The 72,089-nt window shown below is 40.8% G+C and overlaps 2 protein-coding genes and 1 long non-coding RNA gene across 6 annotated transcripts in view; all 3 read right to left on the reverse strand.

Annotated features, from left to right (window-relative positions):
- Positions 1 to 7,701: 7,701 nt before the first annotated feature.
- Positions 7,702 to 37,141, reverse strand: RBL15 (RHOMBOID-like protein 15). Of its 4 annotated transcripts, none has more exons than XM_087390251.1 (13): positions 37,039 to 37,141; positions 35,928 to 36,093; positions 35,525 to 35,828; positions 35,347 to 35,379; positions 34,702 to 34,793; positions 34,388 to 34,461; positions 34,048 to 34,130; positions 33,894 to 33,966; positions 33,635 to 33,810; positions 8,443 to 8,491; positions 8,264 to 8,320; positions 8,092 to 8,163; positions 7,702 to 8,000 (listed from the first exon to the last, which is right to left on the reverse strand). In XM_087390251.1, exons 1-13 carry the CDS (start codon positions 37,081 to 37,083, stop codon positions 7,992 to 7,994), a joined length of 1,233 nt encoding a protein of 410 aa, XP_087246377.1. In that variant the 5' UTR covers positions 37,084 to 37,141; the 3' UTR covers positions 7,702 to 7,991. The 4 variants fall into 4 exon arrangements, with proteins under 4 accessions (XP_087246377.1, XP_087246373.1, XP_087246381.1 ...); XM_087390247.1 differs by having other exon boundaries at positions 37,033 to 37,122; XM_087390255.1 differs by lacking the exon at positions 37,039 to 37,141 and adding an exon at positions 36,785 to 36,952.
- Positions 10,385 to 10,940, reverse strand: LOC147905117 (uncharacterized). Its single transcript, XR_015542710.1, has 3 exons — positions 10,853 to 10,940; positions 10,579 to 10,733; positions 10,385 to 10,462 (listed from the first exon to the last, which is right to left on the reverse strand). It is a non-coding gene; the product is annotated as an uncharacterized LOC147905117 (long non-coding RNA).
- Positions 37,142 to 53,395: 16,254 nt separating the features above from the next.
- The window catches only part of LOC147905118 (uncharacterized), a 22,514-nt gene continuing 3,820 nt past the window's right edge, over positions 53,396 to 72,089 (reverse strand). The window contains exon 2 of the mRNA XM_087393341.1: positions 53,396 to 54,099. Coding sequence (XP_087249467.1) covers positions 53,396 to 54,099 — 704 coding nt within the window. The remainder of the gene's footprint in view (positions 54,100 to 72,089) is intronic.

Here is a 72,089-nt window from a genome sequence, read left to right on the forward strand (position 1 = left end):
TCAAGTTTATTACTGCTACACATTGTTGTGGGGGCGATGTGTTTATGAACATTTTGTCATTCACTCCTCCTATACTACCCATTTGCCACCTTGGCCATGGCCCATGGGTGGTTGTTGAGGGTAAACACCACAAACCTAGCTTAGACCGAGTCCTTTGGTCCGTGACTCTGAAGGGAACTTAGGTGTGGGGCCGGCTGGGAAATGCTTCAAAGGGGGGTGACAAAGAGGTCCGAAATCAGAATGGTTTATTTGGTGCTATTACTATGCTTTGGAGTGGGGGGGATTTTGGGGCATGGTGTAATTGAATGCACGTGAATGTTGCATCCCTTGCTATGCTTCAACATGCAGGGGCCATGTGAATGTGTAGGTAGGGAGGGGTTACTGAGCTACTTGAGGCCAAGTTCAACTCAGGGTCAATGGTGTCGCATCCTTGGACGTGACCTCTGGTGGCCAAGGTTATATCGTGCTGATGCCCAATAGCACTTTGGGATAGAGTTGCCATTCCCCTTAAAGTTGCTCAATCACATGGACCACATTAGGGTAGATGATGCCTTTGTGCACAAACTTGAAAGGCAGGATTGTCTGGTTGGCTGACAAATAGTAAGCTATTGGTTGTTTGCAAGGTGGTTGTATCTAAACAATGAATAAGGTTAACTTGCATTCTACTATTGTTCCCAGGGCTTGGTGCAATTGAGAAGAGGCAAAAAAGTAGGTGAACAATCCATATTTGGGACTATTTGAAGTGACTACGTCACTTGACAATATTACCTATGATGATTTTGAGAAACCAAAAATCCAAGTATTGCAAAGATCAAAATAATGATCAAAGGACTAGATACATGATTTAATTCTAAGCCTTGAATATTTTTGTGCTGTTTTCCTTGTTTATTTCAAGGAAACAAGAGTAATACACACTTGGTGTGATTGTTTATCAAATTTGTATTTCCATGGATTTTGGAAGAATTCCTTGATGGGACAAAACACAAGCATTGGACACAACAAGGATATTCAAGTGTTATGCCAAAGATATATGTAGCTATGGGATTAATTGCTATGATCAAGCGATATCAATTGTCTTTTATAAACTGCAAGGGCATTTGCAGAGAAAGTTTCTCTTAAGTATATGCCAAGGAAGAGAAGTGTGTTGTTTTCTTGATTGTTTCTAGAGTAGGGAATATATGTATACATAAATAAGATTCAAGCATGGCTTGAAAAGTTTTATACAAGGGGAACAAGTACCTTTGAGATTGAAAGTCAAACCCCACTTGAGGGTAGTATGTAATAAGTTACCCAATCGATAGTCATGAATATGGTTTAATTCCATTATGAGAAAGTTGTATGTTTCTAGTTATCTCATTTTAGAGGACTTCAGTTATGATGTTCCTCTATGTTGTTTCCTTATGGAGTATTATATACTTAGATATAGACTTTATGAATCTTATGGTAGGTGCATATTGACCGCATCACTCTTTACAGGCTTGCTCTTATGGCATTAGAGAGATTACTTGTTCACCATAGCCAAACGATTGGGTTTTGCGGAGAGATCACGGATTGTTACCGTATCATAGCCAGTAAGTTTGGAACAGTACATTTGGAGTCTTTTACCGAAGTCTCTCTAATTAGCTAAAATATCATTCATCAATGGAATTCGATTTTAATTGCATGAGATATGGGGAAGTTGTTCAAGAGTTGAGTATTTGTATGGCTTTTGCGCCCATACTAGAAGCTTATATCCTTGAGCGTTTTGTTGAAAAACTGCTTTAAGTGACAGTCGTCGTCATTGACCAAATATTTTACTCATGATTTTATCATTCACCCTAGCTACTTGACTCACCTCCAACATGAGGATGGGGACAGCACCACTGATACGGTAGGTCCACATTCACAAGCATGCTTTCAAGAATTCCATTTTGTGCACACATCAATAGCTCCAAGAACTCCTTGCGAAATCGTAGCATCGATCCTCCATAATCATAGGGAGAGGATCCTATGTATTTTTTCCACATAAGAGGCTATCTAAAATTTTCAATATTGCAAAGCGACGAACTTGGTGATGAGCATGACATTTTAGGTTTGGAGCTACATGGAAATTTGGCATGGTCTCTTATAGCTAGAGAGTGACACCAAGGAAAGACTTGATGGTCTCCTTTGTCCTGCTGCCTATGTTTTGCCTTACCCCAACCTCCATTTTACCTTTAGATCTTGTCTTGGCCTTGCAGGCTGCTCCCTTTAGCTCCCTTTAGGGACCAGCTGCCTGCAGTCCACTCTTTAATAACTAGCATATAACTCTCCACTCCCTTATATTTGCACTCCCTTCAGGCCTCCTCTCCCACTTCCTTCAGCTCTCCACTCCCTTCCTTCAACTTTCCTATAGTCCACTACCTTCATCTCTCCATTCCCACTCCCCATCCTCCACTCTCTAGCTCCCATCTTCCACTCTCCATCTTTAGCCCTCTTACTTTGATTGAAGTGGTGGCCTTTACCCCTCATTGTGCGTGGAAAAAGTCTTAAGAGAAGGTGGGCCAGCCGCATGTTGACATGTGAATTTAATGGGAGAAATCCCATATACAAAGGTGCCCTCTTGGGGGCCTTGGATATAATTGCCTCATTTTCCCTTTCTCTGTCTCTCATCCCTCTCGAGATTTTTCAAGAGGAGAGAGAGGCCTTTGCATGGCTAGGGGGCAGGGCTTGGGACCCCCCGTACCCGGTGCACACATGGCGCAATCTGTGCCAACATGAGATCATAGCAGAGAAACTCTATGGACCTGTGCGCACACAGGCTCTTGCAATGTTGACGCGTGGTGGCTCTGGCAGATTTTTTAGACTGTGCCGATGGAGATGTCGCAATTCGATAGCATGTTGAAGTGCAACTGGACTGTTCAACGGCTTCCCCTTGCTCTCCTGATGATTGCACGAATATTTGCCTCCTTGGTGGGTTTTGATGACCTTCAAAGACTTAGTGGTGACTGCACTTGAGTTTATGACGGCCGTTGTACTTGTGCTTGTGCATGTGTGCATTAGTGTCCTTTCGAGATTTGCCCACAAGGGGGTGCTGGAGGTGGCGGCATTCACCCCTCATTGTGCATGGCAAAAGGCTTAATAGAAGGGGGTAGCCGCATGCTGACATGCAAAATTAATGGGAGAAATCCCATGTACAAATGTGCCCTCTTGGGGGGCTTGGATATAAAGGCCTCATTTTCCCTCTCTGTCTCTCTCTCATCCCTCGCGAGAGTTTTTGGGAGGAGAGAGAGGCTCTTTGCATGCTAGGGGATAGGGCTTGGGACCCCCTGTACCCAGTGCACACGTGGTGCACATCTACACGAACATCCTTTACCTCTTCATCCAAACCCCTCTTCCTTCATCCTTACATTCCTTTTTCAGCCTTCGGGAATCAACTGCCGGTTGCCCCCTATTTCAAAATCCATGACAATCGATCCATGCAGTCCACTGCTAGCTTCCAAAGTCCACTAGACTCCACTTAACCCCCAACAACCAGGTTCAACATCTTGCACAATTGTTGCAAGTCTATTTTGGTCTTCAGATTTCCCCCCATCGTTTGTGGGTCTAAGTTCAAACTTCACAAGAGGTAAGGGCAGTGGACTCACGTGGCTACTATTTATAAAGTTTAAAATTTAAATCTACATGATGTCAAGGAGATAGAGACTATTGGCATGATACTCCAAAGGCTAGTATCGTTACTTGTTCCCACCCTACTAATATGGGAAAGAGGCCACGGAACAATGCAGGTGTCACACATGTCACAGAAGACTTTGCGTGGGATGCTTGCTTCAACGAGTGGACAGAAATAGTGACAAGACAGAGATGGAAGAGATAGACGATGAGGAGTTTCCTTCCATAATGTGGACTCCTTGCACTTCACATTGTCTTAACCTATTGATGGAGGACATAAGAAAGCTTTATTGGTGAGTGGAGACTACCATGAGGGAGGCTAATAAAATTGCTCAAGGCATTGCCTATTTTCTGTGAGTACTCAAAGCTGGAGATATTGAGAAAATCCAAGACTCAATTGCCTACATGCTTCTTGTCTTGAGACAACCGTATGTTGTGCACCAAGACTTGCACGGGACAGTGATATATGATACATTGGCTACATTTAAACTACTCTACGAACACACAGAGTCTTCATGTGCTAGTCTCTATTGTCAAAACCTCATTTTGATAGCAAATAAAGGCCATTGTGACTGCTTTAAGCCACTATTTGTGATGATGTGTGTGACAAACTTGGAGCGATGCACCCTTGGTCTTTTATACACTTCAAAGAAAGGATACACACAAAACTAGGCAAATATACCAACCTTTCTACATCTAGGTGATTAATTTGAAAGTTACAATGCTTAATTTGAAACTTAAATCACATGTTCAAACTTGTTACTTAGTACTTACATCATATGCTTGTAGAATATGTAGCTAGTAGGTTGACTGAGATCAAGGCTATTGTAGAAGAAACATGGATGTTTACAAACAACGCCATTCATGGCATAGATGCTCCTCTCCATCCACTTTTAAAACTCCCGATCTATTGCTAGATAGCCAACTTGTAGATGCATAGCATTCATATGTGTCTAGAGCACACCCAAAGGAAACTTAGGAGCATATAGATGAACCTATTACTTAATGACTTGCACGAGACAATGATATATGATACAATGGCTACATTTGGACAACTCTGCGGACATAAAGAGTCATGTGCTAGTCTATTCTCAAAACCTCATTTTTGTAGCAAATAAAGGCCATTGTGGCTGCTATAAGGCCGTTGTTTGTGATGTTGTGTGTAACAAACATGGACGCACCCTTGGTCTTTTATACACTTCATAGAGAGGGTACACACAAAGCTAGGCGAATATACCAACCTTTCTACATCTAGGTGATTATATCTACCCATTCTGTAATTTGAAAGTTATAATGCTTAATTTGAAACTCAAATCATACATTCAAACTTGTTACTAATTGCTTACTACTTACATCATATGCTTATACAATATGTACTACATAGGTTGATTGAGATCAAGGCTATTGTAGAAGAAAGATGAATGTTTAGAAGCCGCCTCATCCATGGCACGGATGCTCTTCTCCATCCACTTTGTAAACTCTTGATCTATTAGTAGATAGCCAACTTGCAGATGGTCGGCATTCATATGTGTCTAGAGCACTCCCAAAGAAAACTTAGGAGCATATAGATAAACTTACTACTTATAGAATGGATCTTGGCAAAGGTGGAATGGATCTCGACCAACCTTTGATGTAGCATGTGAGGGAATTGAAGTTCGTACGAATTAATTCACACAAATGAGAAATAGGCTTAGCACAAAGCAATGTGAGAAAGTTGTTCAATTGTTTGAACAAGAAACTAGTCCAAAAGATTAAGGATTTAACCGCTAGAGGTACGTGGCATGGCGCATGCCTGAGGTCTCTTTTTTGGTCAATGGCCAAGTACTAGCTATCAATTGCCTAAGATATAAGTCTTGGCTTCTTTTTTGGCTCTATCTCAAAGCTCGACTTGAGCGAAGCATCAACATATGTTATTACCACCATTGATGAGAAGGTAGTTCCCAATATGAGGAGCTAATTACCGCAGATAAATGAGAGATGAGGACCCAAACTCATGAGAGATCACACAATGAATCTACTGCAATTACACAAGCCAAAGGTAGATGCAAGACTAGGGGATGTGGCAGAGAGTAATTTCGCAGGCTAGAGGTAGACACACAATTAGGAGACGTGGCATCCAAGTCAAGCTATTGAATGCACATGTATACATAAGCTCCTCAATAGAAATTACACTAGAGGTTGAGGAGACACCTCTATCCTAGAGGATGCGTTCTTGGAGGAAGAGGATGAGTAGGTTGGACAAGACATATAGTTAGACGAGCCTGAGTATGACACCAATGGCAATACCATCACTTTTAGGGATTTTTCCTCCACATCCTCCTCTCAAAAACAAAAAGGAGTCTTGATTTATGTCCATCGTCACAAACTTTAAGTATTCAAACTTCACTCATGAGTACTCATGCATTTGGTATATAACATGTGACAGGATACACGATACACTATATATCAATTTTTTCATATCATTAATCAGTTATTTATTTTTGTTAGACAAAGACTTGATGTTTTAGCCAGCTTTATTTTGAATGTCGAATCTTGATTCTTTGTATAAATACATGGATTGAAACTTTAAGTGTAAAGTGTTCATTGACATCATCTCGTACTACAATGATCAATTTGTGGGTTTAGCATTCATGCTAAAGATACCAAAAATGTTGTCTCTACCCCCCCCCCCCCACCCCCCATCTCTCTCTCTCTCTCTCTCTCTCTCTCTCTCTCTCTCCCCTTCCTCTTCTTTCGCTCTTTTTTTGGAGAAAAAATAATAATTACAAGACCAATGTACCTTAAGTACCTAAAATTTCTCCCTCTACAACGCAATGTACCAATCGTACCTAATATATGATACCACCTTGGCTATTATGTATTAACCTCCTCATAGATATTAGCCAAGGACTATTGGTCTAAGCCCATAAGAGTTAACTTGTACCCAAGGTCTTTTTTGATCTAGGATATGGGCATAGTCTAACCGAGGGTTGGCAACAATTTAGAGTTAGACTAGAGCTAGCATTGGATGACGTGTAGTTCTCCAAGGAGCTTATCTTGAAAAAGCAAGGCTATTCAAGGATAAGCATAGCATTGTTCCGAATAGCCGGGCTATCCATAGCATAACCCTCACATTTAGGCTTGCATACATGTGTAACAAAGATCACATATAAATACAAGTGCAGGGCTCAATGTGCAAGGTTCTTGGACAATGTACTCTCCCAAGTTTAGACCTAATGGCCTTGGAGTAGTTTGGCTTTTAGTTGTAAGCGCTTTCTTGTTGTATGGGACCTAGGTGGTTCACCTCTAGGAGAACTCTCTCTCGGAGGTGGACTAGATCTCAAGCTCGGGGGTGGATCTCGTATCTAGAACCTATGGCTGGGTGTTCTCCTTATGGTTGTTCAAAAGAGTGTTCTCTGAATCCCCACCATAGGATTCCCGTGCATGGACTGGCTATGGCATAGCATGGTCGGATTCTTACTCAAAATGGTCACTATGGGTATGAAGCTTAACACCCTTTGGCTGTTCAACTTGCACGAACATCGAACCTATCTGAAATCACAGTACCCCTAGAGGTATGCCCTTCTAGTTTTTCCATTGCTAGTCTTCTAGTCAGTTTCTTTCAAGTTGTGGCTGTTTTAATGCTCTGCCATTGCTGCTTTGGTTTTTCTATGAAACCTTTTTCCATCTATGCTCAACTTTCCATTGCTTTATTTGTAATACGGGAGATGTCCATTCCAAAAAAAATGGCATGCACTCGTCACTTTTGCCTTTAACACACAACAGGAAAGAACCTAGCTTGTGGTTCTAAAACAAATTGTCACCACACAGACTACAAAATTTACAGGAGTCAGAAAACCCTCCATAGCTGAAAAATGGTGGCATGGAAAGCCTCCATCTTACAGGAGGCATTGGGATAGATAGTAGGTGTATACTGTAAATTCTTCTCTTAGGACCATGATCAATCTCGCTCAAAAAATCTCAGATAAACCTTTTGGCCCAACCATGGCTGGTCACATATAAAGCATAATTAGAATTTGAACCTATGGTATATACTCAGCTGCATGCCTCATTCGACTCCCTCAGTCCTCGTAAAGAAGATCCCACTGCAATTCCTTCGTCCAAGATATTCGAATCAAGTTCATGCATCGCAATGTACTTAATGTTTTGAGATACCCAACAAATTTTTAGTTTCTGAAAATCTTGCATCCGAACGTGAAATGGCAGTCTAATTTTATTCCTTATCCAGCACCAAATACTGAGCTTATAGAAAATTGAGAAGATGTGTGAAAGATAATGGACACTTCACATGATTGCATTGTGGCCTTCAAACCTCTTTCCTGGTGCTATCTGTCATATTGTTTGTTGTATTAGAAGCAGTTTTATGATGCCTGAAACAGAAGTAATGACTGTAAGCGCACTTGCAAGCAAAATGGCAGCAAGTATCTACTGTGCATCTCAAAACTTGCACACTCCCTGTACCTGACTACTGAGAATCTCAACTGCCAAAGCAAGATCTCCATTTGCTGCAGCTAGGGCAATGTCTGCTTTGCTCTGTCAAGCCATGCAAAGAGCGATTGGCATAGGTTCAACGTAAACGAGCATAAAAGCATTAATGTAAACAATAAGATCAATTGTATACACATGCCTATACCTTTTCAAATCCCATTGCAACCAAGCTTGACACCAGTTCATCATCATGCTGAGACCCCTGCATAAAGCACCTCAAATTTTTATATTAGAAGATCCACAAGTAGTCTTCTGGTAAAAAAAACCTTATACGTTAGTCTTTCATAAATAATTCAAAACACTAATAGAATGTCAGACCTAGACCTGGTTTATCAATGTGGAGTTCAGTGGAGCCTGGTTGGGAAAATTTGACCTGCAAGGAAAGAGCCGACCCACCATATAAATATTGGAACTTGGTGGTTTCACATATTTATATATACGTATATACATACACATTTCCACGTCTATCAATCTATATCTGTGTGTGTCTGTGTGTGATAAATGGGCACATGTACGCATGTATGTATATGTATATACATATCCATGTCTCTATATTCTATACATATACTATGCATATGTCTAGATCTACATGTGTGAGCGTGCACGTGCACGTGTGCGTGTGCGTGTGCACACGCAACACACACACACACACACACACACACATATGCACACACACGCACCCCCCTTCATAAGACTAGAATATACCCAATCTTACAACTTAAAACTTTTATAAAACACAAAAAAGAACAAAGAAAAGAAGGGAAGTATGAAGACATTCCTTGTTAGCCAGACATGCCAAAGAGCTGTCCATTTGAAAAAAAATGAAATAAGACAGAATATTCTACATTATCGAGCCCACGCAGAGTCTTGCCAAAAACTTAGTCTTTAACCGTTATGGGCCTATTGGTCAACAGAGTCCAAATGGAGAAATGAAAACCCACACCCTTCATAGCAACCCGACATAAATTGAAAAGATGCGGAGAGGTTTCCAAGAATGTAGCACAAACAAGACAATTACTACAAGCAATCTGCTGCTTTCGCAACTGGTTCCCCATGGGAGTCCTCCAACTAGCATCCCCCAGATGAACCCAGTATTTAACCGTTATGAGCCAATGGTCAATGGAGTCCAGATGGAGAAATGAAAATCCCACACCCTTCATTGCCACCGGATCCAATCCGCTGCTTTTGCAACTAGTTTCCCATGATAGGCCTCCAACTAGCATCCCCCCAATGAACACCTTCCCTTGATATATAAAATCTTAAACCACCAGCCCTGCAAAAGCATTTCCTTCCACCAGGCGCTGTTCTTTCGGGTGTGCCATACCCATGAGTCTTCTTAGTGATCCAGCGCTTATCTTTCACTGTCGTATGGTACACTTGATTTGTTGTACGCTGGACTATGTCCTGAAGCTCTCTAAATGCCCAATCTAACCAAGGTTGTTGGTCCTCCAACTGAAATGTCACCAAACGACGTCAGTGCTGCCCTCACCTTCTCCCATAACCATACATACCCAAAGGGAACCTGAAAATGTTGTCAGATTTTTTAAAACAACAATGAGTGACCTCTACGGGGCAACAAAGCATCCCGTATTCTCACAAACCCCAACCAATCCATTCTATTGAATTTTGTCTCTCAATTAGTTTATCAAGACACTCGGTAAGTAGCCGGCACCTCACCTACCATAGAATTCAACTGCAACCGCTGATCTGAGGGCTACCATTTAATATTTGCCAACACCTCCTTCCATGAGATCATCAAATGAGAAAGGAGAATTGAAGCCACCACCTGAACTTGTTGGGAACTTTCACACCAGGTACCATCAATCTTGGTCTTACCATACGAGGGCTTTAGCCATTGCCACCCGTGCTATTGAAATTCACACATATCTTGGAGTAAAGGCAATCTCCAAGGAGAATTGAAGCCACCACCCTAACTTGTTGGGAACTTTCACACCAGGTACCATCAATCTTGGTCTTACCATACGAGTGCTTTGGCCATTGCCACCCGTGCTATTGAAATTCACGCATATCTTGGAGTAAAGGCAATCGCATGTAATTGGACATCTAAGAGGGCCGCCCCCCCTCCACTCCTCTTCGGAGTAGTAATATGTTCCCAAGAAACCCACGGCCGTCGTACTTATTTCTTGCTCTTTTCCATAGCATAAATCTATTTGGTTGCTGTATCTAATGCAAAGCTTTGGTGATCCATGGCAATAAAGGCAAGAAAAGAGATATCATGCTAATCGATACCCAATTGAACCATACCACCTATTGCTGCGAAGCTCGTGCATAATCAATGATCATAAGTCTCTACAATATCCAGTCGAGCCATTACCACCTATTGCTGCGAAGCCCGTGTATAATCAATTTGTACATTCGCTATTTTATGCAAAATGTTATGAGCTTCAATAAATCCATATTGCCTGCGATGAAATCAAAGTAGAAAGAAAATGTCGCAACCTGTTGGCCAAGACGTTTGCAAAGATTTTATACATGGCCCCAATCAATGTGATTGGTCTCCATTGATGCAAATTAACTGGGGATGGAGCTATATGCAATAAACGTACGAGCCCAATCTACCAACTTGTAGGCGTGATACCTGTATTCCACACCTTCTGGAAGATAAAAAGTGAGAGGGGCCTTCAACTCATCACCATACTTACCAAGAAGATAGCTTTGTAAGACTACAATATACACAGTCATATTTTTGTTGTTCTAAAGTTCAAATTTGTACATTGGGAAGCCCTTTTGGCAAATGCTTCAACATAGCTTCCACCTCATCCTCGAAAATCTCTTTCCAACTTGGTTGCAAAAATGTCTAATACCTGGTGACGAACCCAATGAAACAAAGATTCTCAAGCTGCAATGACATCAGCAATGGACCCAACAACTTGCAATAATAATTCATACACACATCTATAACAAAAGCAAGCTCAATATCAAGACTCCTTGCCTATCTTGCATCCTAACAATATTCTCATGTGCATGCTTTTGCTATAAACGAGCAAAGAAGGCATGTGACTGAAAATTAGAATCCATCGGGACATCCATGCGAGCCATCAGCTTATATCTCACATATCCATTCTCATGCAATGCTGCAATCTGACGGGACAACCAATAAAGAACTAGCAGCCATGTGAACCACCTGGTTCAAATCAGCCAGCAACGATTCAATGGTCTACAACTTTCTCCCTTGAATATGATGCATTCCCATATTGGTGAGCTTTTGAACATTGAGCAGACAGCACTCCGAGATGACACCACAATACCCGTAACATAAATTGGTGAAAAACGGTATGCTCCAAGAAAGTCTGAACAACCTTTTTTTTAAACAAGAAAAGAAAGTATGAATAACCTTAAGAGGAGCCTTCTCCAGTAATGGCCGATGAGCATCCACAGAATGACTATGCATCCCCAATACAAAAGGCAAAGATCTTGTACCACATATTGCATATGTAAATCCTCTGCCACAGGCGTGTAGCCAAGACCACATATCTTGTTTCAAAACCTAATTGGCAAACACATTCTAGCGGAGCCGCTCCAACCCATCCATAATAGAGTGAGGTGTCACGACTCACGAGGGAGAGTTTTTTAGCATATGGGCAGGACCCTGAAAAAACTAGATGGGCAAGGCCATAGGTTGTGGGTAAGGATTAGTGCGTTGGGGGTGAATTGGTGGATTGGTCCCAAAAGGGGCAGAGCGCCCTAAGGTTTCAAGTTCGTCCATTGGTTGGGCCCCAAAAGTGTCCCACTAGAGGGGCGATGGGGGCAAATGAGAAAGGGGATGCCACATGGCATTTCCCACGTTTGGATGGAACTAGCAAGGATCTCTATGGAAGCACCTGGAAAACTCACGTAAGAAAAAGAACGACGAGGAGTTCACGTAACACGAGGAGTTCACGTCGCACGTACTGTTTGGCTGGAATTGGTACGAACTCCTACTGCTGTACGGACAGCACAGTACAGCTGAGTACGGACCTTTGTGTACGGACTGGTGCGTACAGAGTACTTACGGAACTGTGTGCGGATAGCAAAGTTTGTACAGATGTATGGGATTCCAAGGCTATAGGGGTGCCCATGCTGAGTACCGGCTGTACGGATGTCCAGATTGAAACCGGCCTTCAATAAATCAAAGGGCAGTAAACTACAAATAACCAGCAAGTATTATTCACAGCAAGTCCTCAGCAAATACCCAATTAACAAATTGAGTGCCCCTGCACCAAGACAGAGACACGGATGGGCCCCAAACCTTGGCGCCCCTTTCGGTATTTCTTTAATTAAGTGAGAGATCTTGAATCCAGGTTACACAATGGATACAATTCCTATTGCATCTAGGGCATTCCACATCCATTAGGTATCCACATACCATGCATAACCTCTATTGTTCATTGCTCTCACTAAACCTGGCAATAGGCATCCATCTCTATTCCAGATTGGTTGCACTCAGCCCAGAACTGTTACTAGCAGCCCACTCAGCCATTCAATTCCCCATAGTTGTCACTAGTGCCCAATTAGCAATCCATCTGCTTAAAGCATTCTCCGCCACAAGCAGCACATATCCTGATACATCAACTTGTTTCCCATAAGAGAACTAGCATCACAACATAGCATCTATGGCAGTCACACCTGTACCATCCCTCTCTTGGGTTCCAGGGATACTTTCATCTCAAGCATGGATTCCCGACCCTTGCATAATCTGCAACAAGGCTGTACCAGAGATGTGCCATCTGCCTAGCAACGATTGCCTGCAAGTCACCTATCTCCTAGAGAAACCGAAAGCATATTCCCACACGGAACATGTTACCTACCAAAGGCACCAAATAAGATACACAGTGAATTCGATCCCACTTGCATTCAATGCATTTTCCTCCTCTCAGGAGGCATCAATAACCCAAGCAATGACCCTCTTGGGTTCTACTCTCACCCCCCAATGACAATAAGCATCCATCTCTGACCATATACCAGCGTGTGGCTTGGAATTTGTTCTCTGACAACCCACACGGGAATGAGCAACTTCCCACACTGCCCCTGGTGCCCACTGGCTTATTGGACTACCAAGCATTGGGTGAAAGCATAATGATCGGCCTACCATCTCAAGGAAACTGCACTCAAATTGAAAGCATTCACGATGGACTATTCTACCAACTAAATCCCTCTAGTGCAGCTCACAGCATAGAGCAATTACCATAATGCATGTGTGATCTCTTCAACAGCCCAAAGCTCAACCAAGCTCATTCATCAGCTAAGCATACCACTTGGAGAGCATTCTTTCCACGCAGCCACCCAATTAGCAGCTGGTGCAACCTTGGTACCATTACTTGTGCATGCAGCCCAAGGCAATAGCAAGTAGCCCGTACAAGCTGTACAACACACAGCCCCGTAAACTGTCCGTATAACTTCCGTATGCTGCAATTACCTCCGTACAAGATCCGTACGTTAACGTGAAGCAGTCTGTGCAAGCACCGTACAAATGGCCGTACAAAAACATCGGAATAACACGTACATTGTCCGTACACTGACGGAAGTCCGTACGTCGGTCATACACAGCTTTTATGTGATCCATACATAGGCTGTACCAACCCCTAAACAGTCTGTACACGCAGCCAACGAACTGGTTCTCGCGTGATAACCAATGGGGACCTCGTCGTACAGAATCCTTTTCCCCCAGCTCGTGGGCTCGCACGTCGTCGTTTCGACTTGTTTCTTTTTATCACTCGCCTGTCGTCGCCTTACATGACGATATTTTTTTTCCACCTGGGTGCTTCCACAAGCTACCTTACCAAAAACGTTTGCATGGGCTAGCCACGTGGTAGCCCACACTTTCATTTCCCCTTTGGGATTTAGTTTGCCCCCAAGCCTTCTATGTGGTCAACTCCAATGACCAACTTGAAATGCATTTGCCCCTTGCTCTCTCTATAGGGTCCATTCCAATGGCCCAACCTTGGATCCTTAGGGCTTTTTTCCCCCTCTTGGACCCAACCACCATTTTGGTGTAGAGTTCCCACATGCTTCTCAATATGGCTCTTGTCTGTGAGCTGTTTTGGAGAGCCGCTATAGGCAAGGAGTTGCACGTTTGTTGCTATTAGAGAGAGATGCAGGCTCTCGAGGTTGGAGGCTGGTTTTAAATACTATCGTTTACTCATTTGGGCACATCAGTAGTACAGTGGGGATCTTAGGTTGGCAAGGAGTTGTGTGATCCCATTTGGATTGCTAGTAACAATTTCGGGCATCATGCTGGTACTTGGAACTGATTTGGATGCTTATTAGGATGTATGGTGTGAGCAGAGCCCAGCAGAGTTATTGCTTGGGATACTCATACCTACTGAGAGTGGGATATGCATTGAATGCAAGTGTGGTTGAATCCACTATGTATATTATCCACAAGGATCTCCAAACAATAAAGAAATACCGAAAGAGGCACCAAGGTTTGGGGCTAGTCTGTGTCTTTCTTTTTGAGTAGCTCCCAACCCATTATGTTGTTTATTTGCTGAATTGCTTAGCTGAGAGTAGTGGCTGGTTAATTGTCCCTTACCGCCCTCTTGTTGGCCTTGAGGCCGGTTTCATAGTTCCGCTGCCGGGACATCACCATCTTCTTTAAGGAGGTGAGCCTATGGTTGTCTCTAGTGAAGTATTGCCCACTATGATTGGATTACAGCAAGAAAATCTCAGTAAATACGTCTTACACTGATGGAGATTGGGATATGGAAGGGCAATCCTCTCAAGATGAGCAATGTATGCATGAGGGAGCCTCTCAAGATGATTAGAATGTTGAGGCACAACAAGCTGTAAATCCTTTGGTGTGAGTGCCTCTCAGTCTAAAGGATCAAAAGAGGCTGAGGATGAAGAGGATGCCAATGCTTTGTTTAAGGCACAGTTAGTGAGCGCAATGGGAATACTCACGCAGCTCACTCAGGACCCACGGTTTCTTGAGTTTATGCATGCTCCTTTGAGAAAGAGGCTTTCTCATGCAAGAAAGCGCAGTGGGGTCCAAAAATAGTCACTTGGTTTGATGCCATTGAATGGACAGACCTCTCTAATGCCAAATGCACAGGGTACTCCATTGCAACAATCTTTTCATGGTCCTAGTACGGATATGCATGGCCAAGGGAATAATTTTCCGAATGCAAATCTAGGGCAGCAAGCTTTTTTGCATCCAGGGTATTTTAGTGGTGGTTCTATGTTCTAGCCTATGGCTGGTCAAAGCTTGGAAACTAAACTACCTAATGGATTCTCAGCATGTAAGGCAAGGTATGCAAGTGAATATGTCTTGGGGTATGCAGCCCGGAATGCATAGCATAATGTATGGGAATATTGGCATTCAGCCAAGAATGCAAGGTAATTTAGGAGCTCCTGCGGGTATGCTTGGAATGCCTAGGGCTGGTTTGCTCAATGGGAGCTCATGGTCCAGGTTATCAGATGATACTCTTGGGATATCATTTCTCGAGATGACCCTTTTGTTTTGCTGACCTTGCCACAAGGATGGGTTGAAACAGACCCTGAGAACAAGATGCCTGGAGGACTCCAGGCTGGTCACTCATTATGACGGGGATAGCTGAACTTTGCTGGTACCTGGATCACTCTAGTTCGAAGGCGGGAACATGATTGAAAGTGATGGTACCATATGGTACTTGTTAGAAAATGGAATCCCACTAAAGGGTATCCCGCAACGGAAGACTAATAGATTAGCTCAGGAATTACACACGGAAGTGTTTCACTATGGAATCAAAGCTTCATCAAGTGTGTGTACTTCACAACCATTCATGTGTGTGCATGCTAGCAAATAGACTGTGCTCAAAGACAAATATAGAAGCAGCTCTTATATATTTCCGTCCGTCCACAAACTGGACAAGAGAAAATACCAAAAATGTTCTCCTACTATATGCCTGGTACCTCTAGATCTCTAAGCCCGCGTGCTCCAATGAGCTTATGTAGAGATCTTTTCCATCTTGCTGCCCGGAAACTCAGCCTACGTGGGCAGCTCCTTGAGCTAAGTCTGCAGCCCCCTATAGGTCACCTTCACCTCCTGTGTATAGGCCCAAGGATGTTCCTCTTGCTGCTCCTTCCTGCTCTTGGATTGCTGCTCCAAGTGATATGTTATGAGGCCCAAATGGGCTCCTTTTCTAGGGCTCGAGAGGCCCAGGCAAATGGACCGACCCAACAGCCTGCTTCTGGCCAACCCAAACAGGCCAACCAGTCGACTCCATGCTGCTGCCTATAAATCCCCCTTCTGGGGATGAGGGGCTCTATATAGGCTCTCAGCTTTGGCACAGTTCTCCCATTGTTCAGTACAGGTTTTCGCCAGCAGGCTGTGGGATTTTGGCCTGAGATCACTTGCAGTTCTCTCTGTTTTCCCCTCTCCCTCTCAATGTGGTGTGTGTGTGAGGCGTGCTCTCTCTCTGTCTCTCTTTCTGTTCATTTCCGCTGCACTTCTCACATGGTATCAGAGCCATGATTGTTGGCTTGAGATCCGAGGAGCGGAGGGAGTGTTGAGCCAGCACACAGAGAGGAGGTTTAGGGTGATGTTTGGAGGTGTCTTCGAGGAGGATCGTGTGCAAGGAGTGGACTGTTCAGGTGCCCAGCAAGGGGTGACTTTGAAGGGTGTTTTCAGATCAAAGACGAGGTATTCTCGAGGGATGGATAGCGAGGAGTGAAGGTACATTGGGCTGTCAGCCCCTTCATCCTCTTCTCGAGCCCTCTCCTTTCTTCAACCTTATGTTCCCTTCTATCCCATCCACCTTCTCTTTCAGTTCAGCTTCCTCTTCACTCCAACATGGCAACTTTGTCCAAGATGGCAGAGAACAAGACTAGCATTCCAATTCTGCCCACGATCCCAGTTGACCGTCAGTTGGATGGGCTCAATTACAGCGTCTAGCAGGTGATGATGGAGTTTGTGTTACAGTCATACGATCTGGCAGATTTCATATTAAAAGGTGTTGCCAAACCAAATCCCCTTGCAAAGGACATTGGCATCCTGGAGCAGAAGGAGGTTGAGACCTTGTCTCAGCTTTCGGACCGTGTCAATGCAAGGGTAAGATCATTCATTTTTCTTAACTGTACTCTTCATGTGATTAATCACGTGAAGCACATGACACTAGCCAAGAGTATATGCGAGCATTTGGCGTCCATGTATAATTGAACCTCTCCCATAAAGAGGGTTTCCCTGGAAGTCCAGATGCGGTTGTTGGATCCCACGAAGTCTTCACCGATGCAAGACCACATCAACAAGTTACGGGAACTTCAGCAGAGATCCTCCAAGTGGGGAAGCAGACATCGTATGAGGACATTGCCATAACTCTTCTATCCTAGTTATCCTCTCAGTATGGGGCCTTCTATTCATCCTTGATCACAAGTGGCAAGATGAATGAGTTGACCTAGAAAGAATTGGTCCCGATGGTGCTTGACCAAGAGGACCGATTTGTAGATCGTACCTATGAAAGTCAGCCTACAATGTGGCCAAAAAGTTCATTATTGGCAGCAGTGTCCCCAAAAGAATGGTGAGGGGCCTAGTAACCAGTTGGCCAATAGTGTTACCGCCGCGACGACGTATACTACAGCCTTCTAGTAGCATGAGGCAGGGACTGCCAACAGGCTTTCCGGATCCAGATGGAGGATTGCATGCTTGTTTGTGGTAGCCAATTAGGTGCAAGGGGAAGGGAGTCATTGAGAGAGGCAGGCTGTCACACATGACCTCCAGCCACAAGGAGTTCCCACTGACTCAGGTGGCACTATGTTACAAGTTTTGGATGCTACGACCTGGCAGATCCAGAGGGGGTCTCCTAGTGTTCTACTGCAGCTATTGTGTGATGCTGTTGGAGATCCAGATGGGTCAGCAGATTGCTAGTGCAGGAATCCTTATACAGTTGATTGACCTTGTGAGCTGTTATATACTCGTTGTCATTGGAGGACTGAAGTTCATCGATCTGGCGACCATGTACCAATTTGGACTTGGGGGCTATCAAACTCTGAGATACATATGCCCATGCAGGGAAACAGACCTTGCACTGGTGGCAGTATCAATTGGATTATTGTTCTAGTACCTTTGGAGTGACGTACCAATACTAGCGGTTGGATTGTTGTACCAAATGGCGTACCGTACCGGAGGAGTGTACCTAGCAATTGTGGCTTGGGAGCAACCGTTCCAGGTTTCTAGTGATCGTGCTGAGGCGGTTCGCGCCAAGAGGGGGCTTCTTCGACAGTACCTGTGGCGGTCTTCAATGATAAAGTATCACACGATGGATTCTTCCAGTTGTTCCACCGGCACACCTAGTTCCCTGGAGGGCTAAGGGGGGTCGGCCCCCTAGGTGTTGAGTCGACCCCAATCTGCTGGGGTCGGGACTCGGCCCTAGCATAGAGTTGACTAGAGGAACTCAGGGGCTCTATATAAGCCCCCCCTCACTCCTTATTGATCATCTCAGCTTTGGGGCAGTTCTCCCATTGTTCAGTAGAGGTTTCCCTTAGCAAGCTGTGGGGTTTTGGCATGAGATCACTTGTAGTTCTCTCTGTTTTCCCCTCTCCCTCTCAATGTGGTGTGTGTGTGAGGCATTCTCTGTGTGTGTGTGTGTGTGTGTGTGTTCATTTCCGCTGCACGACTCACATAAACATATGCTCTCACACATACAAATCCACATACACACACACATACTTGAGCATCCATTTATACAAAGTCTTCGTACTGAGCTTTTGTCGACACTTCGGAGGTGAAGGGCAGACTCAGCCATGACGAAGGCTAGCACTAAAGGAGAAAGCTAATCGAAAAGTAGTCCAAAATCTCTTCATTCAAGCTACAACTGCTTGAGAAGACTAAACGATTTCATTTTAGTCTCTCCTAGATGAGCATCTAAATCTAGCTGATAGGACAGCCCACCACTTAAGATAGAAAGAATTATTGCAATACCAACACGCTGCAACATGGAAGAAAACTTCACAAGGTGAAATTTACATGTCCACTAGTACGGCAGAAGCATATATCTAGATGAATCCAAGAACATGCCCAAACTCATCCTCTAAAAACACAACATAGTGCAGTTTCAAGCTCATGATAGTCACTCATAAGGTTGGAAACCATAAACTTCATCACGCATAGCGAGGACTAGCTACTATGGCATCCCCACTGACGTCATCAGTGCCCAATAGTGGGTGTAGACCATAGTATAAACATATGCTCTCACACATACAAATCCACACACCCACACATACTTCAGCATCCATTTATTACTACTCTATGGTCCCCCCCCCGATGCACTCCTCATTTTGGTGGCTCACACGTGGGGAGGTGACTAGTCCTATTCCAACAGTACTAACTTGGATGGACCTATACCAGAATGGTTTGCTTTTGGGGTTGACAATTGCAGATATTGTTGAGCAGCCTGCTCATTGCAATAATAGCCTTGAAGCTTTGACATGTACAGAGTACTTTCCTTTGCAGATTTTCTTTTGCAATGGCCAATATGGATTTGTTTGGAATGATCTCAGCTGAGGACAAATTTGATGGTACTAGTTACTCCATCTGGTCGTACCTAGTGTGTCAATTCTCAGTATCCAAGAATTTTTGGGACATTGTATCTGGATCAGAGACTAGACCTGTCTCTCAGCCATAGGCACCTGCTGAGTGCTACTGCTACTAGTCAGTTCTCGCTCTACTATTGTTGCTGCACCAGATCCTCCCACATCTGAGCAGACCAGTTGTGATCACAAGGATGCCCAAGCCCATGCTGTTACTGCATTTGCATGCAAGAGATTCATTAAGCAGATCTTGCAGGACAGTCAAGGATGCATGGGATACTTTGGCCCATTTGTATGAGGTTCATGATGAGGCCAGAGTTGCTTTTTTGAGTAGACTGTATTACGGTGTACACATGCAGAAAGGGGACAGCATAGATGCTTATCTCACTAAAGTCCAGGACTTTCGTGAGCAGTTCATTCATATGGGTGAGATTGTCCCAGATCCACAGGTCATTTCCATGACACTTGATGGGCTCCCTCACTCATACTAGGGATTTGCTACAACATAACCGGGGTACAAATCAAGCATTTGCCACCGATCACAAGGGCAAAGGCAAAGGAGGGAAAAATTACAGCAAGCCCAAACCTTCCTCTAGCAGCTCATTATCTTCTTCTCCTACTGATGGGGAGAAGAAGAAGCACTGTATTACTGCAGGAAACCCGGTCATGACAAATATGAGTGCTAGAAGGGCACTTCTTCCACGGAGAAGAAGCATGATCACAGAGTTGCAGTTACAAATGCACCAGCTACCCATAAACACACCCATGAGGCAGCACATTCTCCTCATGATGAGTGGGCATCTGTTGTGAAATGCCATTATAAACCATCACTTTCATATTCTCCAGCCTTATCACTTTCAGATTCTGCCTCTGACTGGTGTTTTGATAGTGGTGCTTCCAAGCACATTACATCCTGCAGAGGTGTATTTCTGACGTTGAGTGATGCTGCGAAGGGGGGCATTGTCACTTGTGCAAACAATGCCTCTTATCCTATCCACGGAATTGAAAAGGTTTAGGTTATTTCTGTGTCAGGGGATATAGTCACTCTTCTAGAAGTATTATTTGTTCCAGGCATCAAGAAAGATCTAATTTAAATTTCAGTCATTTCTACCAATCACTTCAAGGTTGTATTTGATGGTTATCATTGTGCCCTTTATGGCAAATAACTGCATTGTGCTTACTAGGACACTTTCTAAAGGGCTGTATCATCTCGATGCATATGAAAAACAGCCAGCTATTGAAGCTAATGCAATTGCCTATGCTGCTGGCTCTGTAATTTTAGACACACACTTAATGGCATGAGAGATTGGGGCACTTGAGTTATAAAAGTCTGATCAAAATGCATTCACAAGACATGGTTTTGGATCTTCCAAAGATGCATGCACTTGAACAGCACATTTGTGAGGGCTGCTTGGGAAAAATGCCTAGGTTCTCATGCCTAAACGATAAGACCCTTGGTGCATCCAGGAAGGTGCACTTAGCGCACAGTGATGTCTGTGGTCCGATGTAGACAGCTTCTCTTGGGGCTTTCTACTATTTTGTCACTCTTTTGGATGACTACACTAGACACACATGGGTCTATCTTCTCAAAGCCAAGTCTAAAGTCTTTGCGTGCTTCAAGAATTTTTAGTCATGACTGAAAATGAGAGTGGATGTAAAGCTCTTGACCCTCCGTACAGATGTATGTCTCGAGAGTTCACTGATTTTTTGGCAGCCTGAGGCATCATTCATCAATGCACTCCTCCTTACACCTCGCAAACAAAATGGTGTTGCAGAGTGGAAGAACCGGTAACATTCACAAGGGTAATCTTAGAAAATCTGAGAACTGAAAATGTGAACTCGAAAAAGAGCATAGAACAGCTCAAAAAAATCTATGGGCTGGTTATGGAAGAATCCAAAAAAGATGGAAGGAAAATTTGAAGCCACGATGGAACCCCATGCTAAATCATGGTCTATAGTGGTGAAACAACACATGCCTCATAAGGTCATCCAGGAACCTTAGAGGAGAGAGCAGAAGAATCCATTCTATGTGAAACAAAGTTGGATGGTGATTGCCAAGAACCCAATGTTTCATGCTCAGATAAAGGACACTGAGATTCCGCACAACTTCAGATTCAGGACGAGCATGGCGATCATTAGACAGATGAGCCTTGGTCCACATCCAGGCCATTGAGATTGAATTGAATGTGTTGGGGAATGAGGGTTGCAAATCTAGGTTAACGGAAAGATCCATACTGCAGACATAATCCCTCTAAAGGGTTGTTTGTCTATTGTTGCAAAGTGCCACATATCCTGAGAAGAGTTAGCAACAGACCTGCAACAGCATTTTAGCCGAGACTTGGCTGAGATGACTTTCTGCCCAACTAAGGCAGATTACGGTATGCCAATTTCATGCACTTCTGCAACGTGAGTTTGCCGAGACTAGAGCAATCCCTGTCATGACATGATTATTTGTATAAGATCCTAGTGAATCATTCTGGGGAATCTGGTGATTACCCTATGGTTGTAACATTGTAAATTGGCCAATTGAATATAATAAAATATGCATGTATGCATTAGGTCCTAGGATGGTTAGGAAAGGGTAGCATTGTGCATGGGTATTGCATTAATCAATGGTAGGCATAAAGAGTCATAGGCTAAGGGTAGAATAATGGGGTATGCCCAAGGGATATAATCCCAAGAGGCATGAGGGTTGCACCCTCTTGTATCATTCATGGTGTGTGAATATGGGCATTTGCATGCATATGGATTGTGGCTTGTGTGGAGCATGTATAAGAGTCTAGCAAAAAATACACTCACATGGGCACTCCTTCCACCCCATTTGGAGGACCAATTTGCCTCAATTTATGCATCATCTACACACATGTGCATCCCTGCATTCAAGATCATGACAAGTGGCATCAGAGCCAAGATCCTCTGACTATGAGAGTCTGCCATGTGGAAGTTGCAACAGTCGTCGACACCACCATGACCATTGAAGAGGTGGAAGCTGTTGTTGTAGGGGTCGACACCATTGGGACCATTAAAGAGCAAAATCAGGGGTCCTTCTTCATTGATGTGGCACCAGCGCGCTGTCCTACCCCCTTCCATTAAAAGAGCCATCACCCCAATTTCCAAGGGTTGTCGCCCCAAACAGTCGCGTGGAGCTCACTGACGTGCGCAGGGCGGTGTCAAGCGCAGGCTTTCCAGGCCACTGTCTATTTAATTATGCATGTGTAAGGCCTTGTGCTCCCCGCAGCCCGTGTACCGCATGGCCCGCAACGTCACAAATTGCACCGCTATCCGCATCGGAATTTGTGTGACCACCACGTGTAGGCACCGCCGACGACGCCCACAAACCCGCCGACCACCGACAGTTCTGCAACCCTACCGCCTCTCCCAACACTATCCTGCAATCCCGCCATGTGCCGCCGCCGTCAAGCTTTGCCGTGCCGCCTCTGTAACCGCGCCTACAATCCTGCCAACCGCCTCTGTCGCATCACCTCTACCAAACTGCAGCCCTACTAGCCGCCGCGTCAGCATTAAAGGCTCCCCCCCCTTGCATTTCAACCCCCCCTTGCATTTCGAAAACCCCCCTCCCCTTGCATTTCAAAAATCCCCCCTTTTATTTTCCTCTAATTTCTGTTTTCTCTTTCCCCTCCCCCCTTACTTTGCCATCTTAAAAAAAAAAGAAAAAAAGAGAAGGGGCTCTTATACATTCCGAGGGCCGTAGAAGCACCGTTGAGTCGCGACAAGAACGTGGAGTGGGCGCTTCATGTAGGATCGATTGAGAGAGAGAGAGAGAGTGCAGGTAGCAAAACGTCGCACAAGTCTTAGTCGTCATGTCAAACTTGGATAATGAAAAACAAGGAGTACAAGGTACAAGTACCTAGACCTAGGACTAAGTGTCCAGGGTGTCACATAGGACTAAGTGTCCAATGTGGCCTAAAAGGCACTAACACTACAAGTGCCTATATTTATGCCTACAAGGCACATACCATGGCCTATAGGACATCACTAGAACCACCAGGAGATGGCCTACAAACCCCCCTCCATGGGATGGGCTGAAGTACTCTAGAACGTCTCAGAATACCTGGTATTTTCTGGTCATGGTGGCACATGTTCATCCAAAAGCGTATAGCCACCTATGAATGTACAAGGGATGTCAGATCGTGTAACAAAGGGAACCAAGTGTAAAGCCTGTCGAAAGACTTCGAACTTGGGACGAGGAAGTGCCTTTGTAAATATATCTACTATGTTGTCCTCTATGGGAAGATAGGACAACTCTATGTCTCCTATTGACAACCACTCCCGAACATAATGATAATGAACTTCAATATACTTGGTACGCGCATGAAACACTAGGTTACGTGCAATGGCCAAAGCACTCTGGCTGTCAGTGTAGACAATAGTGGAGGATGTTTGGCGAATACCAAGATCTGTAAGTAACTGTCGAAGCCAAACACACTCTATTGTAGCGGTGAAAGCTGCCCTGTACTCAGCCTCACAGCTAGATGTAGCAACTGTTGGTTGCTTCTTGCTGAGCCAAGGGATACATGAATTGCCAAGCAAAAAACAATTGCCAATATGTGACACTCTGGTGTCGAAACATCCTGCCCAGTCACTATCCGTGTAAGCATGCATGGTAAGTGAACCCCGATCACCATAGAAGAGGGCTAAATCCTGAGTGCCTCTAAGATATCTAAAGACTCTCTTCACTGCCTGCCAATGATGTGAACTGGGCATGTGCATGAATCTACTGAGCTGAGATACTGCATACTGTAAGTCAGATCTAGTGTGACATAAATAAATAAGGCATCCAACAGCCTGCTGATAAAGAGTGATATCACATGGTGGGCTCCCATCATGAGCTGAGAATTTGAAGCCAGGGTCCACTGGAGTAGAGATTGGCTTGCAATCCTCGAACTGAAAATGATCAAGGAGCTGTCCAATATACTTGGACTGAGACATCATGATACCCCCCTCAACATGAGCAAACTGAATGCCCAAATAATAATGGAGCTGTCCCATGTCTGACATGTCAAAAATCTGCTGCAAATCAGCCTTGAAAGCTGCAATTTGATGAGTATTTGGGCCCGTGATGAGCATATCATCCACATATAAAATCAGCACTAAAAAATCAGATCCACTCCCACGGACATAAAGAGTGGGTTCTGTGGGGCTATTCTGAAAATTAAGGGATAGTAAGTGTGCATTAATTTTGGCATACCATGCCCCGGGGGCCTGCTTCAAACCATAAAGGGCTTTTCTAAGCCGGCATACCTTATTTTCAGAATTAACAACCTCAAAGCTAGGAGGTTGTGTGACATATACTTCTTCCTGCAGATCCCCATGAAGAAAAGCACTCTTGATGTCAAGTTGGTGCACTTGCCAATGATGATGGGCTGCAATGGCAATGACACATCTAATGGTAGTAATCTTGGATGTGGGAGCAAATGTCTCCTCAAAGTCAATGCCTTGTTGTTGGGCATACCCTTTTGCAACAAGACGGGCTTTCTATCGATCTATGCTGCCATCAGATTTCCTTTTTAATTTGTAAACCCACCGAGTTCCAATGGCATGCTTGCCGGGATGGAGATCTACTAATTCCCATGTGTCATTTTTGGCAATGGATTGTAACTCAGCTCTCATTGCATCCATCCATTCTTTGCTGTCAAAAGCATCTTTATGGCACAAGGGCTCTTCATTGCAAGCTGTAGCAAGGAGTGCAAATTCAAGAAAGTGACCATGCATCTGTCTATTCCCTAACCTTGTCCGGGCAGCAAAAGGCTGATCTTGTTTACTGTCCCCCAATGTATCAAGAAGCCATCTGGGAACTTGCCTTTGCTGTCTATTGACAGCTCTTTCTTCAATGACTACGTCATGAATAGTAGAATCATTTTGTACTGAAGAGAAACCTGCAAATCAGCTGTGGCTGATTATTGCTTGGTGGAGGGCCTGCAGGAGGCTCATGTTGCTGGTCAAAGTCCTCTTCTGAGGATGGCAGAGGTAACCAAGATTCAAAGGCATCAAACATGTCAACATCTGGCTTAGCTTTGCAGTCCATAAGAAAAGAAGCTGAATGTTCAGCAAAGATTACATCTCTACTGACAATAATCTTCCCAGTATTTGGTTGATATAACCGATACCCTCTGCTCTCCTGGCTGTAACCAATAAATGTGCATTTGATTGCCTTATCATCAAGCTTAAGTCATAGCTGAGATGGTACATGAACATATGCAAAAGACCCAAAAACTCTCGTGTGTGAAAGTGAAGACTTCCTGCCTTTCCATGCTTCATAAGGTGTAACAGTCTTCAATGCCCGTGTAGGTGATCTATTCAGCACATAGTTGGCACACATCACTGCATCAAGCCAAAATTTATTGGGCAAAGACTTGGCCTTAAGCATGCATCTGGCCATCTCCATTGTGGACCTGTTTTTCCTTTCGAAAACAGGATTCTACTGAGGAGTGTAAGGAGTAGTGCATAAGTGAATAATGCCCCGTGAAGACAGAAATGCATCAAACTCCTTAGACATATACTCTCCCCCCCTATCTGTGTTGAGGGTGACAAGCTTGCATCCTGATTCATTCTCAACCATATTCAGCCACCTCTGAAAGCATAAGAAAACTTCAGATTTGGCTTTTAAAGGATATACCCAGCAATATCTTGTGAAATCATCAATGAGAGTCATAAAATATTTGTACCCCCCAATGGCATTTGTCCTCATTGGGCCACAGACATCACTGTGTACTAGCTGCAATTTCCTTTGTGAGAGTTTTGGACAATTCTTTTGAAAAGGAAACCGATGCATCTTACCCAAAAGACAACCCTCACACACATGTTTGGAAACTATGTGAGTTTGAGGTACATCACTTGCCATCTGCTCTGAATGCAGCTTTGCAAGAGCTCTATAATTGAGATGACCCGTTCTCTCATGCCAAAGATGAGTTTCAGCAAGCTGTGAATCTGAAATAGCAAATGCTTCAATAGAAAGTGCAACTCAGTGATGATCAAGGTGATAAAGCCCCTTTAACAAAGTGCCAGTGAGAACTACGGCGTTGTCATCATGAAGATCATAAACTAGGCATCTGTAGGTGCCAGTGAGAACTACGGCGTTGTCATCATGAAGATCATAAACTAGGCATCTGTAGCCATCAAAAATCACTCTGAAACCTGAAGTGGCAATTGCTAAAATTGAAATCAAGTTGACTTCAATTCCAGGCACAAAAAGAACATTTGTCAGAGTGACAAGATGGCTTGAAATGGATGTGAGCTGCACATCTCCAACTCCTTTGACAGCATATGAAGCATCATTAGCACATGTGACAGTCCCCCCTCGAGGTGCATCAGCTAAAGAATGAAACAACTGTCTGCAAGATGTGACATGCTTGGAAGCACCACTATCAAAGTACTAGGACCGAGCATCATTAGCAGTAAAGAATGCATCAGCTTTGGAGGGATCAAATGAGCAATGGAAAGCCCATGCCCAATCATCCTGAAGAGCATGTGCATGTGAAGCATCTTCTGGCTCATTGGATTCAATAGCATGAGAGGCATTAACTGTCAATCCTGCTTTCTTTTTCTCCGAAGCAATGCGCTTCCTGCATTCTGAAATGTCATGTCCAGCCTGGCAAAGCAAAGTAACTAGCTGATCAAAAGAATAGTGGTCTGGATTACCCATGGCCACTAATCGAAGGGTTGTAGCAAACCCTTGATATGTATCTAGCAGTCCATTCAATGTGGTATTGACAAGCTGTGAATTTGGCACCACCTCATCAATGTTGGCAAGTTGTTCCATAGGGTCCTTGACCTTTGTCAGATATGCATCCATAGAGTCACCTTCATTCATGCTGACTTCCTGTAATTGCCTTCTCAAATATGCAACACATGCCTCATTGCGAATTTGATAGAGAGAAGCCAATTTATCCCAAGCATCTTTTGCTGTCCTGCAAGACCGGATGTGTGGAATAATGATTCTCTTGCATAGTTGCATCTTTCCGAAGCAATGCGCTTCCTGCATTCTGAAATGTCATGTCCAACCTGGCAAAGCAAAGTAACTAGCTGATCAAAAGAATAGTGCTCTGGATTACCCATGGCCACTAATCGAAGGGTTGTAGCAAACCCTTGATATGTATCTAGCAGTCCATTCAATGTGGTATTGACAAGCTGTGAATTTGGCACCACCTCATCAATGTTGGCAAGTTGTTCCATAGGGTCCTTGACCTTTGTCAGGTATGCATCCATAGAGTCACCTTCATTCATGCTGACTTCCTGTAATTGCCTTCTCATAAATGCAACACATGCCTCATTGCGAATTTGATAGAGAGAAGCCAATTTATCCCAAGCATCTTTTGCTGTCTTGCAAGACCGGATGTGTGGAATAATGATTCTCTTGCATAGTTGCATCTTTTCTTCTTTGACTTATCTGCTGTATTTTTAGATGCATGGGAGGAATTGCAGCTGCTATGCGCAGATTTTGGCTTGCCCATAGGCTTGGAAGCCTTGCCTTTTCCTGTCTGCTGTGAAGCAAACGCATGATCAAGAATAATGGCTTGTCTATTAGCTCGACTTTGCTCTTCTTCACGAAGAACGCCAAATAGATCTTGATTGTTCCCAGCCATAGCAAATGTGATACCCTGAAAGAGACTTGAAAACCCAAAAGCCTCAAGGCTATCACTGCTAAAAGCTGGCTGTCCAAAAATGACAGCAAATATCTGCAAATTTCCTCCATTCATGTCTCCTCAAGAAAGGGATAGATTGTTTAAGGAAAAAAAATGTTTTGGATGCAAAAAGGCGACAGATCATAGATTCTATTATTGTCCAGAGTTAAAGAAGAAGATGGGTAAGACCAATGTAACTAGGGCTTCTCACCCTAAGCAAGAGGGTGAACCTTCTTGTAAAAATATTGAAAATAATAAAAAGAGCAATAATGCTAGTTTGCATTACACCTTTAGTCGACACGACTTATTTAAGTTACATGGATATATTGGGGATCAACGTATCATCGTCCTCATGGATGATGGTAGTAACTACGATATTATCTCAAATAGGTTGGCTAATATAGCCAAAGCTAAGAAATGGCCTTTGAGAGATATGAGTATTAGTGGTGCGTTCCAACCATCTATGGATGTAAGGAAACGTACTTGTACCTTTGAGCACCAAGGTACAAGGATCACATTAAAAGGTGAGCGAGATATTTCCCATGTTCCGCTCATATCTCATACTAGAACTTAAAGACAGTTACGTAAGGGAGTGAGTTGTAGTGTGATATACGTTAGGGAAGGGAAGGCCGAACATATCAAGAACGTCAACATTTAGAGTTCCTTAAGCAATTCGATGATCGATTTGCTAGTGACAATCGGCATGAGTTGCCTATCTCCAGACCTGAAGATCATACTATTGAGTTGATTCCAAGGTCCTCTCCTCCATGTAGAGCTCCCTATCGAATGAATCAGGTAGAGCTAGAGGAGGTAGAAAAGCAAGTTGTGGACTTGCTAGAGCAAGGTCTAATCAGGCCAAGTAGTTCGCCTTTTGGGGCTCTAGTCCAGAAGGATGGAACCTTTAGAATGTGTATTGATTATAGAGCCCTTAACAAGTTGACAATTAAGAATAGGTTTCCTATACCTAGAGTTGACAACTTGTTAGACTCCTTGAAAGGTACTAGGGTATTTAGCAAATTGGATTTAAAGTCGGGATATCATCAAGTTAGAATGAGGGAAGAAGACGTGCATAAGATTGCCTTTAGGACACAAACAAGACATTATGAATTTGTAGTTATGTCCTTTGGATTGACTAATGCACCTGCTACCTTTTGTAGGCTAATGAGAAGAGTTCTTCGACCATACATAAGCAAGTTTGTATTGTGTTCTTTGATAATATTTTAGTTTATAGCCAAAATGAAGAAGAACACAAGCAACATCTTACACATGTAATGGAATTGCTTCGTGAGAACCAACTCTTCTTGAATATAAAAAGGAGTGAGTTCTTTAAGAAGAAAATAGAATATTTAGGCCATGTTATCAATAATCATGTCATGACATGCCCTATCATCAATGAACATGGACTTCACGTTAATCCAACCAAGGTGCAAGCTATAAAGGAATGGCCTGTCCCTATGAATGTACATGAACTAAGATCTTTTCTTGGTTTATGTAGCTATTATAGGAGATTCATCTTGAATTTCTCTAAGATTGCGTCACCACTTACTGATCTACTTAAGAAGCAATCAATGTATCACTGGGGTGATAAACATTCGAGTGCCTTTGAGAATTTGAAGGTTGCTTTAATGACTAGCCCTGTGTTAGTTTGCCGGATTTGATAAGCCTTTCTTTGTCATATGTACAGATGCTAGTGATACATCCATTGGAGCCGTACTAACGCAAAGGGACACCCCATAGCATTTGAAAGTTGAAAACTTCAAAGTGCTGAATTAAAGTATAGCACGTATGAGAAGAAACTATTAGCTTTATGGAGACATTATCTTTATGCTTTGAAGTTATGGAGACATTATCTTTATGGATCCGACTTCAAGGTTAAGACAGATCATTAGAGTATTAAGCATTTGTTTTCTCAACCAATAGTTTCACCCCGGCAAATCAAGTGGACAGAATATCTTCAAGGGTTTGGACAACCTGAGTTAGAATATCAACCTGGTAAGGAGAACATAGTGACAAATGCACTCAGTTGTAGACCGAGTGTAATCTATGTCTCCGTGGTGAGAGAACAATCTCTTAGTGCGATGAAGGACGCCTACAAAGTGATAAAAAATACTATCTATGATGCATTACTTCAAGAACCAGGTGATTTCTTAGAGGAATATGCAATTCATGATGGGTATCTTCTTAGAGGACATTTCATTTGTGTACCCTCCACTTTTAGATCCCTAGTTTTTGAAGAGATGCATAGTAGTCCCTATTCTAGACATAGAGGTATTAGAGGAACCATTGATAGAATTAAAAGATATTTCTATTGGTCAGGATTGAGAAAGGACGTAACTATATACCTTTGTAAGACTAGAATAAGTCCAATCATACAAATTTAGAAATTTTGTTGTTCTAAAGATCAAAAATCTACAAAGAAAATAAAAGAGAAAATGAAAGAGAAGAAAAAAGAGGTAAACAAAAACTTTTATGAAAAACAAAAGGAAGACATACTTAGCAAGCAAAGCAGCACTTATGTCGTCATCAGTGCCCAAGCATAAGCAGCTATACTGGGTTTCTAAAGACCCGCGGAGTCTCTTGGACAAACCCAGTGCTTACTAAAATACGTCAAATAAACAAAAGAGAATGAAAACAAGAAATAAAAGAAGAAACGAAGCAGGTGACTAAGCAAAAATAAACAAGCAAGTCAAGAAACAAAAACTTCCAAAAAACTAGAAACTCTCTCTCTCTCTCTCTCATTTAAAACATAAAAAGCTAAATGGCCCTTTACACTTATGTATCGTTTCTACAAAGAGGCAAAAATACATTTCTAACTTAGAAAGCACAAGCATACTCAAACAAACTCTCTTTTGAAACTAAAAGAAAAACGGGCTATTCAGCTCCCCGCTTTTTGTTTTCAGCTTATGTTCAATCATTCTAAACAAACCTAAGGCCGAAACACCATAGGTAAAAGACTTCATATCTAAGAATATACAAACGTTTTTCATTATTTTCCTTGGATTATACCCCTTGTGTGATAGTGCTTAACTTGTCAAAAAGTTAAGAGTGATCATCGTAAGACACCAAGATTACTTCAGCCATTACCCATACCTAGTGAGAGATGGGAGCATATTACCATGGACTTTGTGTCAGGATTCCCAAAGACAAGGACACAAAATGAGCAAATCCTTACCGTTATAGTAAGATAGATAGACTTAGTAAACAGGCCCATTTCATTCCATGTAAGAAGAACATCACTACCATAGAAACCGCTGAGTTATTTATTAAAGAAATCTTTAGATTACATGGATTACCTAAATCCATTACATCTAATAATGATCCCAAGTTCCAAAGCCAATTCTGGCAAGCTCTTTTCGAGAACTTAGGAACTAAATTGCAATTCTCCACTACATATCACCCATCATCTGATGGACAAAGTGAAATAGCTAACCAAGCTATTATCCAGTTGTTACGTAGTTATGTCCATGACAATCCTACCCTATGGGAATTATATTTACCTCTATTAGAGTTTGCATATAACAACTTTACCCATTCTGCTACCCGTAAGTCACCATTTGAGATCATCTATGGCCAAGTCCTTCCCACACCCACTGCACATTTAGGAGATAGGATTTTGGCAGCTGATCAATTTGCTGAAGATGTGCAAGAAGTACTTATACAAGTTAAATCGCATATTCAACGAGCTCAAGAAGTGTACAAGAAGGCTGCGAATAAGAAGCGAAAGGATGTACATTATGAGAAGGGAGATTGGGTTCTTTTAAAGATTGACAAAAGGCATATAAAGACAATCTGAGAAAATACCTAGTTTGTAAAGCTGGCAGTAAAATACTATGGACCTTTCTAGGTTTCAGAGGTTATACATTTAGAAGGAACTCCAACATCATACAGGTTGACATTGCCTACCAGCTGGAGGATGAAGAATGGTTTCCATGTTAGCATCTTGAAGCCATTTAAAGGTGAACCACCAATGAGGCCTATTGAAGAAGAAGAAAAAGAACTTGAAGACGGGGTAGAATTACTTGTTCCGGAACGAATACTATTCCATGAGGTCAGGAGTACCAGGAATAGACAGAGATCTCGATATTTGGTAAAGTTTAAAGGATATCCTATGGAAGATGGTCAATGGTTCGATGAAGATCACTTAAAGGATTACCCCACACTTGTTGAAGATTATTTGAAGGCACACACATGAGGACATCTGCTTCTCTAAGCAAGAGGGCATGTCATGACATGATTATTTGTATTAGATCCTAGTGGATCATTCTAGGGAATCTGGCGATTACCCTATGGTTGTAACATTGTAAATTGGCCAATTGAATATAATAAAATATGCACGTATGCATTAGGTTCTAGGATGGTTAGGAAAAGGTAGCATTGTGCATGCGTATTGCATTAATCAATGGTAGGCATAAAAGGTCATAGGCTAAGGGTAGAATTATGGGGTATGTCCCAAGGGATGTGATCCCAAGAGGCATGAGGGTTGCACCCTCTCGTATCATTCATGGTGTGTGAGTATAGGCATTTGCATGCATATGGATTGTGGCTTGTGGAGCATGTAGAAGAGTCTAGCAAAAAAATACACTCACATGGGCACTCCTTCCACCCCATTTGGAGGGCCAATCTGCCTCAATTTATGCATCATCTACACACATGTGCATCCCTGCATTCAAGATCGTGACAGTCCCTCGCACTTCCATATTCCGTTGGAGCTAGCATTTGGTTTGCTGGTCATTCTCTAACATGAAGATCATTGAGCTATATCCTTATTCTTTGCTGATGTGTCGCGTCAATAATCATAATAAGGGGATCATAGACCATTGTATGTGACATGTCTAGGTCCCGTGTATGTGTTGATGGATCACGGATCATAATACTGAATCTGAGCATTGGAATTTTTGCACTTGGATGCATGGTATCTCTAAATGCTACTGTCCAGATTTGTTGCTGAAATTTCAATCTTGCAGTTTGACTGAAGTTGCTCAGTGCTGCCCACACAGCCCACAATCAATTTTTCAGTTTATATTTATAGATGACGCATCCTGAATCATGATTCCTATTTCAGGTTTGTCGAAAGGTCAAGGCTAAAGCCTATGTTTTCATCAAGCTCATGCATTCTCTCATGTTTATGGTAAAGCATGTATGGTATCTCTTGAGCTGTGAAGGCAGATTTCAAACAAGCAAAAACAAACCCAATTTGGAAAAGTACTTAACATTTGTGAACACTCCCTTTCCAAAGGACAATAATATGAATTACAACCCAATCACTGAGAAAAAGGCAAGCAAAATTCTGTTTCTCCCGCCATTTGGCAAGGTTTCAACTGTTACTAAGGTGGGAAACAATCCAGAGAAGAGTCTCGAAAAAACTTGCTAACCTGGAATCTGGTCCTGTAGGAACTTCTCTTACTGGAAGCAACTGTGCGTCTACCTCATTATTATGATCTCTATCCAGTAATCTGGTTTGCAAGCCAGCTCCCGAATCAGTGCCTGATGTTGGTCTATTTGCAAATGTTACTCCAGTAGCAAGAGTTCTACCTCTTCCTGGAAACCTCTGCAGCCAAGCAAATTGAAGTAAAAGCCTATAGAACCATGTTTACATTTAACCTTGTTTTTGTTTGCTTCTGCAAAGCATACCTCATCCATTGGAATCTCTCTTTGTGGTACCCAGGTTCTCAGGCCTCTCCATAAATTTCCAAGTCCTGTGCTACTGCAAAAGCATGAAGCAGCATTAACAAATACAATCAGGCTGCACAGAAACGAAGATAGGTCAATCGGAGTGGTACATTACCTGCTTGCATGGGACACTGTAGGAAGGGATCCAGTAGAAATCCCACCTCCCACAATAAATCCTGACCTTCGTACACAACTGGCCTAAACCATAAAGCAGCCAAATTAGATAGCAGCTGATACGTGCATTGTGCAGGAATAAAACCTATTTAAAAGATATTACAATCCTAGTCCCAAACTGTAGCTAGCAACAAAGCTTAAAACTCAACAGCAAACGGACACAGCATATGGCACATTAAATGCATAGGAACAGTGATGCCGAAGTCCTCATAGTTTTTCAATTCAATCAGCAATTCAAGCCTGATGCTTTGAACCTCCTAGAAGAAGATATGTCAACTCACCAGCACCCATGAGCTCTCAATAGCAGAGTAGGTCGATGATCCAAACAGCAATAGATTGAAAAGACCACAAGTATCTGCAGCATACTACCGTAAGCCTCCCTTTGGCAACAACATGGAAAAAAGTAACAGAATAGAATGCAACAACTATTGTATCTAAGGTCATGGTTGCCGGAGTGTATAAGCCTTTCATAGACAGACTTCTATATATTCTATGCATGTCTTCCTTGTTAGGCACATGCTATATTTCTAATGACCAAGAAGAACATAAATTTTGAATATAGACAAGAATATAAGCATGAGAAAAACCAACAGACATGCGAACCCAGATAGAATTCCACATAAATGCCCCAGGAATGACACATTGGGCATCAGAATCTGGAACAAGATAAGTAGAATCCAAGGATACCTGCAAATTGTTATCCACAATCAAAGTCACATCCCTAAGTCTTCATTGCATTGTCAGATTTACAAAATAAGATCCTACTCCTTCATCCAAATATTATCTCCAACACTGTCTGGTTAAAAACCCCTTTTTCATCCTTGACTAAATCTCAAACATGCGAACAACAGATGTCCATTCAGGACCTCTACTGCAGGAATCGCCACACCCTACAATGGTATTCACTTATCATCACTGTAACTTGCTTGATCTACAACAGTGTGCTTACTCAACGTAAGTATTACTTTTGATTCTCATTGCAACAATGTATACTAGTATGATTATATTTGCCACAGGAAACTGATGCTTATCACATGATAAAAAATAGCAGAACGTCTGGTACCCAATAAGGGCATCCTCCCCTAGAAATCATTCCTTCCAAACTTGATAGCAGGAAGTTCCTTAAAATTTCATACATCCCAAAGCTAGCTTAGAGTAGTAAGGAAAGCTGAAGTCATGACAGTGTTATCCTTCTTTCATGCTTTGTGAATTTTCCTGTTCACTATAAATCAGGACTTACCACTTTGCCGGTAAGTTGAAAAGACCGAATACACTGCACAAATCACAAATGCATTGAGAAAAAGCTCACCATCGAGTATTGAACATTATAGTGAAAGACCAAAAAAAAAAGGCTTGTGGTACGCGGGTATGCACATAGAGACTGAATTCTTGATCATTTGATCATCAAGGGGATTCACCTGCGGTTTTGAGCTCCACTTAGACTAGTCTCCATTACGATCATAGCAAAGATCATACCGGAGAAACCGATACTACATTGACCCATTAAGAAGTTATATGGATAAATCGGATTGTGAGATGCAATGAACGCAATAAGTAAATGCAGTAGTCCATTGCAGGTTGAAATCAAAAAAAGCACATGAGAGTATCGAACAGAGCCCAGAATACGCTCTAGTCCACTGCCAATTGGCACTAGTGCCAGCATGTTGAACGCTAGATGCAAGATCGACACATGGAATAGTGTTGATGTATAGATCCTGTAGACTGCACAGGTTGCAACCTAGTCAATGACGACTTGATGGAAACTTACCCTCAAAGCCATAACTGGCAAGCTCAAAAACTTGTGAAACAAGTCAAACACACCTTGAAATCTTGAAGTTATCATAGTTGGAAGAAAGCACACGCCTTCAAAATAATCATAACCGATCAGTAAGGAGATAAAATATATGGCTCCACACAAGGCGACTACTGTTGCAGTGATCGACGGTACCGTCCCCCACCATTGTGATACCCTTGTACTCAAGCTTGCCTGCATCATATATTAACTGCCCGTTATTTTCAGACATAAACTTTTAGCTTTATCAAGTCCTCTTATTCCTCTATAAATTCATTACAAACCTACCTTCCCGATTTCGTTGTTTAGAAACGATCATGAAGATCTGGTTTTGGGCATTTATTTCATCTTCAAAGCAATGATACAACGTTGGCCTTGCACCTCAGCTCTCTCACTCGTGCTTTTTTTAGTACCAGAACCTAAAGCCTGGCTGACACATCTTCAATCATACTACTATGGTACTTTAAGTGGTTCGCAGGATCATGGAAATCAGACCAACTATGCCTTCAAAGGTTGCAGGTGAGGCTGATTGCTTCAAGATTTTGAAACCTTTCGGCAATCTCCAATTAACTTGCGAACGCATTGGCTTTTATCGTTTCCAGGGTAGAACGACAGAATGTTCCATTATTAGTTCGGAAACAAGCACATAAATGACAAGACGTCTGATATGTACAAGATGACCCTGGTGGAATAATTTGAGGCAGACCTATAGTAACTATGTAAGGCTCCCATAGCACAAATGAAACGAAGATAACGAATCAAGACGTAAATATATACAACCGCGATGATCTCAACGAGGGATGCCAAATTACGGCTTCGAATTGCCGAATTTACATCCACCTCTCTCTCTGTCCAACAAGACAAGAAAGCCAGAAAGTCGCGTGACCTCTGAGACTACATTTGACCTCATTTCGAAGCTCCTAGTCGCGCGCACGCCAAATCGCTAAAATTCAGAGCCGCTACCCTACGAACAGAGCTGCAGGTTCGCAAATCACTTTAAATGGTAGCAGGCATGTCTCAGGCTTGGACCGTGGTTCACAGTGTACGGCCTTTTAATACTAGTCGGTCAAGCTGACCAGGTTAGTGTGGGTTTACGGGTATATAGTGGTAATGAGGTTTAAAGTTTAGGTTTACCCTAACCGTATCTTGAATGCTCGTGTTTTCTTGGCTCTCGTGGGTCGCCATCGCTCTCCTGCAACACCTTTAGGGAGTTGCCTAAATGACGGAACTCCATTTCTAGCTATCCATTCCCCACCTCTTCATTCTCAGTTCTTTCCCCGACAATACTTACCGTTGTCTCCTAGCAAACTGGTTTTCTCATGTAATTGGCCAATCTTTCTCACTATTCTCTCCCAGTAGACTGGTTTCTATGTTGGGTTGTCAAAGCTTTGCATTTGTTCTTTATGCATGTGTCATTATGGACCTTACACGGGTCAATATATTGTTATCGCAAGGCCCCCTAACATATATATGTTTCCTTCATTAACCCAAGCTTAAATGTCTGATGACAGCTCTGTGATAGACGGATGTAGTGGGTTTTTTGTCTATTACTTGAAATACTTGATAGTTGCTACAAGATACTATGTGTGACATCTATTGTGCTTCGTTATCTTCGTTTCTTCAACAATTCCTTGGTTAGTCAATATATATCGCATGTTGTTAGCTAATAATAGGCCAAAAGTTCTGAGAGAATGATTTGAACAAGTTTATGGCCGAATATTCTCAGAAAAATTTTGTTCTTTAGGCATAGGTTGTGAGGAAGAAGATTTCAACTAATTAATGCGTCGTTCACTCTTCGTTATAAGAAGGATTTGCATAACCGTTTTTAGATACGAATACAATGTTTCCTTTCATGTCTTTGACATGAAGTTGAAACATTTGTTATCTTTATGGTTCGTGATTCGTGAGTTCTCATTTTCATATCCCTTTTTCACTCAAGAGCATTGTACGCTTCATAAGCCAAGAAAGGGAAACATTCATCATGTTTAGGGGGGTCGGTGGAAGCTATAATTCTATAAGTTTGAGCTTCCACATGTATGCATGCTTTGCATTGATGGCTATATGTTTCCCGTGTGTGTTATAAAAAGAGTAGTTGTGTGAGCACGATACAACTTTTTGTATGCTCAGCTTATGTTTCCGGTTGGCTTCTCATCTTTGTTTGAGTCAAATGTTGAGATGGTGTATTACAAAGCTGTGCATCTTTTTACATATATGTTCCTCTTGCAATTTAGTCTTTCGTTTGTTTCTCTTTGACATTATGTCCTTACTCTCTCTATCCTCTTTGTTCAACTATAAAGGATGATTTCTTTCTTTCAGTCATAGATACAACGCAGAATTGTGATTGTGTGTGTCAACTCTTTCTTGTAGTATTTTAGTCTTTTGCCTCAGTGTATTATGTTTTGTGGAGAGGGCCAAAAGTTTGTAGCTATTGTTTTATATGATATCTCGAGTGTTTTTTGATCCAAAGTTTGCATTGGTGATTATGTGTGTAGTAGATTTTTCTCAAGTATTTTTAGATAAGTCTTTCTTGTCATTTTATGTTATTTTGTGGAGATGGCCGAATCTATGTAACTGCTCATTTATATTATATTTCAATGTTTTTTTTTTTGAATGTCTATTTTGTTGACCTTCATTTTGTCTACATTCATTGTGCTTTGACTTCATGAGAAGTTTGCTTTTTGATGCTTGTGTTTATTGTTGCCCCCACATTTTTAACTATTCTCTTTTCTTATTTTATGAAAAAAGCAAAATGCAAATTGAACATGTTGCAATTGATTATGTGAACTTGGTTTTGTTTAATAGACTACTATGTTCTCATCTTTTCATCTCATTTTAGTGCTTATATCATTGTTATCTACATCATTTGATATTGATATTTGATATGTACATCAAACTGCAAAAAGAAGACCCAATGTTGGATATTATAATAATTGCACCTATAAAGGAATCATTGCCATGTCATTGCACCTATAAAGGAATCATCCCTATGAATATATCTATCAAGAGTTTTCAACACACACATTTAGCAAATCGACTACGCAACCAAGTTATCTACTTGAATTGTAGAAGCACTGCCTTGAAAGCATTACTTTGGCTCTTTTCACACCAAGTTGGGCGTCACCAAATACTTTGGCAAATTTTAATTACAGCTTGCAGGTATGATCTTTTCTATTGGAATTTGCTTGACTTTGTATCAGTCTGCATGCTTGAGCTATAAAAAGAATAAAGTTTCCAAGTAGTCAAATAAAGTGTATTGCATGGTCTAAGAAAAAGAAAAATATATCTTTGGTCAAATACCAAAGGTGGAGGCATGTAAAGTCATCTTGATATATACCTTAGTGGATATGATTCTCCAACTACCACAACCATTTCTTGAATTGCTTCAACATAACACACATGTATTGAAGTCTTAGCTCTTCAATAAGAAAGTAGAGGGATGGATTTTGATTGACACGTTTAGTCTTATAACTGGCTTCATTGTGGCAAAAGATGAAGTTCTGTAGACTTTTCCATGTGTTAATGTGTTGAGCAATCAACTCTCTTCCAATTACTTTGTAAAACTCATTGCTATGCATGAATGTATTAACTATTTAACAATCTTCCATTGCATTTCAAAAGTTGAATTTTATTCAATTGTGTTTGTATCCTAAGTATACAATATAAGGGAGAATTTATTATCTTTCCATTTGGGTTCATTATACAACCTCTTGCTTTTGAGTTGTGATTAAGCAATTGTTATTGTAATGGAGGCATTGAGAACTTGCTTAGACTTTGAAGTTGACAAGTAGTTTAGAAAAGGGAATCCTCAAAACAAGTGTTTCTTCTTATGCATTTTGTACATGTTGCACTATCATATTAAGTCAGAGGCTCTTAAGAGAAGTATTGTTGCATCTTTTCCTAGTATGAATGTTGCAAATCAACAATATGAAAAATTGCACTCATACATTGCAAAATTTAAATTACATAAACAATATGTGTCTATCTTCTCCACCAAGTGACCATACCTTCCCCCAACTTCTATACAAGCCTTGAAACAAATGAACACAATGAAAAAGTACTTCAACTAGCAAAAGCAAAAACAAGCAATTGATCACTTTAATGAAACAACATATAAAAGTTCAAAAATATTAGAAAATCCAAAGGCAATAGATGGATTAAGAACTACAGTAGAAATTAAAGAAGGAATGTTAGTAGAATTGTGCTCTAAAAATATAAACCAATACAATGGACTAATGAACAGTGCTGATGGGTTTTTCATGACTATGAGCACATACAACAACATATACATTGCATGGATACAAGTCCCAACAAAAAACATAGGAATTCAAACAAGGCACAAAAACATAAATGCCTTTAGTGAGAACATAGATAAAAAATGGACACCAATAATTTGTGCTACAAAAGAAGTGCGAGTAAGCCCATAAAAAACAAGTAGTTTGACACATTAGCAATTTCAAATTCAACTTGAAACAATACATAGAGCACAAGGAGTAACTATGTAAAATTTAGCATTCTCTCAAAAAGTTAGTATGCACACAAGGACTAGCATATACAGATTTCTCATGTGTTAAAAAAATACACAAACTTTACTTACTAGATCCACTCAAACATGAACACTTTACAATTGAAAAAGTTGTAGAGAAAGAAACACAAAGATTCACAAACAATTCCAAATGGATAACTATAAATGACACCAAAAGTTTACCATTAACTAATACAATACTCATACAATCTCTGATTACAATATCATCAAAAAATATATCAATTAGACATACAATGTACTTCTCCTCTCATCCAGTCTAACATTATATGATTGCAAGAAACTAAAACAAATAAATGTGAAGAATATTTGCCTCCACACTAAATAAAATGCAACAATAGAAACATGTATCAATAAAACATAGGCATAAAAAACACATTTACACATGAAATAACACTAGCTCAAATTTAAAACAATCTTAAATTTTTACGTATATAGACCCCCAACACATAATTACAAAACATTTTTAACATACATAGAAAACATCTTGCAAAACATGAAAAACAACACGCACATTGTATTAATAGGTGACTTCAACATTGATATACATATAAATAAGCACGCTAATCAAGGAAACTTGAGAACATAATGAATAAATTCGACATCCATATGCAACTAAAAGAAAAAACTACTATTTATGGATCTCAATTAGATCACATGTGGACAAACCTAACAAATCAAAATATATAAACATGAACATCATTTGCATATTGTCCAGGTCACTCAATCATCTATATATATGCATGATCATCATGAACACCATTACATTAAATTATTTCCACACAAAGTAACTTTTCTATCAAAGCAGGGCCTTAGTGGATCCTCCATGTTGTCTTTCCCATGAGCATGTGAAAAAGCTAGCTACCAACTAGGGTAGCTAGGTAGTGATTTAGCATTTTTGTGATGCTGCTTCCACATGTCTTGCAAAATGGAGAGCAAGACTTTCCATGACACGCATGTTTTTTCTCTATCTAGAATTTTCCTTTCGATTGTGGCTATGTGATTCGATGCTCTTTCTATTTTTATTTCTTCATTTAATGTCTTGTTAAGTACACATTGTTTCATGGGATGGGGCATTTTATGATTGACAAAGCATGTCTTTTTTGGCATCGTAATAAAACATGGTTTTGAAATAGAAGCCATAGCAAGTATTGCATCAAAGTTTTTCACTTCATTTCAATAGAACCCCATGGCAATTAATGCTCTTATTGCTCCATACGTCTGACAATTTTCAAGATTATTTTTTGCTATTGCACCCTATTTACATTTGTTTTCTTTGCCATAAATCTATTTCAATCTTGCATTTGATGGGAGAAAAGCTTGCATCTACGATCATTTTGTATTTTTGGCCATTCTACTTCAATATTTTTGAGAGGGCTAGCTTCTTACTACTTTCTGTACACATCTCTTACATATTCCTCCATCTCTTGTTAAATTCCTACATCTTATGATGTCCACCTTGAGCTACTTGGAGCTTTTGTTCCAAGATCAATTTTAGATTGCAATTCAATACTCTTGTCTCTTGCTAGCTTGACATCATTTACAAAACCAAATCTCTATTCTCCTTAACCTCTTTTAATTTACCTGCTTCCTCTTTGTTAAGTCTAGCTTCACTCGTATACTTCTCTAATTTCTTGTAGAATCACCTATTGTGTCTTGGTATGCCATGACTTATAGTCATAATTGTAACTTGAAATCCTCATTGTGGGTATGGATATGCTTGTGCAGCAAGAGAAACCATCTCTTTGAAGAGATATAGCATTTGGAGCTTTATGTTGCTCAATATATTTTTTGTAGTAAAAGTACTACCCAAGTCTCGCTGTTGCATCCTTGGAAGTCCCACCTCTATTTGGAAGTAACTGTAGTAGCAAGAGGTTTTGAAATCTATGTAGGAGGTCTAGTCTCTTATCCAATTATTTCTTGGATTAGTACCTTCCACATTTTTCCTATGTTGTGAAGTGGCTCCTCTAAAGGTTTTTTGGAATAACATGTCATTAATTTCTAAGAGTCTGTCCATCTTCCTCTTTGCTTAATCTATAGACATTTTGTACCCTAAATAATTGGCATGTTGCTACCCATGTGACAGACCTACTTAAGTCCCCATAAAAGAGAAGGGAGACTCAAGGGAGATTTTAAGAAGTGACTTCTATTCAAATTTAGTGGAGGAGAATCAGTTTCATGCATTCAAGAGGAAGCAAGAGCTCCAAGAAGAAAAGTCTAAGAATAATGATATTTTGCTTCTATGGTTTTTAACGTTATATTTCAAAACAAATATTTCCTATGACTACTACTCTTCCTATTATTAACCAAACACTTGCTATGAGTAACCTTTGATTAAGCTAAATAATGCTATAATTAAGCTATCTTTGGAAAGTGCTATAACCAAATACATGCCATGAATACTATGCTTTCTATGATTTTATCAAATAGTTATCCATAGATTAAATATGTTCCTAAAAACATCAAAAGATGCTTGGAGAGGTGATGTACATAGGGGAATTATTTCTGACTCACTTGATATGGGGACTCATAGGCAAGGATTTTACCTCTACATTCTACAATCCACTATAGGCCAACACCATGCACTTACTCGAAGAGACTCTCAATCAAATCCCTTGCAAAAGCTCAAAACAAGTTGGAGGCATCACCATTGCCAAGTCCAAGCTCTCACACCTATCGTACCTCTGAGTCCTAATCCACATTGTACACAAATAAGTAGAATCAAGGTGGAGCTTTGGTACAATTGTAATAGGAAACTTCAATGGCACTGCTAATCCAACTCTTAAACATGCCAAATCCTTCAAGAGGACATGGCACCAACAGGTCCATCTAGTCATTCCTCTCAAAAATTTGGGATAGACCAGATCTTGCAAGATACCATATCCTCTATCCAATGCTTGTTGCTCCTTAAACTAGCTCCTTGTCTAATAGGAGAGCCTCTTTTCATAATCATAAAAGAGCTTGATATTGGCCTAGCTATCCAGACTACTCCTTACATGCCGCTAGCTCATATAGTAGATCACTGTAGTCAGGGAAAAAATTTTGTAGACTCATAGCTCATAGGAATGCTCCATGACCTTGTGAAGCCCCAAAACTAGCCTCTTGCTATGCAAGATTGACCTAAGATAGATCCATAGAGTCATGATAGATTGTGTAGTTTACAACCTCAGCCTCTCAGTATCAAAATCTTCATCTTGCTTGATATGATTGCTATACAAGCCATAATGTGAGGCTCTAAGGTAAAAGTAATATTCTCTACAACAATTAGGATGAAGGCTTGAAAGATTCTATGCAATAAGTCTCATGAATCTAGAAAATTAATTGCAAATTTACAAAAATCTAGCTCATTATTACAGTGCTTAATCAAACTCTTGCATAATCATGTCTATGGCTTATTGGCATAGATCATGCTCATATTTCTCAGATGTTAACTCATAATGAGTAAACATGTTATATATCTCAAAAGACTATTAGAGCATTGGTAAGCATTGATGCAATGACTCTAATGATTAAATTTGGACCCTAGATCATGATTCATCCTTCTTAATATGTATCAATATGGTCAATCATTGAAGCATCTCGTTTGTTTTATTGTTGTAAATCAAAACAAAGTACTACGAGCCTTTCATTGATGAGTTAGCCATATAGAATGTCAAGTTATCAAACTAGAGTTTTCCACAATGAACGTTGGAAGTTGGTCCCATAAACTGTGTCCAAATCATCATCTGTGTGATGATGATTTGGACAATAATTATTTATGTACAATAGCTAAAGGACTTTGTGTCTTGTAAAACCTATGGTTTTTTCTCGATTAAAAAGGCATGATCAACAATCCTACTATCAACTGATTGCAACTCTTTGCTTAGGCATGGAAGTTAAATTTCAAGAGGTTTTTCCAACCTTCTTCCTTTCTCAATCTTATATAAGGAGCTTGATGCCAACTTATAGTGGGAAATTTAGAGGGGACTTGACTAAACTAGCTGAGTTGCTAACACTTGAAGTTAATGTAAGCAATTGTTCGACCACATCATCTAACCTCATCATCAGTAAAGAAGGGATGTACAAGACACCACGTCAACCATGGTAGCTAAGAGGGGGGTTGCACAACACCCAAGATAGACACAATGCCCTATAGAAAGTAGTAGCAACTAATGGAGTTACAGGTTGTCTTTAGACATGTCCCCCTAATAACATAGCCTTCTTCCTCCTTACAAGAGAGATGAAGAGGATAATATGCCAAATCCTATGATGAGCACAAAGGATAGCCAAGAAGCACCTCAAATTTCAAAGAACCATGAGAGGCCATATTTTCAACAAGATAATTGCATGTTTGAAATTTGAAATTCAAGGGAGGAGCAAACCTATGTTCCTTTTATAATTTAATGGGGAAAAAATTTTAAGTGGAGTTGAGCCAATGATGATGGTACCTTTGTTGGATTTGTATTTTGTAAATACATATGAATTTGTTGAAAGGAATGCACTTGATCTCTACACCTGATTGTGGCTATAGGATCATTCATGCTTTAACTATAGTATGGCTACTAGCTTGGTATTTACCTTTCTTTAGTATATTTTCAAAGTTCTAATACTTATTATTCCGATTTTTTATTAGCAAGTTTTAGTATATATCTCATCATCAAATACATGGATTCCTCTAAATTTTTGTGAACAAAATTTATTATTGTGCTGAGAGATTATGTTAGGCTCTCTACTCTTGTAAATCCATATGCTTCTATCGAGTATGTCTATGTTAAATCTTAAATTTTCTATTTATGCTTCTAGATGCTCCTATAAATTCTGTCGAGTACATCTATGTTAAACCTTCTGTTTTTTGTTTTTGAATTTTCTATTTTTGTGCTTTTGTATGAGAGATTATGTTACGTTCTCTACTCCTATAAATCCATATGCTTCAATCAAGTATGTCTATGTTAAAACTTGCATTTTTTGTTTTTATTTTATCTTGATTCACAAAGAGATTCTTCAAATTTACATGTGCCTAACTAATTATCTAATTTTATTTAGGAGTCTCTTGCTCAATTCACAAATATTAGGTATGAATTTGTAGCCAACATACTTCAAATAGGTTGCAAAGAGTCCATTCCAAAATATGAATACAATAGGAGATTTGGTGAGTGGTTTTAAAATCTAAAGGAAATATCTTTTGTAAATAGAAATGTCAATACTACTTCTATCATAACATGTGCTTGTATACTCATATTTTATGATATGACTATTTAAGGCCCATAAGTAAGACTAGAGAAACATGAGTTATAGAACATTTTGTCTATTAGCTTTAGACTACTTGATTGCAACTTAGTGTCTAGGAAGAGGTAGAATGCCTTGGATCACTTGCCCTTACATGGTTGATTGTCATGCATATATGTATTGAAATCAACCTACCTATCCTCGCTCTTGTGGTTTCCCATCTTACAGAGTCAGCTTTATATCTAGTCCATCTGTGTTAAGCAGTCTAAAGCTAAGATTAGAGATTGTCTCTTGCAATTCAATTACAAGAGCAAAAATGTCACTCTTCATGTAACAAAAATGAATATGGGTTTGATGTCTCTCACAATTGAATTACAAGAGGAAAATGTCACTTGATGTCTAGATAGTTAATACTTTTGAAATTTAAAATTAAATGACAGAATAAGTAAGAAACTAAGTAAGATTGGAAAATAGCTTATTCAGTGTAATTATTCTAGCGATTTTGAAATTTCTATTGTGTGTGTATGTGTGTGCATGCGCATGCATGCATGCGTTTGTGTGCATGTGTGCACGTGTTGTTACGAGTCCATAAACTTTGAGGGCTTCTTCTTTGCTAGTCCTCCCAACCACGGATTCTCTTCGGAGCTCCTCCTGAGTCATGAGATGATCTGTCCAAAACCTCCTTTTGTTTTATCTCCCTCTAGAATCCTCCCACCTAGCCCACTGCATGCCATGTGGACTTCTAGATGCCAAGTGTCCTTCTAGGGGACCTTAGTATTTACCCCTTCTTGGCATCCCTCTCTAATGCCACCAATGCTCTCTATACCCCCTCCCCTCCATTCCCACCCCCCAACATATTGGGCATGAAATAGGTCCCCATACCCTTTTTGTTACCTACTATTGCACATGCAATAGGTGAGGTCACCTCCCTTCACATTCCATTCCCTCCCCCCTAACTTTCCCACCATCATTCCCTCCCTCATTCCCTAACACATTGCACATGTAATAGGTCCCCATACCCTCCCCACCATTACCTATTGCACATGCAATAGGTGATGTCACATCCATTCACATTCCACCCACACCCTAAGTTTCCAACCCTCACTCCCTCTCCACCTTTATTCCCACTACCCAATAGGTGAGGAGGGCCCTAAATTCCCTTCATCACCCTCCCTTCTTCCTCCCCCGTTTTTCACATTCCCCACCTACTGTGTACACAATAAGTGGATGCGCCATTATCTCTCCATTCCACATCCACTCCTCCTATCCTCACCATTATTCCCCCCTACCCTCTCCCTATAGCTTATGCAATAGGTGAGGGGCGCCTCTCCCACTTCCTAGCCATTCCCCCCATGGATCTCCCAGCATTAAGTGTCTACATAGTAGCTTAATCTCTTGCTTGAGTCACATAGTATCTCTTGCCAATTCCTACTCCTCCCTCACTTGTTTAGATGCTTACTTCTCCCTTGATCTTGTTCATTTATTCCCACGGGTAGGCCACTTCTTCATTGGTAGGCTTGGACTCACTAACTATGTACCCTCACATCAAAATTTCTCACCATACATGGATGATTCCCCCAAGAATTTTCAAACTCTCCACTCACAAAATGATGGCACGATTCCCTGCTTGAAATTTTATAGGCTATGGACAAAATCTCTAGAGGCAAACATACCAAGCCTAGCAATAGCACATAATGGTTTTCCCCCTCATGAGTTGATCTATAGCATCGATAGAGAACCTTTGCAATTGTGTGCATGTTCATGAAAAGATTCTGATGGAGAATGGGTGACGCATGAACCAAAACCTAGGCCAACAATCAAGAAAAATAGCCAATGGAGTTTGATTGATGCTAATTGATAATAGATGATGGATAACTGGTGCATAGATCAATAAAGAACAAAAACATGGTCGTGGAAGTCTAATCAATAAGGTCACTATGATTGTGATTATCATGCACATCCATCATGAAACTGATTTCAAGATTACGAGATACAAAAAGTGATAAATTTTTATGAGCTACCAAGAAGATCTAAAAAGTTTGATATAACACATTGTCTTCTTTCCAAGCTTTTTGTCATCTTCATCTATCACTCACTATGGCAATCACTGCTATGGTGGCAGTAGCTCCATCCATCTTTAGTCTCTATAACTTCTCCGCTTCATTTAAAAGGCTCAACTATGGCTACCTCTTTATAGGGTTGTGGCAGCATCACTCCTTCCTAAACTAGGCTATACATTGTGATGTGAGCTCCAAGTATTGTAAAGATAGTCTCTAAGTTCCATAAGCACATAGTAGCAGTGCTTCTCTGAATTGTAGCATAGAAGTGGCCTATAAATGATGCTAGGGGCAAGCTACTTGATGTAGAGCTATATTTGACCTTTGTACTTGTTTCATATGCATGCACAATAGTAAAGGCAACAAGCCTAGGATGGAGAGAAGCTTTGGGAATGGGAGGTTGTTGTAAAAGGGCATGCATGGATGACAATGGAATGGAAGTCATGGATATGGTCATCCCAAATGGCAATGGGCAGGGATGTCTTAGAAAGGTAAGAAGACAAAGGAGCTAGTGATGTGTGTGGCAAATGAGGGTGGTAGACCAGAGTGAGAGAGGTAGGTAATTGGCCTCTAAAACCTCAATAGGTGAATTCCCACTCCCTACCTATTGTGCACTTAAATAGGGCCCATTCCCCCTCTATTCCCACCCCCTAACCAATTGTGCATGCAATATGTAGACTTCTAATGTAGTACAGATGATGGCTCCATCCACCCATGGACTCCCACAGTGGAGCTTAGATGGTGATCTACGATGGAGCCTCTAATACCTCTCCATTCCTCCCCCTTTCCCACCATTCACCCAGCCTTTCTCCACCCCCTCCCTTCCTCTCTAGTTTCTCCATCCTCCTCTCTTTTCCCTCGCCCACTCCTCTTCATCCCCCATTCCCTCCCTTCCCACCCACCACCTCTTGCTAAAATTCTATAAATTTTTTAAAAACATGATAAAAGATTTAGGGTTTTTTTAAAAAGGTTGCAAGATTTGATTTTTTTTCTCATTTTGACACAAAAAAATGAGGGTTTCTAGGGTCTAGGATATTTTGGAGTCAATGTCATAGGACCACTTTTGTAGCTTTCTAAAGAAAGCCACCTTCTGCACTTAGTTTACTCACAACACTCTCTCCAAACTCATCCCAATTATTTGGCCCACTTCAAAACAAATCCACTTGCAATGTAAGACTAATTTCAAAATTCGGTGGAGGCCCCTGATAACACTGATGTGTGGTGTTCCTGCTTGTTAGTTATGTTTTTAAACCTTGTGGCCCCTTTGAGGAAGCTTCAAAAACACTTTAAGCCAATCCTTCATTGTTACCTCTCTTTCTGTAAGCTGCCTCAGGTTCTCTCCCTCCATACACAACCTGTACTCATGATTGAAGTCATCTTTTATTTTGCAAAAGGCCTCTAGTGTTCCTACTTCTACCTTGGGAGCACCAGCAGCTTATTGAGACTGTGTAGCCCATCCCACAAATAAGCAAAAAAGGAGCCCTCTGAAGATTTGAATGAATACTAAAAACCAAGAAACTAATGGAGATGAGACTAAAAACAAGACCCAATACCGAAAACTCACCTTTGGAGAGGGCGCACCTTCATCTGCCTTGTTCTTGTATCGATGGCAGAACAAGAAGCATTGCAAGAACTGAGCACTCCCCACATAATGTACCTAGAAAAGAGATTAGAAATGCACATTTGACATGTGTGGGTGGCGCAAGCAAGGAAGTTTTGGTTCTCCTAGCAACAAGCACAAGGTAGGGTAGGCCTGAAAGTGCCAATGCAAAGTGTCGAGGGAATGACGTGCTTGGAAAACTATTTTTGCATTGATGATGGCAAGTTGTTAGCATGATGGTTGTCTATGGCAACCTGTTAACAAGTTTTAAATTTCAAACACATTCATATTCCTGAAGGCTTCACAAAACCAATTAAACATGTACCGAATGCAAGAATGTAGTAGGGAATCGACTCTGAAACCCGATTCTCAGGAAGAAACAGGGTGAGCCAACAATTAGCCATTAGTTAGGGGATGGTTCACCCAGTTTTCAATTGGGCTCAGTGATTGAACATGTGTCACACATCCAATGCTCTCAAAATCAATCTAATGGTCTAGATACAAGGAAGGTTTCTAACCGCATGGTCAAAAATTGATCTAATGGCATGGGAGGAGTGCCATGTTTTAGATGTAGGATCAAGGTTGAAATTGAATGGTTGTGAAATGTGTAGATTTTTTTGCCACATTAGATCTAGTTGCATCCACTGATGTGGATATTATTGGCAATCACTCAGTCTCAAATCTGCAAGTCACATTTGGCGATTACTAGTGATGTGTCAGTAGGTCTTAATATCTCCTAGTTTGCCAATTAATTCTAAGCATATGGTGTAATTCTAGCTGGCTATAATATGTTGGATAATTAACCATTATAGATATACCTTGATTAGATGGTGTAGATTGATTTTTTGCTAATCAGAGTCATTGACAGGGAATGAAGGAAGAGGCCCTCACCTATTGCGTGCACAATAGGCGGGGGTTGGGTCCCTTCACCTATTGCTTATGCATTCGATTTTGGGGGTGCCAAGATCTAGGTATTGGTATTTCTATGGCAGCACTGCTTCTACCCCACCCATGCTACACACGTCACCACACCATGGATCTTCTAGCCTTCTCGCTCTAAATAGTAGCTCAAGCTCTCGCTTGAGCCTAACCCCTATCAAACACCTTGCCACACCCTTTTTCCATCCCCCCTCCCTTCATCTCCATTCCCTCCTCCTTCCTTTCCTCTCCATTCCCTCCACCCCCTCCCCCCCACCTCTCTTTTCCCTCTCGCATGTGCCTTCATCCCTCATCCCCTCTCTTTCCCACCCAACTTATTGAAATTCTATAAGTTTTTGAAATATGACAAAAAATTTAGGGTGATGCTTTACTTGCATGTTCCAAAGCTATCAATAGTAACAAAGACAAAGGGGTGGATAAGGGGCCAAAAACTGAATGTCAAGGGAGCAAGGGACCATAAGAATGAAGGATGAATGGCATGGGAGAGAAAAATGTGTAAAGGGGGAAGCAAGGAGGGGAAAAAAGAGAGACAAATGTGTAAAGAGGGATCCAAGGAGAAAAAACAAAGAAGTAAACCAATGAAGTGGAGGGAGATTTCAACACACATCAGTTTAGTATAGTAAGCCTTGGTAAAGCTTCCAATCAAATGATGTATCTTTACACCACCTATCTATTGAATTCAACAAGCTCTTAATTATTCTATTTCAGTCCATGATTAAAAATTTCATGCAATACTTTTTGTATTTTCACTATCATATACTCAAAAAGATGTGGAGGTTTGCAAAGTGTATTGAAATCACTTTTGAAGTCAGATAGATCATTTTTGAGTCAAGTTTACCACTTTATGACTTCTATCTTTACTTTTGTTTTAATAGGTGATATTCATATCGAGTGGAGGTGACCACTATGGAAAAATGTCAAAAGGAAAACGAGAAAGTCAAAAATCTTTGAATAGTTTGTTAATCAGACTATAGTGCTAACATAGTACACTTTAAGCTTAATAATAGTGTGCCTTTTATACTACAAAGTATTGTGTTGATAGTCTTCTATATCACAGATTGGAAAGATTACTTGAAAAATTCTTGTCCCTAACTTTGACTTTAAATACAAGGGAGTTCTCTTACATCAACACAAGCCCACCTGAGGAAAGGACTTACTTGTTGAAGCGTAGAGGAGAATTAGAAAAAATCCACCCAGACACAGCAACGATATTCTTCGTTGACATCATCAAGAAGTACTTGACAACGACATTCGTCATTGCATGATGTTTGTTAGGCATCATTTGTCTCATAATATGGAGGGATTTGTGGTGCCTCAAAAAAATGCAAACGGCAAAAAATAATTCGCTTTAGCAATTACAATAAGGACAAAGTACCTGAAAAGCATTACAGAGAAGTATGCTTGCTGTATTTACCCTTTCTTCAACAAGAGCACTCACTAGACACAATTTCTCTTACATGGCATGACTTCTATGTCTGCAACTTTGTCTATGCTACCATCTATTTGGCAAAACCATGTTATATGTTACGAATTAAAGAAGCCAATGCGACAAAATGATATTCAATTCTTAGAAATCTTAAATCGTATATGTGTTGGAACCCAAACACATTTTGATGTCACTTATTTGAACAATTTATATCATCTCGCAACCAAAACTTAAAGAGGAAACCCCATACCTTTACTACACTAATGCAGCAAAAGACAAGCATAATGAAGAAGTGTTTCATTTGCTAACTTCAAAACCACACTTTTTGAAAGCAATCGACATTAAACATAAAGCGTGTAGCAAAAATATCAATATACCAACAGACCTCAAAAACATCGGAGGCCTCCACACGAAATTAAGGCTCAAATCAGGAATGATAGTAAAACTTTGTTCAGGAAATCTTGACATATTAGATGGTCTAGTGAATGGAGCAGAGGCTATTTTCATGGATTCTAAAATGGAACAAAAACAATTCATTCTGTAGGTACATTTTAAAAACACAAAAATAGGATGTAAAGCAAGGCAGAGCAACTCAATGTTCTACTCAAACAACATTCATCCTTCATGGACACCAATTTTCCAAGCCACTCGTGAATTTAAAATTGGGGAAAAAGTACTTAAACACTGTTTGCAGACATCAATTCCCAATACAACTAGCAGCAACACGTACAATTAATCGGTCTTAAGGCCTTTTCATGGATTCATTAGTGTTTGAGCCAACATGCTTGCTTACATAGAATTATCAAGAGTTAGAGATCCTTCCAATCTCTACATATTGAATACTCTGGAAATGAAGCACATTAAAGTTGACATAACAATATTAAAAGAGATTGAATGTTTGACAACAACACGTGCATGGAAATTCAATTATATCAACTTCAACAAGCAACATGCTAATGTGCCTATATTGCAATCATTGAACACAAGAACATTTCAAAAACACAAAGAAGACATCCTTTCCAATGAAAATATTCTTGCTTCATAAATTTTTTGCTTGCAAGAAACACACAACAAATCATTACATAACATAAACATACCAAAATTTAAACATATAGCTCAAACAATGGGGGGCATGAATTTCAACTTACTACAAAAGTCACTTAACTTTGTTGCAAACAGAATATTCGAATAATGAAGGAACCCAATGCTTGCTAACAATCTTCAAAAATCTTTCTGACAGTGTTGCTATAATAAATGTGTACAAAATCACCAGCATCGAAAACAAGTGTACTAATCAAAACATTGGAACACTTGCACGAACAATTTGATAGCAACATTCCAACATATATTACAGGGGATTTTAATATTGATTATACTTCAAAAACAAGGAACATGCAAACTACGCTTGCACATGGAAAAATATAGCATGAAACAACTCATTTGTGAACCAACTACAATTCATGCATCAACATTAGATCACATTTGGACCAACACATTCAACACTAATTCTCTCGCAAGAACACATTACACATATTGGTCTGACCACTCAATAATATACACTAACATTTCAAAACAATTCTCACTCTAGCATGCTTGGCAGGCCCATTGAATGTAATTCATCTTGTTGTTTATGGATAGTTCTCCTGGTTTGAGAAAGGAAGAGAGGAAGTTTAAAATAAAATATGTCTGTACAGTTAAGTGATTAAGCAGAAAACAGTTCTACGCTTGGACTAAAGTTCTACGTTATCAAACACCTCTTCCCTTGATTTCTGGCTGAACTTATCCTCCATGATCCCCTGCAAACAAGCCAGCTCTGATTCGTCCTTGCCTCCATCAGCCTGCCCTTGGTCTGCCTTCCCACAGGTCTCCTCCTGTACGCAAATGGTCTTGCCTGCTAGAGTATCATAGTAGTCTGTTGGCTCGCAGTAATGCAGAATGCACCCCAATGCTAGGACCACCAGCTGAATGCAGAATGCTGCAAGCAACAGCGCAGCATTCAGCATCAGTAAAATCCTGCCGTCATAGTCGCTTCTTTTGGACTGCAGCCGGTCCAGCACTGCATCAGGTCTCGTGAAAAAAAGGAGGAGGACTGCTCCTTGTATTGCTGTAGATATGATTAGCAGGAACATATGCAAGGTGTAGCAGGCTGATCGGCTTGCTGAAATGCATCCCACCACCGAGGATAAAATAGAGAGGCTAAAGAATGTCAAGAACGCCCACCCCCATCCAGTCGGGAAGAGTCGCAAAAGAAGCATGCAGACGATGGATGCCACAGATGCTGCGAGAACAATATGATTTAGCCATAGCAAGAACTCCTGCACAAGTCTAGCTGCCCTTCCCCTTGGTGCGCGTTTTGAGTTCGGGCTCTCAATTGGCATTTTCCTTGCTCTCGAACAGAGGACCGGCCGGAGACCCTCAAAGCGGCGAGGCTCGGCTGGTTGGGTGGTAAGACAGAAACAAACAATAGCGCGTAAAAATTGCGATGTAGATGTCTCAGAAGATTCTCTTTCTCTCTCTCTGGTCCACTATCTACTTTAGCAAAGCCTCGGGAAAACCGAAAAGGAGTACGGCGGTCGATCTGAGAGTCTCTCTCTCTCTCTCTCTCTCTCTCTGTGTCTCTGTCTCTCTCTGTGTCGGCCAAGGACGATGCCTCGGAAGAACCGGAGTGCGATAATATAATAGCCTAAGCTTTCGGTCTTCCTAAAGCAAGAGGGAAAAGACGCAATGGAGCCGGCGGCCGCTAGATTTCACCAAGAGCAAGAAGTAAAAGAAGCTCAAGAGACGCAAATGGGCGCGAGATGAAGGTGGTCGACCGTTCCGAAGAGAATATTCCGATCTTAACACGCACTAGGGTCGCTACTAGAGAGGGTCAGGCCACACTCAAGGGAAATGCCCTGCTCGTTTGAGCACCGATGGAGGGAGGGTCATGCCACACGCCTACGCAATGAAGGTTGGAGACGGAGGGCTGCGAGGTTGGAGAGGAGGACTCGAGGCCTCGTATTGGCCAAGTGGTTGAACAAGTCCAAGATGTTCCAGCTCTGCTTCTTGCCTGGCACCCAAAAGTGCGCATTTCCCTTGCGTGGAAAGAGGCCCTAAGTCGCTTGAGGCTGGCACTCCCCCCCTTGTCCCCTGCTTTCAAAAGTTTGAAAAAATACATCGTCGCTCTCTACGTCCTTTGTGTGCCACCTATCTGCTACTGATATCGTGCCATACCCCTTTCTCTGCCTCGCTCCAAAGAGAATCATTCACATGTGCCCCCTCCTTCCTTATTTGAGCCTCCTCCTTCCTCATTCACCTACACCTCCTCCTTCCTCATTCACTTACCAGTCCTTCCTTATTCACCTACACTTCCTTCTCCTCCCTCATTCACCTGCGCCTCCTTGTCCCCCCTTATTCACCTACGTCTTTTCCTCCCTCATTCACCTGCGCCTTCTCATCCCCCCTCATTCACCTGTGCCTTCTCCTCCCTCATTCACCTACGCCTCCTTGTCCCCCCTTATTCACCTACGTCTCCTCCTCCCTCATTCAGCTGTGCCTCAGTCATGGATGTTGGCAACAATACCTTGGCATCTCTAGCCACAACACTCGTGGGAGTGATGTTGGCATTATAAGAGCATCTACCTACTATCCTTGGCTTTTAGAAAGAAGACATGGAGGACTTGCTAATGGATGATGAAGACGATGAAGCCAAGCTTCATGTGGAGGAAGAAGATCTCAATGTTGCCACCACCCTGCACTACATATTGCCTATAGCGAAAGCCAAGTAAGATCACAATCTGAAGGACTCGACCCTCGGTGTGTTGTATGTGAAGCCACGAAGCCAAGAATTTCAGGAAACTTTGAGGATTTCCATGAGCTAATGATGTCTATTTTGAAGAGCATGTCCAATTGCCTAGAGAATGCTTCAACTTTGTTTGCAACTTCGTGCGGGTTGATCCCGCTTGGAAACTTATCGGATACTCCACAAATCATCGATAGATTTCCAATGAGGGATTTGCATATCAAGAAGGTCACTGTGTCCTTGCACCGTCTTGGGATAGGGGGGCCTCTTCCTTTTTCAGCCATTCCCAATGCAGTAGAAAAGCATGCTGCACAAATAGGGCATCATCTGAAATGTAGAAATCATAATTGGTGATTGAGCTGAAGCAGCCACGATTGCATGATGTTCCAACCACCGGGCTGGTTTAGTAAAATAATAATTTATTACGAAATATATTGTTGTTAATTTTTGCTCAAGCATGCCACTGGGCTGGACAACAACTAATGTCTGTTCAACCACACTGGTTCAGGACAATCACATCACTAGCGATTAAGCTAAACCAGCCTATGGTTGCATGATGTTCCAACCACCGGGCTGGTTTAGGACAATCACATTTAGTCCAAGCCTAGTTTAAGAAATGGAACAAGTAAACTATCCCAAAGCTCAATCACAAACAACCACCGAGCTGGTTTAGGCACCACTGACCTGTGTTATATCTTGCATGTGTATGATGCGCTCCTCAAACACTTTACATCCCATCCGCTTCTTACAAATGTCCTTTCTATTTGGAGAAACTCTCGTATTTTCATGCCAAAACATCATCACTATAGCAATGACTGCCACACTTAAGTTGTCTCTCCTTTTCTTGCATTCTGTTGAAGACCACAGACTTCTCAAATCAAGATGATAGTGCATTGCTTCTGCTCTATGTTTAACCACAGGAGCCACATTGGTCCTTTTGATTGACAACATCTTCAACATTGTGCGCCCAAGCCATTTCTCCTTTATTTCAGGGGACACCAACATAGCTAATGTCACCCTCTTTGCAGCTAGTTGATCTAAGCTATACACCCCTTTCACTTTCTGTAGGCCACTTCTCAGGTTAGAGAGCATGGCCTCTTGAGCGTGCATCTCCTGAGGTGTTGGTAGGGTTGTTACTCTATGAACTTTAGGGTGTAGGCTAAAGCTTGTGAAGACTCGAGACCTGGTAATCACCTGAATGGCCTAATGTTACTGCCTCAAATGCTCCCACCAGTCGTGACACCACAGCTCGTGTTCTTTGCTCCGATGGCAATGATTGAATGTGTGCATCTGCAACCACTTCTTGTTGCTGCTCTGCAAAGAGTCTTCTTTGTTCTCGTTGTTTCTCCCTTCGTAGATGTTGCAAAAGTGTCTTCCGTTGCCGATTTGATACCATGCCAGTGCTTTCCTCGACCTGCACTTTGTTCCTTATGCCTTGACTTGGCTTTTTGGCTTTCTTGTCTCGCAGCCTCTGTCTGCTTCTCTTCCAGGCCATGGCAAGTTGCATGTTGCCATTGTCTCCATGGCCACGATCAACAGTCCAGAATAGACCTAGAGAAGCTAGTTGGTGAGGCAAGCAAAGAATAGAAGACAACTTACCCGAAAGAAGACAATGGCAAACCAAAGTCTATGCAAGGTCACGTCAAGGTGCGTGCGAGTTGCAGGGCATTTGCAGGGCGGGGGCAAGTTGCAGGTACTTAATATTCCAAGATTTGATGGCGGGAGGTGTGAAAATTCAAATTTCGCGAGAGTAGTGAAATTTCATCCATCAGTTTTCCCCCTCCGACGATACATGTCAGTAGAATTGGATATCCCAAACAAGTGCAATGTGGCCTAAAACGCTTCAAAACACAAATAGGCCAAAGGGCATGCTATCGGGTTACATGCAATGACCTTTGGCATGCTTATGAGCCATGTAGCAAGCAAGTGCATGGAAAAAGAAACAATTCAAAATTGTAAATAGTGTTGGATTTATTAAAATATCTTTGCACATGCACAAATTACACTTTTCCGACTTATTCTATTTTAGGGTGAATCTAGATACCAATACCAACAACTATCAATGTTTTAAGACCACAATGCACTAGTCCCAATAGTTTGGATTCCAAATTTTCAATCCGTTTTGGTTTTCAACAAATCAAAAGAAAGTTATGGAACGTGCCCTCAAATGGGTCTGCATCACTTTAGCACAACATTGGAGGCCCATTAACCCATGCATAATGATCTCATTTAGGTGTGTCCTTGGGTGGCGGAGAAGCTCACATAGTGTACTTTAGAATGATTACTTGGTTGCATGTATGTATAGAATAAAATTTTGATGTTTTTGAATAAATTGTTATATCCTATAGTCTTCAGGATGCATGCTTCACATGTAGCATAGCACTTGTAATGCTTTAACGATCTCGTTTCAAATGCTTATTCCATAATTTTTTGCTATCATGTTCAAGTTTGGAAAAATAAAGTTTGCCGCATTCAATAGCAATGCATAAGTTATGGGTCATGCAAGATACCCATATACAGAAAAGTCCCTGAACCTCAACAAAAATGGCTACACCCAAGCAAACAATGACCCACATGTGCACACACACACACACACACACACACACACACACACATATATATAGAGAGAGAGAGAGAGTAGCATACATATGCATAGCATATACATAAGAGATGAGTAGATTAGAATTTTATTGCAGTAAAGGAAAGTTGAAACAAGAAAAAACTTCCATACATGCATTCCAATGAGGCACACTCTTACTTGTTCACGTCCTTAGAGATATAATACAAGTTCCATACATGCCTCACATGTGTCCCTCTCTCATGCGACAATACAAAGCACCCCATAGGGGTGTAGATGTCCATGTAGTCAAGTATTGAGGAGTTGAGGATGTGGGAATGTCCATGTCGTGGATAAATTCCCTCTTGCTCAGCCGAGGCTCTCAGCAATGGCTGAATGTAATCTTTTGGGCTCTCAACGATCTCTTGGCTCATTGGATGTAATGTTTTGGTCTCTAAGGCATTTATGTAATCTCTTTTTGTTCAATTTGAGGCTCCCAGTATGCACTGTTGTTATCTTTTATATTTGTATTTGAATGGTTATGGCCGCTACCTATAATCTTTTGTTTAAGGCTCTTAGCAATTGCCAAGTTTTATAAATGTAACATCCTTTGTTCAAATTTTTCTTGGTATAAGTTGATAATTTTTATATAACTTGTTATTGGACGTAAATGTACATTGTAATCTCTTTTGCTTAATTTTCACTCGATAAATTATACTTTTGCCATCATTTATATTTACTGCAATAAGGACTAAAATACTAGGAAAGGACTATAATTTCCTTGGTTTATGACCAAAATAGCACTAAAATAACTCCAACGACCCCACCATTGTGGTTGCATGGAGATACATCTAGAAAAATACAATTAAACTTTCAAAAAATGCAATTAACGATATGGCCCTTAAGGGGTCACCTCTAGGGGCAAGGGCCATATCTATGTGCATTATACAATATCCAAGATGCCACTAGACATAAATGGCAAGTCGATATGGCCCTTGCCCCTAAAGGGGACCCCTCAAGGGCCATATCGTCAATTGCATTTTGCTTGGTTGCACAACGGAATACATTTTCCTTGGTACACAAATATATAACTCCAAGAACCACTGTGGTGGTTTTCATAGATCTCCTCCTATAATACGTAAAAATAGGTAACGGAGCTATAACTCCAAGAACTAGCGCGGTGATCTCTCCAAGACAACCTTGAATTCTGGGCAATGACGTAGTCAGGCCAGTGATGAGGCGATGCTCAAAATGATAGATTATGTCTCATTATTACACTAAAAACTAGTGTCTTGGTCTCTCTAAGCCAACCTATGATTTGCATGGGCTGCGAGCAAAGAAGCGGCAAAAGGCTACATGATGACCGGTGGTCAAGGCCAGAGACTACGTTGCGGTGGTGTTTAGAATGATAGATTGCAAAATTCAAATATTCACCCAAAAGCGCATCGCATTGCAGCCCCAAAATTGCCCCGAAAATAGTTCTGCGATTGGCTACACCCAAGCTAATGTTGACCCATGAGAGAGAGAGAGAGAGAGAGAGAGAGAGAGAGAGAGAGAGAGAGAGAGAGAGAGAGAGAGAGAGATTGAGATTTATATGCTATGCATATATTCACATGTATCTATCTATCTATATAATGTGTGTGTGTGTGTGTGTGCACGTGCATGTTGGCTACATACTCCATATGTATCTATATGCTTCTCTCTCTATCTCTATGTATGTATGTATGTGTGTGTTGTGTATGTGCACATGTGCAAATGCATATGGATGCATGCATGCATATATATATATATATATATATATATATATATATATCATTGTGTGTATGCTATCATATAATGTGCCTACTAGAGCATACATATACAAATATAAATAAATATAAATATAAATATAGATAGATAGATAGATAGATAAATAAATATAAATATAGATAGATAAATAAATATAAATATAGATAGATAGATAAATAAATATAAATATAGATAGATAGATAGATAAACACACACACACACACACATGTCTACTACTATGTATGCATATATGTGTCCAATAATCTCCTAGTATTCATGGATATGGTTGTTGCAAGCCTCCTCTGTTGTGATGAAGCTTTCCCATGCCACATGCTTGAGAGCATTGATCATGTGATCAATCTCCTCATGCCAACCCACCATAGGCATCCATCCACTAAGGTAACTCAAGGCTATCCCAAAGATTCTATCCTATAAAGTAACTAATACATTATGCAACATTTTAGAGGCATTTTAATGTGGACCCCATCATGCAAGCATCTCTTCTCATGATAGAAATTAAAATCATGAGTTGATTTTGATGTTTTAAAGGTACTAGATGTGGCTTTGATGTTGTAAGGTCCATTTCATTCAATACAATTTTACAAATTCAATTCACGGTGATGTGTGTGTGTGTGTGTGTGTGTATGTGTGAAATTTTAGTAATCCCATAAAAAATGAACCATACAGTTAATTCCATCATCTGGGGATTTAGTCCTTGAATCATTCTGTGTATCAATCCTCCATCAAGGAAATAGTTCCCTGCCATAAACAAAAGGTAGCACAAACCATGTAGAGATGAGATCGTAGGTGCAATTAGAACTTCATCATATAAGTGGTCCATTGGTAGTGTAGTAAATAGGTATGTGAGTTTGTGAATACTAAATTAGTGTGAATCGATGAATGTATGTGCCTGTATGAGTGTGCATGAGTATACGTGTATGTATGGTATTAGTATGTACATGAATGTGTGTGTGTGTGTGTGTGTTGAAGATGACATTCTTGCATAATAATTGGATTTGTTTGCTGTACTTATCATTGCTGTGCTAGTATTGTATTGGTTGCCTTAATGTCTTATGAGAATGGAATGATATACAGAATTCTTACATAATAACCTTAGCTCTACTTATCATCGCTTGTTGATGTTGGGGGTCGACACTCTTTACTCCTTTTGTCTCCTAGTTCTGTATTAGCTAGTGCTTCATGTTTAGTTGAGTTTTCAAAAGATTTAGAGCTAAAATGACTTCTACTAATGTGGAATGATAACTAATATGTTATCCCATGGCATTTATGTTGGGATATTATTTTGTTGTCGATATACACTGCCTACGGTTTCTCATGTTACTGTTTAACTTCAAATATGCTTATCTTTATTTGCTGATTGAACTAGCTCCTTTGTTGGCAACTTTGTTTAATAAGTATATGTCTTGCATCAATGGTAGTCACTGATGCTACGACTCTGTGGTCATTGTTTAAATTGAACTAATTGGCCATAGCTATGATTTCTAGCCCTACTTAGGGTTGTGCCTTGTTCATTAAGTGGTGTTATATTATTCCCCTCGAAGGCACTTGAACTCACTCCTAATGATGCAGGTACGATTTATCATTAAGAAAGCTGATGATTTCTCTTTGCTCAATCTATAGAAAAGGAAATGTAAAAGATTTATTCATCTCCATTTTGTCAATAAATTTTTTGATTTTATTTCACTTGAAAAAGTTTTTTTGGAAGTTTTTCAGAAATTTGGGATTACAAAGGCATGATCTACTTTAACATTGGCTTTGGTTGGAAATTTCCTAGGAACTTGGCTGCCACTTTCTATAGACCTTTGGACACTTTTTGTGACTTCTCTGTAAATTCCCTAACTTGCATTTGTGCCACCTCAAACAAATTTAATCCCTTTACACAAGACTTTGATAACTTTGGTACCCATCTCGTCTCCACTGACCCATTGATATGTAGACACCCTTTCCTACAAGACTTTGTGAAAAAAGGTCTCAACCATAGGTACCAATTAATCCCTACCCAATCATTAAAGAGTTGAATCTTGCTTAGACTAAACTATGTTCTTGGATGTGCATTAATAGGACATCAAAACATGAGAATTTCATTGAGATGATTGTCCTTAGGGAATCTCAATTCCTCTTTCCAAATCATAGGTTCAATAAAAAACTATGGTTTCTTGATAAAGATATTATGGATGAAGTAAATTACCTCACTTACCATCTTTACATTTTGGGACTTGACAGATTGTCTCAAACTTTGACATTCATTTGCAAAAAATTAGTGAAACTAGCAATCAATCAAAGACTGAGCCCTCTTGAATTCTCACTATCTTTGGTCACAGAAAATGAGATACTTGACAATGTTGGAATCTATTCACTATCCTATGGCATTAAGCAGCCATCCAAACTGACCTTTCCTTATCTCATGGGTACATATAAAGCTCACAAAAAGGCTTTTTGATGGCTCACTAATGCCCATAACTGTATAATCACTAATATTACCAACGTTATCACTAAAATTCTTGTTGCCCTTGATTCGGGAATTCAAGAGTATACTGAAATGGTTCATAGGGACTCTAGACCTTTACCCATACTCACACTAATTCATATTAGATTATCTATAACCAATATGATTTCTTGATTAATCTACCAAAAAGAATTTTTCCTGTATATACCTTGATATCATGTCATGTTATGAAGCCATACCTCACTAAGGTAAATACAACCTCATTGATTCCCTCCAAAACTTTGTGAATATCGATACTAAGCAAAATAGGCTACCTTGGCTTTAAAAAACCAAGAAATAGTTTGGACTTACAAAGAAAAAGAAAGAGTGTATGGTCAACTTCAAAGATTTCATTAATCTGAACCTTTTTATATTAGACAACTATTCATGAAACTTGGTAATGATGTTTATATGCAAACAAATTGGTGTAGCCTATATCTTGCTTGGTTTAAAGTACAATATATTCTTAAACTATCACGACTTAAAGATATGGAGAAACTCAAAGCTTTCTATTGTTGGGCATGATTTATGGACCACTTAGTTTTTATTAATAACAAGTTTATCTTCATTTTTCTCATAAGAAACCTTTGATCTGGCAGATCCAATGTGTGTTTACCCTTTGGAGATTATTTCCATCAAGCCCACTTATGAAACTTATTCTACTACTCATCTTAACACTTCCATAACACTTTTGAGACCTTTTATTAGGGATTATGAAACTCATACTTATTGAAAAAAAGAAAAATTCCCTTGTACTAATGTTTCTTTTATTCATGCAGCAGGCAATAGACCCAAAAATATTTCGTACAAGGTTTATGTATCACAGGTGCCACCCCTTATTTACAATGCTTTGCATGGGTCATGGGATTTTATCGATTTGCTGAGATTAATTAATATTTTTGAAAAAAAAGGGTCTAACCTGCACTTGAATCACCAAAAATATCTTGCATTTCTTAACAAATAGCATCTTTCTTGGGTTACGCTTTAATATTTGCATTTTGATTAATCTATTTGGTGAGGGGTAAGCTCCACATGGTGAGATTTATCCCTCAAAATGTGGTCTTACTCTCCAGGTTGGGGTTGGGCCACACACATACATACACACACACACTCTCACACACACATACATGCTCACACACACTCTCATAGTGTTTCATTAATACTGCATTTATAGTCACACACACACACACACACACACACACACACACACTTCCTATTCATTTTTCCTTTACATTTACTTTATTTCCCCCCCCAATGTTCTCCTCTTCCTCAATGTTCTCCTCTTGTCCTTAATTTTCTTTTATTTCTTTTTTTAATTTTTCTTACTATTTACCTAGTTTCCCTTACTAATTTATATTTGCTTGTTAAACGTTTCCATCATTATATATACACACGTATAAATACATATATATTTTTTATTTTCTTCTAATATCCTATTATCCTTATCCTTATTGGCTATATTAATTATTTTATTCACCACTATGAATAAACAATTTATTTCTCTCAATCTTGATTATCCACTTAAACCCTTTAAAAATCTATCATAACCCCCCTCCTCTCCTAAATCGCTGTTCGATTCGCGTTTAGTGCCTCGATTCATGTTCAGGCCTCCTTGTCCGTAACCCATCGCCTCTAGCTCCTCGGGCTCCTCACCCCTCCATGAATCCTCATCTCCCCGAGTCCTCGACTCTCTCGTACCCAACTATCCATCGCTTGCTAGTCACCTATAAAAGAAGCCTCTCTCATGAGTGCTTCTCCTACATCAGTACCTCTAGCCCCCATCTAGCCCCTCACCTCCATCCCAGATTCCCGGTCGTGATTTGCATGAGCAAGATCCTGTGCTCAGTGCTCCTATGCCATTGCTCACTACTGCCCCCCTCTTCCATGGTCCACCTATGTCTGCCCTCTGGCCCCGTCACATCAGCATTTATGTGTCAAACAGTGCCTGTCAAGCATTCCTTCTCTCCCCCTCTTCTCATATGTGCCCTATCCAGTAGTCATGGTCCAGAGTCTGCACGGGTGCGCCATTGCAATACTTCCCCCGTGCCATGATTGTACTATGCTGAGTCTTCTCTATAGCTCCACCCTTCAATCATGGTGACCGGTCCACTCAAAGACCACCTTTGACTCATAGGTGTGCATAGTGCCACTCACACATGTACACCTCCCCCTTTTAATATTCCTTCCCCCCCTCATTTTTTAGTTTTTAAATTCTCTTGTCTTTTATTTAATTAAACAAAACAACCCTTCCCCCCTGTCACTTCTAGCCCTTCCCTTTTAATTCTTGTTTTCTTCCCATATTATCCCCCTTCATTACTTATTCTTCTCTTATTTAGGTTTACCCCTTAATTTTCCTCTGTTCCTTAATTATTCATGTAAGCCCCCTTTCTTCTTTTCTTTTCATTTATCTAAACACTCCCTTTTCCCCTTTTATTTATTTCCCCTCCTCTCACTAATCTAACCCCCCCCCCCCGGTCCCCTTTCTTTCTTAATTTTCTCTCCTCTCAAAACATTACTCCCCTTTTTTTAATATGTTATGAACCTTCAAAAAACATTCCTCATTAATTTCTTAAATCTACCATACCTGACCTTGAGTTTTAAACAATTTATGCATGTAAAATCTAATTTGTCCTCTCAAACTTGTTTTAGATGTATTTTGCTAAAACTCTTACACAATCCTCTATATTCTTATGTTTTAAATTCCTTTCCTTTCATTATGCCTTTTACCTTTTTCTCCCTCCTTTAAAAGCATAAATTCAAAATTTAGCTTTTTAAGTCTGTTGTGTGAGCAACTATTTTTATGGTGATCCCGATAATAAGGGAGGGATGTCTATGACACCTGTCTTCCTAACCAAGTTAAAATATGGTTCTTATCATTTTTCTTGTTGGATGGTGGCAGGGAGGCAAACTCCCCTCTTCAATAAAAGTGATGCTGCCAAATGACTTATCAAAGCTCTATTGCTCACATTTCCTTTTTTAGAAAATTGTTCATCCTTTAATGATGCTACTCCTTTTTTTGGATGTTTATTGCAATGTTTATCTATTAAACATTTCTCTTTCCTTCTCCAAATTTGTCTACTCTTCACTATGGAAAGGGGTGTCGTAAATGTCCACTACACACACACACACACACACACACACACACACACACACACACACACACACACACACACACACACACACACACACACACACACACACACACACACACACACATGCATGCACGCACGCACGCACGCACGCACGCACGCATGCATGCACGCACATCCCTTTAGGGACCCTTGTGTGGTTCAAGCTTGTCAACATACTGATGGACCACGAAATTAGGAAATCATAGAAAGGAAAACATGGAGAAGAGTGTGGTTAGCCTTCCATTACTTTGATTTATACAATACATGGTACATTACTTCAATAATTGGTAACCTGTGGGCTTTACCTACGGCACATAGTTGTAACTACAGATTATTCTACCACATGTTAGGTAATTTATATGGATTAAAACTATGAATGTTCCCAAGGGATCCCTTGGACCGCCTCATCTATATTAAATGCAATGGAAAACCTTACCTATAAAACTTTGTACTTTAGTATGCTGGCATGATGGTGTCCTTGGATAGTGAAGGGAGTAATGGAATACAGGTGGACTATACCCATCATGATGATAAGGGATGATGATAATTCATGTATTCTCAATAGTATGGTATTCCAACTATCAATGACGATAACTAAAGGATGATTAGTAAGGGATGAGTCTAACTATGGATCTTTATTCTTTTGGATTCATCCATGCTCTAGGCCTTCGAAAGACCACTTTAGACTTTTATCCCTAATCTAAACACCTTGGTGTATCATTTTAGATGGACATAGATACTCAACCTTCAACCATGGATTAGTGTAATTATCCCTTGGTATTAAGGGAAATATTTATGACCTTATGGTGTAGATAACCTGTAACCATAACCCATGTTAGGAAAAGGAGGGGTGACTAACACTTGTACATTTTGCTAAGTTGATAGTACGAAAATAAAACATTGTACCCACCTTTGTATTAAACACAGATAGTGGTGGGAGGTGTACCAAAGGGAAGTAAAGCAAGAGATAAAAGATGGTTTAGGATTTTTTAAGATATTTGAGATATCCAAAGCAGCTAAATGTTGTCAGCACAAGTACATTCTGGGGACCACCATAGGAAATGTACACGTGTTGATGACACATGGGGATCATATATGAATAGATCACATGTTGAATAGTAGGAAGTGAAATTTTATACTTGGGACTTGTGTATAGGATAGGAGTTATGAAGGGATGACATACAACTATGACCTTGAGAAGGATGGCCCATTGATTCATTAAGGAGTACATCTCCTTTCCCCCCCACTTCATGCTTTAGCCAACCAATGCTCAATGGCCAAGCTTATGATAGAGAGACTCTTTGTATGGATGAACAACCCCCTTCCTCCTTCCTCTACTGCCGGTTGCATGTCACGCTGAAAAGAAGCCTACTTCACTCCCACTAGTAGTTGCATGGAGCTCCAAAAAAGAGAGCCTGCTTCCACTAAGCTATTACCCATGTCCAATATATTCTCACCCTTCAATACATGAAGAGAGCTCGAATAATTGGAGGCGTTAATGGCAAAGAGATGTGCGGAGACTTGCGGAAGCCCAACAGCAATAGCTATGACCTTAGAGCAACTACGAGCCACAGTTCCTAGCAAAGACGATGCAAAAGCTCAAAGAGATTAGCCAAGTGCACGTCCCCACAAGTTTATATCCCTGGGGGTGAGTTCGTCACATAGGTCATCTAAAAACATGACCGTTAGGCTCCCATTGTGAGACTTATGGGAGGGAGTGATGCTTGTTTCTTGACGCTCTCTAGTATACGTTTAGCCTGCATCGCTTTGATCCATGACTTTGATCATGGGATCTCCATGGATAGTAGAGGCCTAGCCTTACACTTCTCATTGCTTTTCTTGAGTGATATAGCCACGGTAGCCCAGGCACTATAGTGCTAGGACAATCGTAGTATGAGTACAAGAGATAGCGAGCTTCATATATGTGCTAAGGATCCCCATGGAGGCTTGGACCAGTACATAGAGCTAGATTCATCAAGCTTAGTGCTCACAAACTCTGTGTAATTGTCGGTTTCGTGGGGAGCAGCCAATTTTCATGCAGATTGATGACTAGTAGAGCTAGATTGATGGCCAGTGTAGGATCCAGTTATAATATGCTACCTCCATTGCTTACTTGTGATCAATTTCCCACTTTACATGGTGACATATTCATACCATACACTATTATATTGCGATGAGAAATGACAATAGATGCTGGCTGGCATGGTGCAGTAGTTAGTAGTATTCCTTGTGTAAATATCATGAAGAAATAAGAGGATAAAAAATTCTATGTCCCAGTCTCCAGAAGCAAGCCACTCGTTGCACTAGACTTTGTCCCACCTATGGGCAAACCAACAATTGATACACCCTCTGGAATGCTATATCCAAGATCATCGACTTCCATTGTGAGCTTATGTAAGATGGCAATTCGTTACGAGAGCAGATTGTACGCCTCGTTTTCTAGACCAACTACTACACCAGGCAGCTTGGTGATATGCGCAATTTTTGAGCATTATTTGGCTTTTCCTCTATTGATTCGAGACATAATCTTGTACATTGAATCTGTTATAGGATGTTGCATGGCTAGATACTTAGAGATTATGACATAAGCAAGAAAAACAGATGCCTACTCATGACTAGATCTAACACTATTGAGTTAGGACTAGCATTCCTATAGTAGAAGACAAGAACTGACATTTTTGGGAGAATTAGCATGTTAGAGTGTCTCTATTACTTCTTCATAAGAAGAATTTACTTTTTATGGGATATGGACTTAAGAGACCTTTTTGGGATAAAGACTTAGGCATTTTAAAGTCTAACTATTGATTCTTCATTTCATATTAACATGAGTTAATTTGCTATAAACTATTGATTATATGGGTTCTCATTAGCCATAACATATATATGTAAAGAGGCCTTGGCATATATATGGGTATATATATTTGTCTCTATAATCTTGGCATTTATACCTATGTAAATACATGTATATCTCGTCAGCCTTCGCATATTGTTTATTTATATTTTTACCAAAGAGCTCTTGTAAATGTGGAAGTACACATAGCTTCATTATTCATTACTTTCATCGGGATAAGAGGAGGACCATTGGTATTACTTACATTCAATTATTGTCAACTGACATGACGGGCTCATTATATGAAGTTTTTTGGGGCAAATCCCAAGGCCAACGAGGCATTAAGCCTAAAGTATGGTATTTATGATGCAGGGGCTAGTCACGACATATTTTCACTGGTTTTGAGTTCATTATAACACCCCTTAGTGGGATAATCCTTTCTACTTATGAATGGAATGACCCTGATGATGTAGGAATTGGAGACCCTTTTAAGATTTTATCTTGCAGGTTTATGGGCATGGCTTGCTTTGAAATGGAAATTGGAATCTTATCACAATATGTTATGCCTAGGATGCCATTAATGTTTGAAGAAATTTTATGGCCCTATGAGAATACACTATACTTACCCAGCTAACACGAATGCCACTAGGAGCATACATCAACTCCTACTAACAACCTTTTCCTAATAACTTACCCCTTGGATTTTTCTTTTTCTTTTTTGTTCTTTCTTCTTTGAATGGTCATAAGTACTCAACTCGGCTCACTCAAATCTTAAGGTGTGAGTTCCAGAAGAATCACTCATCCACAACAATAATTCAGTACATCCCTCTTCTCCAATGTAGTAAAAGAAGATTCAGTCCAGTGCATAGGAAAGACTACTTCGCATGATCTTCATTGAAAACACTCCAAAAACCATGAACTTTGAACGATCTATAGGACTAGATCAAGATTAGGAAGGGGGGCATGTTAACCGATTAGTTAACAATATGCCACCACTAGTTAGGAATGTCATTTCATGGATAGTGGCATGTCCATAGAGCTAGGATTGTGCCTTAGATCCAAATAGGCCCAAGGTGGTTGTAAAAGAATGAGGAAAGAGAGTGGTATAAAGGGAATAGGGTTGTGGACCTCCCTTCAAAAGGTGACATGTATAAAAGGCCAAGTGGTTGACTTTGGTCTTCATTGTTGGATGCACAAGTTTGGAATACAAGCTCCATGTTCTCTTCCAAGAGTGTTTTTGGGTGTTCTCTTGTTTCCTTTGTAGTGCCTTTGTGTTGCCACTCCATCCCCCTTCATTCTCCACTTCTCCTCCCCTTCTCCCTCTCTTATCCCATCTCCCCTTTCCCTCTTCCTCTATCTGTAGGCAGGTTTATATCCATCATTTTTTGGGGTTCTTGTGTGCAAGGCTAACATGATGCAACATCATGATTGGTTGAGATTTGATCAAAAGACTTGGTTGGAATACCCAAATTTATGGTTTACTTGAGATTCCCACTTATTAACTGGATTTCACTAACATTTTACATGCATTTCTTCATATCTTTAATTGCTCACCTCTGATTACTATTCAATACTAAAATGCCAAATTTTGATTTTGCTAATCTAGATCGAGTGACATGGATAACAACTGTGTGTCGGTATTGAAGCCTGCAGTCCCACAATTCATAGAATACATGTTCTAACGTGCTATGTTTGTGGATGGATGTAGGTGAGTTGGCATACCTCTCCATCAGGTTTGCATTAGAAAATATAAGGCATGAAGACATGGCGTTGGCAACTTTGAGGAGCACTCTACAACGGATTTTCTCCAAGTATTGCTAAATATAACTGAACTCTCTATTGGAGACTATTTATCAGTATCATTGGACTTTTTGCAATGTATTGACATATATGTGGTATAATAATTGACTCCCACTTTGACACCTTGTTAAGAGGAATGGTATGATATGGATTATTCTCACTTATGTGGTATTGAGAGGTTAGTTATTAACTAACTACTCTCACTAGTTGTTTGAAAAGGGCGATAGTAGATGTTTGAAATTGATTTACTTTGATATTGAAAACTGGTCTAGTAGTATAGTAGGATAGATCTTTGATAGGTCTAAACACACACACACACACACACACACACACACACACACACACACACACACACACACACAACCCTAGATGGAGTAGAAATGGAAGGCTACCTTAATGGGAGCAAATTGAAGAGATATTATAGACTGCTCACCCTGCCTACCCTTCAAGCCATCCATAGAGAAAAAGAGCTGAAGGCCGAGGCAGCCCGGATGAAATGCCAAGCCATTAAGGAAGCCAGGGCATGAAATGCCAAACTCAAGCAATAAGCAAATGGCATTGCTTAAGGCAACTCTTGAACATAAGACTAACTGATGAGCAAATGATAGAACCAGCCAGGTTGCATGTCCAATTGCAAGGTCGAGGCTTATGCATCTAAGCACTTGTCCGAGAGCGAGCCACAACTTCATCTCCCATGATGTATGGGAGAAGCTACAGGTACCGCTAAACCTCACTGTCGCTTCAGTATGGGCTATTAATGGCCAACTCTTAAGTACACTAGGATTTGTGAACTTGGGTCTAACGGTTGTTCGCTAGGTAGTAGAGATCCACTTTTATGTTCTCCCCACATAAGCAATTGATGAACAATAATATTGGAAAGGACCTGGTGTTACGCCATGAACTATCAAATCGATTGGAGGGCCAGAATAGCTTCCCTTGCGAATGGTGAGAGGATTGTGGTAATTCCACTTTGTGAACCATGTCTTACTCCCTCTACTGCACCCTTGCTGGCCCAAGGCAAAGAAGTTCTAAGGAAGGGAGGAACCGAAGCTCCATCCACCTCCAACCCTCAAAATATCGACCCTCCAAAGAAAGTTCGACCCCAGAAGCAACAGAGAACCAACCGCGGTTGCGGCGGCCAGGTATGATTGCCAATTGCTCTGCCACTATAGTCAATCACTCAGGAATGCCATGAACAATAGGTACAAGAGGCTATTCTCTACACTCAATGCTACTTCAATAGCAACCAACGGCCCAAAAAGATCCAAGCAAAGTATGGCTCCCTAATCTCTCCTGGGACGATTGTGATAGGAACAACCCCACCTAGGAGGAGGACACAATGCCATCCATCGCCTCGGCTCCTAGGCCCTAATCCACCCCCCCAACAACCACAACATCCCCCTAAGTGCTGGGTCATGCTCCCAAGCTCTTGAAAGATCAAAATAGTTAAAAAGGCAAGCAGGTCGTCTGGGTACCGAAGTTCAAATCCCAAATCGTAGGGGTTTCGAGGGTAGTAACACAAGAACTTGTGTCAACTGTGGATGCAGTACCACAAGAACCTACCATCAAACTGGCTGCAACGACCAAACCCCAGAGCCTTGAATGTGACCTAGTACCATGAATTGTACAACTCAACACGAGGATCAACCAAGACTGCGAGGAAGCAACACAAGAACCAACCCCTATAATGCAAAGAGTGACATAAGAACCTTCCTCCAAGTCCGAGGGCAAACCATCAAAGGTTGTTCCACTCATACCATCACCAACGGCACTGCCCAAACCATGAGAGCAAGTTTTTGCACCGATGGCAGTCACACAAGAAATCGCTTATCCCACAACAAAGGATCTTCCCGCAAGGGATCATCACCACACCAATGTACCTCTCACAACTAGAATGAGGCACAAGTTAAAGACATGTGCTCTACATGGTTGTTAAAATGCTATGTGGTAGCGCGACATTCGTCACCACCTCATTCCACATGATCATCGAGTCCAGGTCTAGGTGAGTCTGTATGGTAGGCATATCACCAC

This window comes from Dipteris shenzhenensis, chromosome 2, assembly GCF_047967505.1.
Source record: "Dipteris shenzhenensis isolate YYH24624 ecotype China chromosome 2, Dip_SZ_1.0, whole genome shotgun sequence".
In the NCBI taxonomy this organism is placed as follows: domain Eukaryota; kingdom Viridiplantae; phylum Streptophyta; class Polypodiopsida; order Gleicheniales; family Dipteridaceae; genus Dipteris; species Dipteris shenzhenensis.

Coding starts and splice junctions, on each gene's coding strand:
- RBL15 (XM_087390247.1), bottom strand. CDS start 37,083: ATGGCGACCCACGAGAGCCAAGAAAACACGAGCATTCAAGATACGGTT. Junction 36,094..37,032: donor GCATTCAAGATACGGTTAGG/GTAAACCTAAAC, acceptor TATATGATGCAG/GCAAGCTTGAGTACAAGGGT. Junction 35,380..35,524: donor AGTGGAGCTCAAAACCGCAG/GTGAATCCCCTT, acceptor TGATTTGTGCAG/TGTATTCGGTCTTTTCAACT.